Source organism: Coffea arabica, chromosome 9c (genome assembly GCF_036785885.1).
Source record: "Coffea arabica cultivar ET-39 chromosome 9c, Coffea Arabica ET-39 HiFi, whole genome shotgun sequence".
NCBI classification, from domain to species: Eukaryota; Viridiplantae; Streptophyta; class Magnoliopsida; order Gentianales; family Rubiaceae; genus Coffea; species Coffea arabica.
The window spans coordinates 15,847,141-15,919,229 of NC_092326.1; positions in this window are offsets into that span (position 1 = coordinate 15,847,141).

Here is a 72,089-nt window from a genome sequence, read left to right on the forward strand (position 1 = left end):
CTTTTGGTGTATATGGTGCATTATATTGCGTACATTTTGGCGTGACTTGTATATATATGTACACCTTTTGATCTTTTGATTATTTTGAGTTTTTCAACCCTTAGCTCGTTGATTGCAATTTCGAGGACGAAATTGTCCTAAGTGGGGGAGATTGTGAGGCCCCAGTTCGTTCTACGTTGATATATTCATTAATTGGGCGGTAACGTTTGGTTTTGGGAGTATTTCGAAAACCCTAAGTAGGGATTAAGATTTAAACCCTCAGTTCCGGTTAAGATTGAAAACCCGTTTTCCTACATTTTCTTTATTAGAAAATTCCCCAGATAATTTTTATTGAGTAACTAGAGTTTTTAGATGATTTTTCTAGGATTAGTTAGTTTTTGAGAAATTAAGAACGTATATCGGACGTGGGACCCACTAGTGCGAAAAGTTCGAAAAAATTCGGCCGATTAGGTTAAGTTTCGGATACTGGGTTTAATTTACCGGGTGTTAAGAGATAAGTAGAGATTGCAATTTGGATTGATATGAGAGAGAAAAGTTAGGTGGATATTTAATAAAAGGTGACAAGTGTCACCATAAGATTTAATCTTACCATAAGACCACTATTCACCTTTTTCTATTTTGACCAAATGAATCACCAAAAATAACCAAAAATTCCTCATTCTTTTCTCCCTCTTGGCCGACTCTCTCTCCAAGCAAAAGAAGAAAAACCTCTCTCAATTCCTTGCTCTAATCTTGCCCAAATCAACAACTTAACCGTTTAATCTTGAACTTACTCCATAAAACCTCTCCTATTAGTGTTAGTAAGTTGTTTAGTGAAGCTTTTTGGAAGAGCTAAGGTGACCAACATCTTCCTCTCTCTTGTTTCTTGGTAAGTGAGGCTTGAACCACCCTACTACACCTAATGATGCTTATGTTATGCTTATTGGTGATTCAAGTGCTGAAATTTCTGGTTTTTATTTTGGTTTGGAGTGATTTGGTGAAGTTTTCTATTTTATGATGATTTTTCTGGTTTAATTGGATTATGATGGTGTGGTTGTTTATGATGATTGGAAATGGTATATAATGATTCTAGAGGGTGGAAAAAGTGGAAGATTTCAAGTAATTTCTGTTTTGGAAGAAATCTGGAAAAATTAGGGTTCTTGGTTCTTCATTCTGTCCGAAAATTTTGGTCATAGATAGAGGCCGAATTGGCCTTGGCTTGAAACATGAAAGTTGTAGGTAATGACATTTTATAGGTGCCTGTAAAATTTCAGGTCAATCGGAGTAGCGTAGAGTGAGAAAAGTCGAATTTACCCTTGCTATTCTGGTTTTGGCCGAATGTAAGAACTGCGATTGTAATTGGTTGTTTTGGTTGGGATTGCTTCTGAATTGGTTGTTATGGTCTTCTGATGAAATGTAGCCTTAAATCTTAGCTTTCATATGGCTTTGGAATCTCGGAATTTGGACTTAGGTAGCCTGTTTTATGATGTTTGTGCTAGAATACATTTTGTGAATCTGTTTTTGCGATGCTGGTGTAGTATCTTGCATTTTTGATCTAGTTACACTCGAAACTGGATTGAGTGGCCTTCTTGAACATTGTAGCCTCTTAGGTCCTGAATCTAATTGTAAAATTTCAGGTCAAACGGATTAGTGTATCCTGAGTTATGGACAAAACCATCAGGCCTGTTTTAGACGTTCGTTTGTGTACGTTTTGAATTTCAGTTTCTGACCGTGGGTTTTACCGTATTGATCCCATTCGATCTGGGTGTCGACTCCTTCATAAGAAATTTAGATCTTGGTCTCAGCTTCGAAACGTTATAAAGTACGTTGGAATCCGAGTTCCGTAGCTTCTGTTATGACCCAAACAATATAGATCGTCAGAACTGCCTTGTATCTGGACAGTTCTGACGGGTATTTTGGCACTCGATTTTCGTTCTATTCTGAGTGGATTCAGATCTTGGCCAAAACATCAAAGTTTTAACCTTATGTTTCAGCTTTCTAACGCCTCTGGAATTTCTTGATTTCGATTTCTGAGCCGTGAGTTACGGCCTTGCAAACAGGGCCTGTTTGGTAAACCGCAATGAAACAGCTGGCACTGTTTCGTGCATTTTTGACCTATACCTATTGAGATCTGGGTTGAGATACCTAAATTAAAGTTGTAGCTCTTCCTTTTAGCTTCGAAACGGTGTCTCACCCACCTTGATCCGACACTCCTAGCCTAACTTTTGACCAAAACGGTTTGAGATGGCAGATCTGGCCGTCCCGTTTGCCGTTTCCGCACTGGCGCGTGCCAATTTTGCCGTTTTGCTTGTTTTAAGTACGTTAGTGGCCGTTTGTGATATATTATGACACAATCTTCTATTTCAGACAGTGGTGAGCTAGGCGGAGCCGGTGGGGCCCACTACTAGCGAACACGCGCGAAGCGATTTTGCTTTAGTACTACTTTTGTATTTTGGGTAAGTATTCAGGCCAGTTTGGTGTGTTTTCTTTGCTATGTGTTTGAGATATGTGAAAAGGGCACTTAGGCGAGGGTGTACTTTATCGCACTCGACCTAAACCCTAATTTGAATGTATAATTGTACTTGGCATATGTATATGAACCTTTTGGAACCAAAACCCTTGAGCTTGCGGCTCGGGGCGACTTTCGAATAAAGTTTGTGAAGTTTGCAAAGTTTGTGATTTTGAATAATTTTATGAAGTTTGTGAGTTTGGGGCGAACTCTTGACCTGGTTGGACTATTCGAGCCGGTTCGGGCTTGGTCGAAGGCAGTCCAACTTAGTCTGAGGTCACCAAGTTTGTAGGTTCATGTTATGAACCAATTTTGTGAATCCGGTTCACCGAGAAGGTGACCAAGTTTGTGACCCGAGCTTGTGACTCAAGCTCAAGTTTGTGATTTCGTTCGCCCGGGCAAGTTTGTGAGGTGACTGGCCAGTGAGGGTGATAAGGTGTCGGTGGGTGCACAAGTGAAGTTCTACGGACTATTATTTGTGGTCGACGGAGTGTCGGCAGGAGATCATGCATGGCACATGAATTGGCTTTGGAGCCACCCGTATCCTTATTATATGATGTTGTTCTTTTCTGCTTTTGCTTTACTCTTATTGTGTAACTGTTACGTGAAATTTATGCTTTCGCCCCTGTTTACTTACTAAGCATATAGCTTACCCCATTCCTTTTGTTTTCCTTAGCTGGGGCTGACGCGGGGACTTTTGGCTCGTATACTAGTATAGTTAGTTTGGCTTGTAATAGTTGAACAGTTAGGATGTTTGTTTTTGTTTTGGTGGTTTGACTCGATACTTTTGGAGAATGTAATTATAACTCTTTTGGGATTGTATATATTGTATTTAGTGCTCTTTCGAACTTTAAGTTTTGAGTTCTGGCGCGAGCTAGGCAGGCGGCCCGCCGATACCCTTGGGTTCGCCCTTGGGAGAAGTGGGGTCGTCACAGTTGGTATCAGAGCTTAGGCTTCAGATCTCTGTAGTGTATCCTAGGCTGAAAGTTTAGGATGCCGGAATGTGGGATTTGATTTTATTTGAAAGTTAAGCAATTGAGGGATAAAACCTATAGCTGCTTCGCGGGGTGAGCCTGGATGAAGTGGTGAATAAGTATGAAGGACTAGATGCTCGGTCAAGCATGAGTTATGGATCATAAATGTTATAGGCCTTAAATCTTTCTCATGGTATCTGAGGACCATAGGTAGGTTCGTCAGGTAGGAATTTCGATTGTAGATAGTTTACTCTTGGGACTGCAGCTTGAGATGTGAATTATCTTATTTCGGATTCTTGTGCCTGAGTACTCCAGAGTTGAGGCACTGCTAAGTACTTGAGATTTGCATTTTGGGGAACATGAACAAGCTTTGTCTGGCTAGAGTGAGTACAAGAGATCAACGGGCACTTTGGGAAGTGGAGTAAGAAACCGGACGAGTGTGGTTTTCACTGAGTGTGGGACGACAAGTCGCGTTTCTTTCATTTGCCCTTGTATTGTCCCTACATGTCATTTACTTGTGGTATGTTAATACCTGCATCTATAGTACTTGCTGCACTTGACTTTGTCTAACTTGAAATGTCTCTTGGTGTATATGGTGCATTATATTGCGTACATTTTGGCGTGACTTGTATATATATGTACACCTTTTGATCTTTTGATTATTTTGAGTTTTTCAACCCTTAGCTCGTTGATTGCAATTTCGAGGACGAAATTGTCCTAAGTGGGGGAGATTGTGAGGCCCCAGTTCGTTCTACGTTGATATATTCATTAATTGGGCGGTAACGTTTGGTTTTGGGAGTATTTCGAAAACCCTAAGTAGGGATTAAGATTTAAACCCTCAGTTCCGGTTAAGATTGAAAACCCGTTTTCCTACATTTTCTTTATTTGAAAATTCCCCAGATAATTTTTATTGAGTAACTAGAGTTTTTAGATGATTTTTCTAGGATTAGTTAATTTTTGAGAAATTAAGAACGTATATCGGACGTGGGACCCACTAGTGCGAAAAGTTCGAAAAAATTCGGCCGATTAGGTTAAGTTTCGGATACTGGGTTTAATTTACCGGGTGTTAAGAGATAAGTAGAGATTGCAATTTGGATTGATATGAGAGAGAAAAGTTAGGTGGATATTTAATAAAAGGTGACAAGTGTCACCATAAGATTTAATCTTACCATAAGACCACTATTCACCTTTTTCTATTTTGACCAAATGAATCACCAAAAATAACCAAAAATTCCTCATTCTTTTCTCCCTCTTGGCCGACTCTCTCTCCAAGCAAAAGAAGAAAAACCTCTCTCAATTCCTTGCTCTAATCTTGCCCAAATCAACAACTTAACCGTTTAATCTTGAACTTACTCCATAAAACCTCTCCTATTAGTGTTAGTAAGTTGTTTAGTGAAGCTTTTTGGAAGAGCTAAGGTGACCAACATCTTCCTCTCTCTTGTTTCTTGGTAAGTGAGGCTTGAACCACCCTACTACACCTAATGATGCTTATGTTATGCTTATTGGTGATTCAAGTGCTGAAATTTCTGGTTTTTATCTTGGTTTGGAGTGATTTGGTGAAGTTTTCTATTTTATGATGATTTTTCTGGTTTAATTGGATTATGATGGTGTGGTTGTTTATGATGATTGGAAATGGTATATAATGATTCTAGAGGGTGGAAAAAGTGGAAGATTTCAAGTAATTTCTGTTTTGGAAGAAATCTGGAAAAATTAGGGTTCTTGGTTCTTCATTCTGTCCGAAAATTTTGGTCATAGATAGAGGCCGAATTGGTCTTGGCTTGAAACATGAAAGTTGTAGGTAATGACATTTTATAGGTGCCTGTAAAATTTCAGGTCAATCGGAGTAGCGTAGAGTAAGAAAAGTCGAATTTACCCTTGCTATTCTGGTTTTGGCCGAATGTAAGAACTGCGATTGTAATTGGTTGTTTTGGTTGGGATTGCTTCTGAATTGGTTGTTATGGTCTTCTGATGAAATGTAGCCTTAAATCTTAGCTTTCATATGGCTTTGGAATCTCGGAATTTGGACTTAGGTAGCCTGTTTTATGATGTTTGTGCTAGAATACATTTTGTGAATCTGTTTTTGCGATGCTGGTGTAGTATCTTGCATTTTTGACCTAGTTACACTCGAAACTGGATTGAGTGGCCTTCTTCAACATTGTAGCCTCTTAGGTCCTGAATCTAATTGTAAAATTTCAGGTCAAACGGATTAGTGTATCATGAGTTATGGACAAAACCATCAGGCCTGTTTTAGACGTTCGTTTGTGTACGTTTTGAATTTCAGTTTCTGACCGTGGGTTTTACCGTATTGATCCCATTCGATCTGGGTGTCGACTCCTTCATAAGAAATTTAGATCTTGGTCTCAGCTTCGAAACGGTATAAAGTACGTTAGAATCCGAGTTCCGTAGCTTCTGTTATGACCCAAACAATATAGATCGTCAGAACTGCCTTGTATCTGGACAGTTCTGACGGGTATTTTGGCACTCGATTTTCGTTCTATTCTGAGTGGATTCAGATCTTGGCCAAAACATCAAAGTTTTAACCTTATGTTTCAGCTTTCTAACGCCTCTGGAATTTCTTGATTTCGATTTCTGAGCCGTGAGTTACGGCCTTGCAAACAGGGCCTGTTTGGTAAACCGCAATGAAACAGCTGGCACTGTTTCGTGCATTTTTGACCTATACCTATTGAGATCTGGGTTGAGATACCTAAATTAAAGTTGTAGCTCTTCCTTTTAGCTTCGAAACGGTGTCTCACCCACCTTGATCCGACACTCCTAGCCTAACTTTTGACCAAAACGGTTTGAGATGGCAGATCTGGCCGTCCCGTTTGCCGTTTCCGCACTGGCGCGTGCCAATTTTGCCGTTTTGCTTGTTTTAAGTACGTTAGTGGCCGTTTGTGATATATTATGACACAATCTTCTATTTCAGACAGTGGTGAGCTAGGCGGAGCCGGTGGGGCCCACTACTAGCGAACACGCGCGAAGCGATTTTGCTTTAGTACTACTTTTGTATTTTGGGTAAGTATTCAGGCCAGTTTGGTGTGTTTTCTTTGCTATGTGTTTGATATATGTGAAAAGGGCACTTAGGCGAGGGTGTACTTTATCGCACTCGACCTAAACCCTAATTTGAATGTATAATTGTACTTGGCATATGTATATGAACCTTTTGGAACCAAAACCCTTGAGCTTGCGGCTCGGGGCGACTTTCGAATAAAGTTTGTGAAGTTTGCAAAGTTTGTGATTTTGAATAATTTTATGAAGTTTGTGAGTTTGGGGCGAACTCTTGACCTGGTTGGACTATTCGAGCCGGTTCGGGCTTGGTCGAAGGCAGTCCAACTTAGTCTGAGGTCACCAAGTTTGTAGGTTCATGTTATGAACCAATTTTGTGAATCCGGTTCACCGAGAAGGTGACCAAGTTTGTGACCCGAGCTTGTGACTCAAGCTCAAGTTTGTGATTTCGTTCACCCGGGCAAGTTTGTGAGGTGACTGGCCAGTGAGGGTGATAAGGTGTCGGTGGGTGCACAAGTGAAGTTCTACGGACTATTATTTGTGGTCGACGGAGTGTCGGCAGGAGATCATGCATGGCACATGAATTGGCTTTGGAGCCACCCGTATCCTTATTATATGATGTTGTTCTTTTCTGCTTTTGCTTTACTCTTATTGTGTAACTGTTACGTGAAATTTATGCTTTCGCCCCTATTTACTTACTAAGCATATAGCTTACCCCATTCCTTTTGTTTTCCTTAGCAGGGGCCGACGCGGGGACTTTTGGCTCGTATACTAGTATAGTTAGTTTGGCTTGTAATAGTTGAACAGTTAGGATGTTTGTTTTTGTTTTGGTGGTTTGACTCGATACTTTTGGAGAATGTAATTATAACTCTTTTGGGATTGTATATATTGTATTTAGTGCTCTTTCGAACTTTAAGTTTTGAGTCCTGGCGCGAGCTAGGCAGGCGGCCCGCCGATACCCTTGGGTTCGCCCTTGGGAGAAGTGGGGTCGTCACATCTTGAATTAGCCATAATTTTTTACCAAAAGAAATAAGAGAAAACACTAGGAAAGCCAAGTGTCGTGAACCCGTTGGAAGTTGGACTTGACCAAGTCTTACTTAACTTTACTAAAAGCAACAATTGACCAAATCATCTTCATATTTTCCTTGTAGTGGCCGGCTGTTTGGAGGAAAAAAAACAAGAGAGAAGAAGGAAAATACAAAAGCAAGGAAGAGAGGTTGGATATTGGACCTTTGACCAAGACTAGTTTAGTCTTTGTCTTAGAAGCAAATTTGACCACAACACTTCATTCCTTTCTTATCTTTTGACCGAACCATAGGGAGTACAAAACCTCTTCATTCTTCCCTTGAAGCTGACCAAACCTCAATAGGAGCAAAACCAAGCAATCTAAGTTCATTTTCCCTTTGATTTCCTTCACCAAATCTTGAGAGATTTCTTTTAAATACCAAAATTTATTCCCATTAACTTTGCATCTAAGGTGATAGCAAGTTAAGAGTGGAGTGTTTTGAGAAGAAAAGGGTTTGCTTGCTTGTTTTCAAGGTGTTGGAAGGTATAATCATTAGAAACTCCTTTTGTTCTTTAATTTTGTGATTAAGTTGTTGGATAACTTGATTTTGATTGATTTTATGGAGATTCTTGCAATTTTAGGGTTGAGATGATAAATTTCAGCTTTATCGATAATTTTCCAGATTTTATATGAGCTATTTCATCTTTGATTTGGCATGTATATGATTTATAGAAGCTAGTTTAGTGTTAAGGAGAAATTTCCAGCTTTGATGATGAAATGCACTGTTTTGACCAGTTCTATTCGTGTATGATGGAGGCCGAATTAGGCTTAGGCTAAAACATGAAAGTTGTAGGAAATGTTGTTTTGTAGCTTCTTGTAAAATATCAGCTTGGTTTGAGAACTATATCATGTGAAATGTTCAAAATACCCCTGACAGCCAAAAGCTTCATTGTTGCGGACAGTGTTGTGATTTCATACTTTTGGCTTCATTTTTCATCTTGATCTGTATCAAATCAGCCTTTGGCCAAACCATGAAACTTTTAGTCCTATGGTTCAGCTTTCCAATGCAACTGAAAACACCTCAAACGGAATTGTGTAGCCTGAGTTATTGTCATTTGACAACCGTACAGACAAGGACATTCAGGTTCTGTAATCTGTAATTTCGACCTGGATCAATTGTGAACTGGGTTAAGTTGTCTTCATGAAAGTTGTAACCCTTTGTCTTAGCTTTGAAATGGTATAAAGGTCACACCAATCCGATAAACATAACTCTAGTTGTGACCAAAATGTTATAAGATGTCGAATCTGCCATTTAGTCTTTTGCCTTCAAAACTTGATTTCCGATTAGATTATTATACTTGTGTTGTATGTGGATGATTTTGAGCCTATTGAATGGCTATTATGATGAGATTAATTGTATATGTTTTGGGGCTGAATTGAGAAAAGAATAATGAAGCCATAAATGGCTGGAAATAGGTAAACACAAAGGGCGTGCTGCCCAAATTTACACTCGAGGGTTAGGTAGAGGTACTCGCGACTTGAGTACGAATTCAGGAATGAATCTTACTTGAATTGTCTAGGGTATTCAAGTTCGCTTTCATAGAGGTATATAAGTTAGTATTCGGACAAAACTTGTATCCTTGGAAAAATGAAATTTACGACTAATAGAAATACGTTTGCCATATTCCTTCGACTCAAATGGTATTTCAAAGTATAATTGTTTCAAAGTTTTAAAAGCGAGCATAAGTTTTACGAATACTCTCTAAATGAGTTTCAATTACTTGATTCTCGTTAAACAAAACGTTTAAGTTTCGAACCTTAGTTACTTTCAAAAGCTCTTAAACAATGTTTTATCACAGATTTGGACTTCACACACGGAGTAATACCCGAACGTAACCTATAAAGGCACCGTATCTTTTGGTGAGTGCTTTCAAATATCTGGTTGAACTGGACACTTGTTTTCAATAGTTGACCAATGTGATTTAATGATATGTAATTTGTTTGATCGGGTAAGAGTGAACTTTATCGCACTTGCCCTAATATAATATATACTTACTTATTGTTGCAATTGACTTGATATATTTGTACTTGACTTGTAAGTGCTGAGCGGCAGCATGTACCACACTCAATGTGAGTGGGAGATGCCTCCCCGTCTCCGTACTTTTATTTTGATTCAATTGATTGGAGATGATATCTCATCGACTTCTTGGGGACCCAAACCCCACTGGCTAGTTAATCGAGTCGAGCCTGCAAGGGATTGGTCGATTAGATAACGAACCATAGGTATCTAGTGTTGTCGAGTGGAGTGTTATCTCCTCGACTAATTGGTATAGTCGAGTATTACCACCAGTGTTTATCTTGGAGTTTGGGCCTGGTAAGGGGTTTGGATGGTGGACGGAGAGTAGTTTAAGTGGTGCTCTACTGGATTGGTTACTTACTTGAAAGTTGACGGAGTGTCAACTATTACGTGATCAAGCTCTAGTGATGCAATGGAATTTGGCTCCTGAGAGTCATCCGTATCCTTATACTTTGGAATGATTAGTATTTATCGTGTTATTGTTTCGTTTTAAAAGAAAAGAATTTTACACTCGTTCATTTTGAGATTTGCTACCTGAAGTGTTGATGCTACTTTTATACACTTGTTATGCTCGCTATTTTGCTACGTGATACTTGCACTTTTAAATAATGGTCAACTTGTTATTTGAAACCTCACTGGGCTTTTAACTCATTTCTTACCATTTGTTTTCCTTACAGAGGGTACGAGCGAGGCGTGAGACTGGTACAGACTAGCATAGTCTAGTTGTTTTTGAATTTTGTAATTGTACTCGCACTAGTCGCTCGATTAGGATTGAATATATTGAGAACTTAAATCTTTTGATGTATTTAGGATTGTATGGGTGGTTGAGATAGAAATGAATGTAGTTGTATGTGCCAAATCTGGGAACTGTTATTTCATTTATTATTGAGGTTGTATCCTATTTTATTTAAGGTGAGTGTGTGAGTCCTGACGAGAGCTGGGCAGGCGGTCCACTAAACCCTAGGATACGTCCCAAGGGGAGGTGGGGCCGTCACAGATGGTATCAGAGCTCTTATCGAGCTTGTGCCGGGAGAGGGTTCTCAGACTGTGGGGATTGGCTTATTAAGTGTGGAAAAAATGTCTATTGTTGGGGACATTAGATATGTATATTGGGTAGAAATCTCAAAAGTGGTTGATTTCCTCTTGAACTTGGCCAGTTCGAGTGGTGAATTATCACATTTTTGGATTCTTGTACCCGAGTACCAAAGAGTGATACCTTTATGATAAATCGATATTTCGAGTACTATTAGGATAAGTTTGGATGGTGAAAGATAAGGCACATGAAATATGAATAATCTGGACTTGAGATATTGAAGATGTTAGTGAGATGTGGAACCCTTATGATTCACATGTACGATAGTTTTGATTAAGTGTAGTTCTTGAGCAATATCTAGGGTTAATGTCCCATAGGATATGTGAATTACCACGCTATGTATATAAATAAAGTGTGTTTTTCTCTATGTTTTATGATTTGACAATGCTTTTATCGAACTTTATAGTTAATTTATTTTGCTTATACTTATATAGGCTATTGTTCAAAAGAGGTATGGAGGGTAGGTGGAGTCAAGGACGTGGAATGTGACAGCTCCACCTCTCCCTAGGGCGAACCCTAGGGTATCAGCGGACTGCCTGCCCAGCTCTCGCCGGGGCTCAGTCGATCAAAGTACTAATAACTCAAATGAAGCAGAGGAAATATCTTCCATGCTTTGGAGCGTAACCCTAAATAAAACATAATCACTTCACTAACAATCCAAAAGCTTAGTATACATATTGCCAAATGTCAACTTACCACTCCACACATAAACTTACATAACATGAGTCGAACTTATAGGTTTAAACTTACAGGAGTCAAAAGTAAGGTCTACTTAAGCAAAATGTTATAATCTCAAATACCAGTCCAAAACAATGTAAAGCTAAGAAAGCTCTTGATCAAATCCATCCCAGATCTGTTAAGGAAAACAAAGGGAATGGGGTGAGCTAAAGCTCAGTGAGGTTCCAAGTAAAACAAGTAAGCACATAACCAAATAAGAGCACAGAAATAATAAATATCACACAGTAGGATAACAGTTTAATCACAGTTCAATTCAAGGATACGGGTGGCTTTCAAAAGCCAAAGATCCACTTGAGCTTGATCATAATTGCCTCCTGTTGACACTCCGTCAACATTTGTATGCACAGTATAAAAGGGTCCGTAGAACACCACTTTCACCAGTTTCCGTCCACCAATCTACCCCCCACCGGGCCCGCACTCCATAAACAGTAGTTTGGTAATACTCGAGTATACCAGGAATTCGAGTTCCAATGCTCAAGGATTCCAATGAAACAGTATCAAGCCGAGGATTTTATCACTGGTGGTGCTGGACAACACAACAAACAAGCACAACGGCTATGCTTCACCAAGAACCTCCAAGCAAGATTCAATTTCCAGTGAACAATAAACAGTCCTCAAGGTTTATCGGCCTTCTCGACCAAGCCCTTGCTGGCTCGACACAACCGACTCACCTATGAGGTTGGGTACCCAAACAGTAACAGTAGTTGAAGGGATATCACCCTAACAACTCATTCATAGTCACAATTAAAATTTCACATCACAATGTAACAATATATATAGCCTCAGTGGAAATCAAGGAAGGTCGAGTGCGATAAAGTACACACTCGCTTCCAACTTTAATTAAAACAGTGTTTGGCTCAGTCAATAGCACATCAAGGTTTTCACATATACAAGTATCCCACATAACAAGTAGCAGGTCGTGGAACACTCACCTGTCAAACAAAAGTCATTATCAACTTCAAATGATTCAGTTTCAGTCACCTTCGTTTCCCGATCCCAGGGCAACGAATGAAAACGATAACAATAAGATTCGTTTCTCACTAAATTATAGGTTCATGAAAAAGCTAAGTAACTAAAGTAATCTACTTAATCCTTCATGTAAATGAGGTCCAAAGTATAGTAAAAATTCATGAAAATACATGTTTAGTGTTCATATGATTGCTTGGTAAGGAAAGGTTTCATTTAAATTCAAAGGTTTCATTTTCGGTTTGAACAGTGTCGGCCGGCCAGTCTCGGGAAAATGGTCACGGCTTATTGTAGGAGAGTCGGAATTAGGTTTTGTCAGTTGCGTTGAAAACTAGGTTCATAAGGGTAAATTTGTCTAGAAGAAACCATTTCCAAAATCCCAACATAAGTGGCTCCAAATTAAGAAACCAAATGAAATTTTTGGACTGCCACGGATGAACAGTACCGCCCAGGCAGCCAAATTCCACGACTCGGCACGGATCGCTCAAGACGAATCAGAAAATGAGCTTGGTACCGTTTTAAAGCTCTAAGAGTCTACTTTCAAATGTCACAAACGGCACTCAATTCCGATCAGTGAGTAAAACGTTATGGCCTTTACAAGATTGCTGGACAGAAAATTCTGGACCTTGTCCAGTTTTGTTCCTTTGCTTGTAACTCAAAATTTACTCAACCAAATTGGCTAATTTTTTGTAGACAACCTACACACACATAACCCAACATATATCACTCACTTTTTTAGCCAAAATATGCATGAAACATCAAGGCAAAAACCGGACAGCAACCCCTAAAATTTCGGTCAGCACACTTGAAATTTTCCAACTTTCACTCTTCTCATTATTTTCACCTTTGGCACATATCAAGTATTAAATCTAACTAAATAGGGCTTTAAAACATACCAATACTTCATAAATACACATGAATAAGGGATGGACATTTCATCAAACACTTGGTGCGCATAATAACAATTCCTCCACTACTCGTTCAATTCAAGGGGTTAACTTCCAATTCCAACCACAATAACTTGCAATTCATGATTAGAGCTTATAGTAGATAATCTAACACATAAAAACCCCAAATTAAAGAATACTTACCTTACTTACAAGGTGTTCAAATCACCAAGAAATCCACCAAGTAGAAGCCCCAAGGTTGGAATTCAACACCAAAAACAAAGAAAGCTTCCTTGCAAACCCTAAATTCTTCTCTTGAATTTTGGTCTTTGATTTGTTTAGGTAAGAAAACCTGATTTGGGAGCTCTCTCTCTCTCTCTTCCTTGAGCTGAAATTCAGCCAACACTAAAGAAAAAAAAAAAGGCTTTGGCTAGTTTAAATAATCTTCTAATCTTGGTTCCAACAAGATACTTGGCTAAGGTTTTGCCACATGTCCACTTACTTGTCCTATTCTTTCTTAATCTTTGACTAATGGTGTCTTAACCTTTCCAAATGCACCAATCATTCTTTAACACTTCTAACTAACCTTTCCAAGTGTACCAATCATTCTTTAACACCTCTAACTAACCTTTCCAAGTGTACCAATCATTCTTTAACACCTATAATCCTACATGTAAGATCTCTACCACTAATATAAAGACACTTGGTAAAATGCAAGTGGTGTATAATTAAAATCAACTCAAGAAAAATTGTTTTATTACAAGTAAAAAGGAATGAAGTGTAATGCATGAAAATTATTGTAACACCTAGAAAATATAATGTAAGGACATATAATATATGATTTAAATCCTAGGATAAAGCTAGCATAAGGCAAATAATTTGGGGAAATTGTATTTTAAAGTGAGAGTCAATACAAGGGATTTGTTGTAACACATTGTAAAATATAATGTTAGGGCATGTAAGAGGTGGTTTAAATCTTGGTGCAAGGCCTGTAGTTTGGGAAAATTATATTTTAAAATGAGGGTTCTCACACTCTCTCCCCCTTAAAGAATTTCGCCCTCGAAATTCTCAGCTTGATTTCTGAATAGTTCAAAATATTTTCGGTGAATATCCTTTTTAACTCTCTCGAGTCCTGTGAGCACATGCTTTAGTAAAAGACCAACAATACAAAGCCACATTATGTAGGAATTGAGGCTCCAAATCTTTATTTAGAACATGTATCAATTTATAAGTTTCATACTCGTATAACCTATCAAAATATAATACTAGCTTGTTCCAATCGAGGAATAATCTTCATGTCCTTACTAATCAATGTTGCAAAAGTCATTTAGAGCAGAAAAGTATCACTTATAGCCAAACGTTTGGGGAAAGTAGAAAAGACGTTCAAAATGTAAAGTTGTAAACTGTCTGACCTTTTGACCTAAAATGATTTGAAGAACTCAGTTTCCTTTTATTTAAGCCTCAATCCACTCATAAACCAACCTCAAAATAGTTTACCAACTCCAATCTTAAAGTTGGAAATGTAAGTAGGAATAATCCTAGGAAAATAGGAATTTTCCAGTGTTACGTGATCTCATTTAAAATCATATCTCGAGATTCTTATGTCCAAAACTTATAAACTTTATACCGTCGGAATATAGATTCAAATTTTTACAACTTTCTAGAAGGTACCATTGTAAGATCCAATCCACAAGTCAGTCAAATTCCAACCTAAAGTTGCTGCTTCACCCAGTAACAGACAGAACAGGTATACAATTTCAGTCAACTTTGAAAAATCGTAGATATTCATGGGAATTGAAAAAAATACTGATATTCTGAACCTAGTTTCAAACATAATAAACGAAACTCGATTTTAACTTTTCTACATCAAGATATAACGGATTTCGTAAAACTTTCCAAGGTTCCCCACGAAAAAATTTTCAGCGGCACTTCCTTTGTGTTTACTAACTTTTCTAGCCCATTCAAGGCTTTATTCTTCCCATGAAATAGTTTCAACTCAAGCATATAAATATCAAGCCAACAACTCACTACATCAAGCATATAACTGTCACCTATTCAAGTTAGAAAAGGAAACCCTAAGCTGAAATTCCTAATCACAAGCTGGAAGTTTCTTTAGGCAAGTCAAACTAGCATATAAAGATATTTCACATAGCAAAGCTACCAAACCATGGCCAACACTTAAGTATCATGTGTGGACAGAAAAGTACCATAAAACTGAAAATTTCACGACACAACTCCAAACCATGATATTTTCTCATAAAACAACCGAAATTGAAACCCTAAACCTCCAGTTTGCATATATTTAAAGTAGAGGTAAGTTTATTGTCAAGGTTACCCTGTAACCTCAAGAAAGATGAAAATTTAGAGCTTCTTCCTCCAAAATCACTCTACCAACACCTTGAAATCTACCTTAGTTATCATTTCTATAGAGTAGTTTGCAAATTAGTTGGTTAAAACTCAAAATTCAAGTACAAATTTGAGGTTAGAGTTGAAGGTCTCTCTTTGGTTTTTCTTCTCCATTTGTTCGCCCAAGCAAGAGGAAAAGGAAAACAATTTGGTCAACTTTTTGATTTAGTCGAGGTGAAGAATATGACAAAAACTTTAATCCTGATAAAAGAAGAGTTAAAACTTGGCTACTATTCTTGCTAGCTCTCAAACCCATACACTATCCATTGAATAATTTCTTCCTTTCGAATGACAAACGAAAAATTTTCGCTTAACTTAAAGACTAAAATATAGCGATAGATTCATGGGCAAGGATCCAATACTGCCCAACCACCAATTTTTAATGGCACTTAGTAAAATAACAGGTACCAAGTTCACTGTTCCTAACGAGAATACGGCTTACTACATAAAATTTTCACTACACATAGTTCAATGATTACAACTATTTCAGGCAAAATCTCACTAAATGGCTAACTTTGACTAGGAATGTCTTAAGATGCTATTCGATTAGGCAAATGCACTAATTCAAACTCATTCCGCACCTCTTCTAGAATCCCTTCGTATTTCTTTTTCAATTCTATGTTCTGGTGCAGTGGTTCAATTTTCTCCAAGTATTCTTGTTCCCATCATCCTTCTCAGTACTCAGCTAATCTCTTCTGGAACTCTACTTCCATTCGAATAATCTCTATTTCCTTATGCAGACCAGTCATATTTGTCATCTCACCGATTCACTTAACTCGATGATAGCTTGCCAGGCAAACCAAAGGAGCAGAATAAGTAACTATTTACAATTGGAAACTCTAGTCATATAACTTTTGAGCTCATTCACTTCCAATCTAACCACGAGGAATTAAACTTAGCTATTCTCAAATGAGATAAACAAGGAAGTAGAATACAGGTAGGGCAACATCTCAAAATATTATGCCACTCATTCTTATTTGGGGAGTTTAACATAAGGAGTATTCTTATCACTTATGTACATAATGAAATCCTAAAGTGTACTTCGTATCTCAAAAGTTTCACACCCTATCTCAAGCTTTTGTATACAGGTATAGAATCCAATTCTTTTCTCAAATCCCCATGCATAATTCCAAAACTCACGATCTCACCACGATAATAATCGAGTCAAGTCCATACTTAGACATTAGTGGATAGTTGTTAAGGAAGTATAGGAAAGAATATCACAAGAGGGGTAGAAATATCCATATAGTTGCAATCAAACCACCTCATATTCAAAATAAACACTTATCAAGTCTTCACAGTCATAGGAGAAGGAAATAGGTCTTCAGTGCAAATCTCTCGACGTACACTATAATTTAGCCACCGTCTATAGAAACTCTAACAGACTATTTCTAGATTAGTCCATGATAACTTCCGAGATCCATCCCCTCAATCAGTCCATTAACTAGGTCAAGTGTTATAATCTTTCGCGCCTTGACTTTTACCATTAAAATTTATCTCAAGTGCAATCAAGATACAGACCATTATTCTAGTGTTCTCCACTTTTGGTACTCAAGTATAAGAATCCACAATAAGACAATTCACAACTTGAGCCGGCCGGTCCCAAGAGTAAATCACCCGTATTAGAGATTCCTACCCGACGTACATACCTATTTCTCCCAAGGACATTGATAAGGGTTTATACTTATAACAGTCATGATTCATAGCTTACGCCCAAAAACACCGCTTGACCCCAAACTCACTCTGCGCAGGGACCACGTGAAGCAGTAAAATATCTTCCATTCTTTCAAACCAGTTCTCGACAACTTTGGAATCTGGTCCTCTAAGAAATTTAAGGGAGGCGAACTTTGGAACCGTCTCAGGGCCCTATCTTCACTTACTTCAAGGTTCCTTTACTAGTTACCCGATACTTGACCTCGATGGTCAACCAAACGGGCCAGTAAACATTAGATCAGCCATACAATTGATAGCTGTAGCTACCTGGACATTCTTCTCCACATTCGGGTCCTTGGTTCTAATTGACTACAGACCTTTATTCCTCCTCTTATTCTTGGACCTACCTAGATCCACACTCATGGCCCCTACTATACTGTCATCTAGTCTCCATTATTACTCATTAGTCTAGGGCTCTAAGTATTATAACTAATGGGTGAGTACGCGTCGATACATAACAGATACTTATTCATTCTAAAAAACTAAATAAAAGGAAAATCAGAGTCACGATAGGCGAGTAAAATGCAAAGTAATTTGAATGTGATGCCAAAATAAAGTCATAGCCAAAATCAAAAGTCAAGTCAAAGGTCAAAAGTCAAAAGTCAAAGTCAATTATCAAAGTCAACAATCAAGTATTATACATTCAAAGGCTCATAGTAGTCATTTACAAGATAGCAAGACCAAAAGTAGTAAGTACGGGCCTCAAAAGTACAGATATAGTCGTACAGTCATATTAAGCAAAAACCTAGTGCATGTAATCAAAAGAAAGCTGTACAACCACCAAGTCACTACATCCCCTATCCGTTCTATGTATAGTAGTCAAAATCACCCAAAATAGTAGCCTGGAAGTGAAGGCTTAATCCACTGCGAGACTAGCTGACCCCTTAATCTGGGCAGGTTCTGCTCCTGCCTCGCCTCCAATGTGGGAAGCCTCATCGTACACATCTCCAAGTAAGTCATTGCAAATGTTCAGAATCGATTCAACTCTATTCCTCACTTTCATTGCCCCCTTAACCATACGCTCCTGAGTTTCTCCAAACTACGCACATAGATCATCAATCCTTTCATGGCCTTCAACCATATCATACTTGTGCTCCTTAATTCAATCGGCTCGCATTTTAATAGTTTCCTTCAGTTGATTCATTTCAAATTCAAGCCTAGCGTTGTCCCTTATGGCAACCTTCTGCCCCTTCACCACGACCAAAACTATTTCATTAGGGTAGATATAAGTATGATGGCACTTGCAACGCCTGTAGCGGTTAGATGGGCTTTAATAGGCTCTAGCTTCTTCGGGCCTGATTTAATACTTAATCATCGGTAAATCCCTACAGGACGGCTCGCTAACTGGTCTATTGCTAAGGTCACTAGATCCGTCCACTCTACACGAAGTGTAGAGGAAACTTAAATACTCTTAAGGGGAAATAGTCATGCACTCCGGCCAAATAAAGCTTCAAATTAAAAATTTTTAATTCACTCCGGCCAAATCAAACCTAGGCCCTAAAATTTTTTTTTTTTCAGCCGCCACTCAACTTTCAAACCAATCACACAGTCCGGCATCCAAAACATTTAAGTCTAGGATACACTACAAAGATCTAAAGTCTAAACTCTGATACCAACTGTGACAGCTCCACCTCTCCCTAGGGCGAACCCTAGGGTATCAGTGGACTGCCTGCCCAGCTCTCGCCGGGGCTCAGTCGATCAAAGTACAAATAACTCAAATGAAGCAGAGGAAATATCTTCCATGCTTTGGAGCGTAACCCTAAATAAAACATAATCACTTCACTAACAATCCAAAAGCTTAGTATACATATAGCCAAATGTCAACTTACCACTCCACACATAAACTTACATAACATGAGTCGAACTTATAGGTTTAAACTTACAGGAGTCAAAAGTAAGGTCTACTTAAGCAAAATGTTATAATCTCAAATACCAGTCCAAAACAATGTAAAGCTAAGAAAGCTCTTGATCAAATCCATCCCAGATCTGTTAAGGAAAACAAAGGGAATGGGGTGAGCTAAAGCTCAGTGAGGTTCCAAGTAAAACAAGTAAGCACATAACCAAATAAGAGCACAGAAATAATAAATATCACACAGTAGGATAACAGTTTAATCACAGTTCAATTCAAGGATACGGGTGGCTTTCAGAAGCCAAAGATCCACTTGAGCTTGATCATAATTGCCTCCTGTTGACACTCCGTCAACATTTGTATGCACAGTATAAAAGGGTTCGTAGAACACCACTTTCACCAGTTTCCGTCCACCAATCTACCCCCCACCGGGCCCGCACTCCATAAACAGTAGTTTGGTAATACTCGAGTATACCAGGAATCCGAGTTCCAATGCTCAAGGATTCCAATGAAACAGTATCAAGCCGAGGATTTTATCACTGGTGGTGCTGGACAACACAACAAACAAGCACAACGGCTATGCTTCACCAAGAACCTCCAAGCAAGATTCAATTTCCAGTGAACAATAAACAGTCCTCAAGGTTTATCGGCCTTCTCGACCAAGCCCTTGCTGGCTCGACACAACCGACTCACCTATGAGGTTGGGTACCCAAACAGTAACAGTAGTTGAAGGGATATCACCCTAACAACTCATTCATAGTCACAATTAAAATTTCACATCACAATGTAACAATATATATAGCCTCAGTGGAAATCAAGGAAGGTCGAGTGCGATAAAGTACACACTCGCTTCCAACTTTAATTAAAACAGTGTTTGGCTCAGTCAATAGCACATCAAGGTTTTCACATATACAAGTATCCCACATAACAAGTAGCAGGTCGTGGAACACTCACCTGTCAAACAAAAGTCATTATCAACTTCAAATGATTCAGTTTCAGTCACCTTCGTTTCCCGATCCTAGGGCAACGAATGAAAACGATAACAATAAGATTCGTTTCTCACTAAATTATAGGTTCATGAAAAAGCTAAGTAACTAAAGTAATCTACTTAATCCTTCATGTAAATGAGGTCCAAAGTATAGTAAAAATTCATGAAAATACATGTTTAGTGTTCATATGATTGCTTGGTAAGGAAAGGTTTCATTTAAATTCAAAGGTTTCATTTTCGGTTTGAACAGTGTCGGCCGGCCAGTCTCGGGAAAATGGTCACGGCTTATTGTAGGAGAGTCGGAATTAGGTTTTGTCAGTTGCGTTGAAAACTAGGTTCATAAGGGTAAATTTGTCTAGAAGAAACCATTCCCAAAATCCCAACATAAGTGGCTCCAAATTAAGAAACCAAATGAAATTTTTGGACTGCCACGGATGAACAGTACCGCCCAGGCAGCCAAATTCCACGACTCGGCACGGATCGCTCAAGACGAATCAGAAAATGAGCTTGGTACCGTTTTAAAGCTCTAAGAGTCTACTTTCAAATGTCACAAACGGTACTCAATTCCGATCAGTGAGTAAAACGTTATGGCCTTTACAAGATTGCTGGACAGAAAATTCTGGACCTTGTCCAGTTTTGTTCCTTTGCTTGTAACTCAAAATTTACTCAACCAAATTGGCTAATTTTTTGTAGACAACCTACACACACATAACCCAACATATATCACTCACTTTTTTAGCCAAAATATGCATGAAACATCAAGGCAAAAACCGGACAGCAACCCCTAAAATTTCGGTCAGCACACTTGAAATTTTCCAACTTTCACTCTTCTCATTATTTTCACCTTTGGCACATATCAAGTATTAAATCTAACTAAATAGGGCTTTAAAACATACCAATACTTCATAAATACACATGAATAAGGGATGGACATTTCATCAAACACTTGGTGCGCATAATAACAATTCCTCCACTACTCGTTCAATTCAAGGGGTTAACTTCCAATTCCAACCACAATAACTTGCAATTCATGATTAGAGCTTATAGTAGATAATCTAACACATAAAAACCCCAAATTAAAGAATACTTACCTTACTTACAAGGTGTTCAAATCACCAAGAAATCCACCAAGTAGAAGCCCCAAGGTTGGAATTCAACACCGAAAACAAAGAAAGCTTCCTTGCAAACCCTAAATTCTTCTCTTGAATTTTGGTCTTTGATTTGTTTAGGTAAGAAAACCTGATTTGGGAGCTCTCTCTCTCTCTCTTCCTTGAGCTGAAATTCAGCCAACACTAAAGAAAAAAAAAAGGCTTTGGCTAGTTTAAATAATATTCTAATCTTGGTTCCAACAAGATACTTGGCTAAGGTTTTGCCACATGTCCACTTACTTGTCCTATTCTTTCTTAATCTTTGACTAATGGTGTCTTAACCTTTCCAAATGCACCAATCATTCTTTAACACTTCTAACTAACCTTTCCAAGTGCACCAATCATTCTTTAACACCTCTAACTAACCTTTCCAAGTGTACCAATCATTCTTTAACACCTATAATCCTACATGTAAGATCTCTACCACTAATATAAAGACACTTGGTAAAATGCAAGTGGTGTATAATTAAAATCAACTCAAGAAAAATTGTTTTATTACAAGTAAAAAGGAATGAAGTGTAATGCATGAAAATTATTGTAACACCTAGAAAATATAATGTAAGGACATATAATATATGATTTAAATCCTAGGATAAGGCTAGCACAAGGCAAATAATTTGGGGAAATTGTATTTTAAAGTGAGAGTCAATACAAGGGATTTGTTGTAACACATTGTAAAATATAATGTTAGGGCATGTAAGAGGTGGTTTAAATCTTGGTGCCAGGCCTGTAGTTTGGGAAAATTATATTTTAAAATGAGGGTTCTCACATGGAACTACCCAAGGACGCGGTTCTAGCAGTGGCCGTGGGGGTAGACAGGCACAAGAACTGGTGCACGAACCGAGAGAGGAAAGAGGTGAAACAGTTGAACCGCAACCTGGACCCTGAGTGGAAGGGGGGATCAGGTGGCAACTGCGATTCAACAGATGACTAATATCCTTACTCGATTGGTGGAGCAACAGGGTCAAGCCCCTGTAAATCATCCTAGGGAACCCGATATGGGGCAAGATAGGGCCCTATAGAGATTCCAAAAGTTTTTCCTTCCTAAGTTCCTGGGAGGGCCGGACCCTGAGGTAGCTGAGAGGTGATTAGAAACCATGATCAATATATTCGCTGCTTTAAATTACGTGAAGGAGAGACAGGTGCATTTTGCTATTTTCCAGTTTGAGGGACCAGCTAGAGCCTGGTGGAACGTAATTAGGGCTAAATGGGAGAGAGAGGCAACCGCATGGACCTGGTTGAATTTCGTGCGGGTGTTTAACGAAAAATACCTCCCGCTTATTGTCCAGGAGAAGAGAGAGGACGATTTTATTAAGCTCCATCAGGGAACTTTAAGTGTAGCTGAGTATGAGACTTAGTTTACAAAACTATCCAAATTTGCCCCCGAATTGATAACTATGGAGCAAAGGAGGGTAAGGAGGTTTGTGCAAGGGCTCAATGTAGAGATACAAATGGCCTTGGCGGCGGCCTAGATTAACACTTTTACGGAGGTTTTGAAAAAGGCCCAAAGAATAGAGACTGCCAGGGCACAAGTGAGAAATTTTCGTACAAAAAGGAGAGGTGTGCCTGGTGGAAGTCAAGGGCAAGGACAAGGTGATCTAGATATGCCACCCTCTAAGGTGAGTCAAGGAGTTGGTGGTGTACGAATTTCGGGGACACCCAAGGAAGTTACTTCGAGAGATATCTCACAATTAGACTAAACCTCAACCCCTCACTTATTTTGTGCATATTGTGGGAAGACTAACCATACCGAGGATAACTGCTGGAGAAAGGCTCGGAAGTGTTTAAGGTGTGGGAGTACGGAGCACTAGATTGCTAATTGCCCACTAATCAGCGATACTCAGTCGGCTGGCAAATCAAACCCGAAACCGACCAACGTGGGAGGGACCAGGTCATGTGTGACGGCCCCACCTCCCCTAGGCCGTACCCCAGGGTTCAGCGGGTCGCCTGCCCAACTCTCACCGGGACTCACTCCCTCATTACAGTCCTTAAATGAAATCGGAATAAATCACAAGAATAAATAGGGCAACAATCCAAAACTTAAAGCGGAACTTGTATACATTGCCATCCCAAAAGGGAGTATAAAGATCGAATATACAAAGGTTCTCAATTCTTCATACGTCCAGCCCGTGCCAAGCACTAGGCGAGAACCACTACAAAAGAAACAAAAGAAACAAAAGAACTAGACTGGCTACTCTATGCTCTCATCCTGCTCGCCGTCCCTTGTTAAGGAAAATAAAACTAAAGGGGTGAGCTAAAAGCTCAGTGAGGTTCCGAACACATAATCAAACAATCAATTCAAGACATTAAACATGGAGTATCAATAATTCAAGAAACATTTACAATGGAAAGCGATAGTAACACATTCATTAAAAGGATACAGGCTCACAAGGAGCAATTTGTTAGTTTGTTCATTCGTTCTCCTGACATTTCCGCTTATTCCTCCAATCGTTTGAAAATGCATTTTTGTAAATAAAATCCCTCGTTTGTTCTTTCGTTCGTTTGTTCACCCCCTTCCCCGCCGTTGGCCAGGCTCCACCCATCCAGTCATTATCCTTAGTCTTCAAACAACAACAACAAGTCATGAAGTCAAGGAGAATATAACAAACAAGGAACACTCACCTATGTACGCAAAACAACTTGCAAAATATCCTTCCAGATATTATCCTTAGTCACCGAGAAAACCTAAAATTAACGAGAAAGAATATTACAGCTCATCTAGCGCAAACAATTAGGTGAAATCAAAGAAACTCGCCAATTGATGAGTAGATCGTAATAAAAGATTTTAAAGTGAAATGAGGACATTTAGACCCGTAGACAAAATAATTAGGGTTTCATAGACCAAATGTAAAACCAAACTCAAAAGGATTATAAAATTTTCCAATGGAAACAATTGAACCAAAGACAAGTCGAAATCCAACTAGATAGGCTAAGAAATACTGTTTTCGAAATCATTTATATGGTTCAAAATCATCTCATATTCAAGTAGATATTATAAACTAAAGGTCTTAATGAAATTCATGTAAAAGGAGGACAAAGTGCCCAAGAAAACCCTAAACCACTTCTCTTTATTTGGTAAGAGTAAGTATACATTTGGAGTTTCCAATTGAAGAAGGACCATGTTTTAAGATGGAAAAACGGTCATAGTATTTGCCAAACGAAAATATACAATTTCAAATAGAAAATTAGTCTTCGAGCGAAAATTTGGGCAGCACGCCCTTTGTATTTACCTATTTTCTAGCCATTCATGGCTTCATTGTTTTCCTCAATCAATCCCAACATTACACACAACATAAACAGTCACTCAATATGCTCAAGACAATACAAGGACAAAAATTAAGCTAACAACAAGTGCGGAAACGAAGTTTACAAAAGACAGTTTTGACGGGTTTTTGCGGAATGGGCACATCCGAGGCTACGCTTATCGAATTGAGGTGAAACTTATACCATTTCGAAGCTAAGAAGGGGGATACAAGGTTGAAGAAGGCCAATTAGTCCAGTTTGCAATGTATCTAGGTCAAATTTACCAAAACAACTTCAGATTTTCTAGTTCGAAGTTCACTGTGGCAGTCCTAACTCCTTCAGTCATATCTCAAAATATACAACTCCAATTCAAATGATTCTGAAGCCATTTGAAAGCTAAGATACAAGGCTATAAGTCTTAAGAAGACATTGACAACCAAATCAGTAATATTCCTGGTCAAAACAGCCAATTACAGAAGCTAATTAGCATGTTCGGGTAGAAACAGGGCAGCAGGGGTATTTCGGTCGTTTCACAAGCTACGATGCTCCAATTGAGGTGAAACTTTGCAGGCCACTATAAAACATCATTCTCTACAACTGTGATGTTTTAACCCAAGGCTAATTCGGTCTATAACATACTCAAACAGAAACGGACAGAATTGAGGAAACTAGAAACCCTAATCTGAAATTCATGCATTCAAGTGCTAATCTTCCACAAAACAACATCTAAAACAACTAAAAACCACTAATCACCAATTAATTGAAGTAAGAGCAAGTTCTTGGCAAAATACCTTGGAAACTCAAGACAAAAATGGTAGCTTAGACTTTCCTCCTCCAAAACAACTCCACCAAAACCTTTAAGCTTTGTAGTTGAGCATTTGTATGGTGTAGTTTGTGATTTGGGTGGTTGAAACTCAAGATTTGAGCAAGAATTGAGGCTATAAAATGAAGAAATTTCCTCTCTTGTTTTGCTCCTCATATGGGTCAGCCAAGACAAGAAAAAATGGAAGAAAATTGGGTCAAAAATTGGTTTTTAGTAAAGATAAAAGTTAGGTCAATGTCCAAGAGTGAATTGGATGGTGACACTTGTCACCTTTTGGTTTATAGCTATCCCTTTGTCTCTCCAAGATTAATCCAACTAAGTAACCTCTAATTATCTCTTAACACCTTGTAAAATAAACCCTGTATACAAAACTTAACCTAATTGGCCGAATTTTACCGAACTTTCCGCACTAGTGGGTCCCACGTCCGATATACGCTCTTAATTTCTTAAAAACTAACCGATATTAGAAAAATAACTTAAAACCCCTAGTTGCTCATAAAAATTATCAAGGGAATTTTTCTAATAAAGAAAATGCATAAAAGGCATGCAAATAAATAAAATAAAGCCTAGAAAATAAGAAAATTTACGGGTTCTCACACTCTCTCCCCCTTAAGAAATTTCGTCCTTGAATTTTTTTTTTTTTTTTTATGAACGGAATCTATCAAATCTAAAGTAACCAATGGCCTGTACCTTCTACGTCCTCAGAAGAAACGAGACTCTTCATTCCAGTCCCTTCTCTAGTTGACGGTCCAGGGTCGGTCTGGGTTGGCTGCTAGGTTGCTTTCTTTTCGTGCAATAAATCCGGGCAATTAGCAATCCGATGCTCGGCGCTCCCACAGCACAGACATCTCCTCCCCTTTCTCCAATAATCCACTTCAATATGATTGGATTTTTTACAATCACCACAAATTGTCACTCTACCCGCTCCATGACCCTTCTTAGCAAATGACCTACCTCGCTTACCCTGTTCTGGCCTTTGACTCTCAAGAGATGCGCTCCTTTTCTTTGCATGGAAGGTCTTCACTTGTGGCCTTGCAATTTCTGTCCTTTGAGTTTTCTCTGGAACCCCCATAGAAGTAGTGCTTTGTGCCATTGCTAAGGCCTCCTCGGAAATCCCTTCGTATTTCCTTTTTAGCTCTAAGTTCTTGTGCAAGAGCTCAATTTTCTCTGAATACTCATGCTTCCATCGCCCTTCCCAGTATGTGGCTAGTTTCTTTTGGACTTCTATTTCGTCTCGAAGAACCGCGATTTTCTTATACATCTCAACCCAATGTGCCATCTCACAGAATTGCTGGAACTCAGATTATAGCCTGTCGGGCAAAACAATGGGTCATAATAAATTCTTGAATACTCGGTCCATGTTTTGTTCAACTGTTGTTTCCTCCCTTTCTTCTCTTGACTCTTGGCCTCGTTTTGTTCCACGGCTATGACCATGTCCGCGACTACGTCTTCCTTCCATATATATATATATATAGTTTTTCCCCTCCCTCTCTCTTTTCTTTTCAAAAGGGTACTTTAATGAATGAATACAGTAAATTGACTAAAATAACAAAATCCAACATACCAATTACACAAATAACATATCGCACATAACACGCCATATCAAAAGACGGATAAGCAAGTACACAAATACATATCAAGTTGGATAGATAACCATGTACACAAACACATATACTAACGTCAGGTGGTAGTAATATACGGGCGAACCAAAAGGAAAAGGTGAAGTCGTCCCAGTATCAGCCCGTCTGGTCTCTCACGTCACTTACTATCCAAATTAGATGTCCATTGACCTCTTGTGCTCATTCTAATCAGACAAAGCCTGTTCATGTTTCCAAAATGAAATTTCCAAGTACTTAACACCACCTCAACTTTAGAGTACTCGGGCACGAGAATCCGAAATAAGATAATTCACGTCTCGAGCTGGCCAGTCCCAAGAGTAACAATCTACAATCGAAATTCCTCCCTGACGTACCTATCTACGGTCCTCAGATACCACGGGGAAGATTTAAGGCCTATAACATTCACAATTCATAGCTGATGCCCGAACGAGCACTTAGTCCTTCATACTCATTCACCACCTAGTCCAGACTCACTCCGCGCAGAGACCACGCGAAGCAGCTACAGGTTTTATCTCTAAATTGCTTAACTTTCAAATCAAATCGAATCCCACAGTCCGGCATCCTAAACTTTAGCCTAGGATACACTATAGAGCTCTGAAGCCTAAGCTCTGATACCACCTGTGACGGCCACACCTCCCCTAGGCCGTACCCCAGGGTTCGGCGGGTCGCCTGCCCAGCTCTCGCCGGGACTCACTCCCTCATTACAGTCCTAAAATGAAATCGGAATAAATCACAAGAATAAATAGGGCAACAATCCAAAACTTAAAGCGGAACTTGTATACATTGCCATCCCAAAAGGGAGTATAAAGATCGAATATACAAAGGTTCTCAATTCTTCATACGTCCAACCCATGCCAAGTACTAGGCGAGAACCACTACAAAAGAAACAAAAGAAACAAAAGAACTACACTGGCTAGTCTATGCTCTCATCCTGCTCGCCGTCCCCTGTTAAAGAAAATAAAACTAAAGGGATGAGCTAAAAGCTCAGTGAGGTTCCGAACACATAATCAAACAATCAATTCAAGACATTAAACATGGAGTATCAATAATTCAAGAAACATTTACAATGGAGAGCGATAGTAACACATTCATTAAAAGGATACGGGCTCACAAGGAGCAATTTGTTTGTTTGTTCATTCGTTGTCCTGACATTTCCCCTTATTTCTCCAATCGTTTGAAAATGCATTTTTGTAAATAAAATCCCTCATTTGTTCTTTCGTTCGTTTGTTCACCCCCTTCCCCGCCGTTGGCCAGGCTCCACCCATCCGGTCATTATCCGGACTACAAGGTAATACTCGAGTATACCAAATTCACCTAGGGTCACCATATCGCCCGACCGAATCCGCTTCTGGCTCGAGTCGATCGGTAACGAAGGGCAGGGCCCAATTCAGCCAAAAGGCTTACATCATGCGTAACTAATGTTTCAACCATTAAATCATTGAAAATCTCACGTTTCATTTAGGTCGAGCGAGATAAAGTACACACTCGCCTAGAAAATTCGTTTTGGAAATTATTGAAAACACTTAACACATCTTCAAACAACAACAACAAGTCATGAAGTCAAGGAGAATATAACAAACAAGGAACACTCACCTATGTACGCAAAACAACTTGCAAAATATCCTTCCAGATATTATCCTTAGTCACCGAGAAAACCTAAAATTAACGAGAAAGAATATTACAGCTCATCTAGCACAAACAATTAGGTGAAATCAAAGAAACTCGCCAATTGATGAGTAGATCGTAATAAAAGATTTTAAAGTGAAATGAGAACATTTAGACCCGTAGACAAAATAATTAGGGTTTCATAGACCAAATGTAAAACCAAACTCAAAAGGATTATAAAATTTTCCAATGAAAACAATTGAACCAAAGACAAGTCGAAATCCAACTAGATAGGCTAAAAAATACTATTTTCGAAATCATTTATATGGTTCAAAATCATCTCATATTCAAGTAGATATTATAAACTAAAGGTCTTAATGAAATTCATGTAAAAGGAGGACAAAGTGCCCAAGAAAACCCTAAACCACTTCTCTTTATTTGGTAAAATTAAGTAAACATTTGGAGTTTCCAATTGAAGAAGGACCATGTTTTAAGATGGAAAAACGGTCATAGTATTTGCCAAACGAAAATATACAATTTCAAATAGAAAATTAGTCTTCGAGCGAAAATTTGGGCAGCACGCCCTTTGTATTTACCTATTTTCCAGCCATTCATGGCTTCATTGTTTTCCTCAATCAATCCCAACATTACACACAACATAAACAGTCACTCAATATGCTCAAGACAATACAAGGACAAAAATTAAGCTAACAACAAGTGCGGAAACGAAGTTTACAAAAGACAGTTTTGACGGGTTTTTGTGGAATAGGCACATCCGAGGCTACGCTTATTGGATTGGGGTGAAACTTATACCATTTTGAAGCTAAGACAGGGGGATACAAGGTTGAAGAAGGCCACTCGGTCCAGTTTGCAATGTATCTAGGTCAAATTTGCCAAAACAACTTCAGATTTTCTAGTTCGAAGTTCACTGTGGCAGTCCTAACTCCTTCAATCATATCTCAGAATATACAACTCCAATTCAAATGATTCTGAAGCCATTTGAAAGCTAAGATACAGGGCTATAAGTCTTAAGAAGACATTGACAACCAAATCAGTAATATTCCTGGTCAAAACAGCCAATTACAGAAGCTAATTAGCATGTTCGGGTAGAAACAGGGCAGCAGGGGTATTTCGGTCGTTTCACAAGCTACGATGCTCCAATTGAGGTGAAACTTTGCAGGCCACTATAAAACATCATTCTCTACAACTGTGATGTTTTAACCCAAGGCTAATTCGGTCTATAACATACTCAAACAGAAACGGACAGAATTGAGGAAACTAGAAACCCTAATCTGAAATTCATGCATTCAAGTGCTAATCTTCCACAAAACAACATCTAAAACAACTAAAAACCACTAATCACCAATTAATTGAAGTAAGAGCAAGTTCTTGGCAAAATACCTTGGAAACTCAAGACAAAAATGGTAGCCTAGACTTTCCTCCTCCAAAACAACTCAACCAAAACCTTTAAGCTTCCTAGTTGAGCATTTGTATGGTGTAGTTTGTGATTTGGGTGGTTGAAACTCAAGATTTGAGCAAGAATTGAGGCTAGAAAATGAAGAAATTTCCTCTCTTGTTTTGCTCCTCATATGGGTCAGCCAAGACAAGAAAAAATGGAAGAAAATTGGGTCAAAAATTGGTTTTTAGTAAAGATAAAAGTTAGGTCAATGTCCAAGAGTGAATTGGATGGTGACACTTGTCACCTTTTGGTTTATAGCTATCCCTTTGTCTCTCCAAGATTAATCCAACTAAGTAACCTCTAATTATCTCTTAACACCTTGTAAAATAAACCCTGTATACAAAACTTAACCTAATTGGCCGAATTTCACTGAACTTTCCGCACTAGTGGGTCCCACGTTCGATATACGCTCTTAATTTCTTAAAAACTAACCGATACTAGAAAAATAACTTAAAACCCCTAGTTGCTCATAAAAATTATCAAGGCAATTTTTCTAATAAAGAAAATGCATAAAAGGCATGCAAATAAATAAAATAAAGCCTAGAAAATAAGAAAATTTACGGGTTCTCACATCATGGGTGCCAGCTAGAGTATATTCGTTGGACTAGCATTCGGTACCTGAACTGACGGAGGTAGTGGAAGGTACAATTCGTGTTTTTCATTGTTTAGCTAAATTTTGGTTATGGTGAGACCTGGGAGCTAGAAACAAATAGGCAAGGAAAATACCTTGAGTTATTTATGAATACATGTATGAGTTTCGAGGTCGAAATTCTCTTAAGGGGGAGAGAGTGTGAGGACTTGTAAAATTCCTTATATTTTTCTTAAAATTCCCTTTTATTTGGCATTTATTACATTTTTAAAAGCCTTACTACTCATTTAACCCACAATAAGTGCAAACAAACATAGAATCAAGGGTTTTTCCGTTTGTTTTCTTGTTAGCGTAAATTAGGATTTTTACGTCTTTTCATAGTGTGAGTAATCGGTATGGAGTGTGTACTAAATTTGGTGATTAAGAGTGAGTTTTAGATGGGAAAATAATGTATGATTAGAACTAATAATACTAAGTTAGTGAATGATAAGTAAAAACCCTAGTACGTGTGAAATAAGGAAAATCGGGTTGAACCGATGTATACCATTCGTTACCGATTGAGTGCACCACTTGTACCCGACTTCATTACCTTAATCTCCTCACTTTATTTCAGTTAATTAACTCTACAATATCTCTTGAATTAGCCATAATTTTTTACCAAAAGAAATAAGAGAAAACTCTAGAAAAGCCAAGTGTCGTGAACCCGTTGGAAATTGGACTTGACCAAGTCTTACTTAACTTTACTAAAACCAACAATTGACCAAATCATCTTCATATTTTCCTTCTAGTGGCCGGCTGTTTTGAGGAAAAAAAAACAAGAGAGAAGAAGGAAAAAACAAAAGCAAGGAAGAAAGGTTGGATATTGCACCTTTGACCAAGGCTAGTTTAGTCTTTGTCTTAGAAGCAAATTTGACCACAACACTTCATTCTTTTCTTATCTCTTGACTGAACCATAGGGAGCACAAAACCTCTTCATTCTTCCCTTGAAGCTGGCCGAACCTCAAGAGGAGAAAAACCAAGCAAGCTAAGTTTATTTTCCTTTGATTTTCTTCACCAAATCTTGAGAGATTTCTTTTAATTACCAAAATTTATTCCAATTAACTTTGCATCGAAGGTGATAGCAAGCTAAGAATGGAGTATTTTGAGAAGAAAAGGGTTTGCTTGCTTGTTTTCAAGGTGTTGGAAGGTATAATCATTAGAAGCTCCTTTTGTTCTTTAATTTTATGATTAAGTTATTGGATAACTTGATTTTGATTGATTTTATGGAGATTCTTGCAATTTTAGAGTTGGGATGATAAATTTCAGTTTTATCGATAATTTTTCAGATTTTATATAAGCTATTTCATCTTTGATTTGGCATGTATATGATTTGTAGAAGCTAGTTTAGTGTTAAGGAAAAATTTCCAACTTTGATGATGAAATGCACTGTTCTGACCAGTTCTATTTGTGCATGATGGAGGCTGAATTAGGCTTAGGCTAAAACATGAAAGTTGTATAAAATGGTGTTTTATAGCTGTCTGAAGAATTTCAGCTCAATCCGAGCACTGTAGTATGTGAAATATCTGAAATACCCCTGATCGCCAAAAGCTTCATTGTTGCGGACAGTTTTGTGATTTCATACTTTTGGCTTCATTTTTCACCTTGATACGTATCAAATCAGTCTTTGGCCAAACCATGAAACTTTTAACCCTATGGATTAGCTTTCGAACGCAACTGAAAGCACCTCAAACGGAATTGTGTAGCCTGAGTTACTATCATTTGAATTTAGTACTGACAACCGTACTGACAAGAACATTCTGGTTCTGTAATCTGTAATTTCGACCTAGTTCCAGATCAATTGTGAATTGGGTTGAGTTGTCTTCATGAAAGTTGTAACCCTCTGTCTTAGCTTCAAAATGGTATAAAGTTCACACTAATCCAATAAATGTAACTCTAGTTGTGACAAAAAGTTATAAGATGTCGAATCTGCCATTTAGTCTTTTGCCTTCAAAACTTGATTTCCGATTGGATTATTATATTTGTGTTGTATGTGACAGCCCCAGCTCCCCCTTAAGCGAACCAAAGGGGTCGGCGGGCCGCCTGCCCAGCTCTCACCGGGACTCAGTCATTCACTACAGTCCTCAAATAGATTACAATATAAATCTCAAATATACATCAAATTCTCCAATAATTACATGTCATAAGCGAAGCGGAAACAGTTCCCAACTATACATAAAAATGATTCCAAATCCAAACTGTACAAGATATAAGCCATCCAGCCACGTGAATAAGTACTACAAGCCTTTCCTTTGTCACGAGCCCTGTGAAGGGGAATAAAATAGTTTTGGGTGAGCTAAAAGTTCAGTGAGTAACCAGTAAAATCAGTACTCAAATATATTTCCCAATAATGCATTTCGATGATGTCATGATTCAGTAATCAAATATCCGTTTATTGCTCTTGTGAGCCAGAGAAATCATTGCACTTAAACACCCAACGCTCAAATGGATCCTTTAACGTTTATGTGAGGACCCGTAATTTTCTTAATTTCTAGGTTTTAATTTCTTTTAATTACATGTTTTTCCATCTTTTCTTTATTCGAAAAATTGTGCAAATAAATTTTATGAGTAAATATAGTTTTTAAATGATTTTTCTAGTATCGAATAGTTTTTGAGAAATTAAGAGCGTATATCGGATATGGGACCCGCTAGTCCGAAAAGTTCGGAAAACTTCGGCCAACTAAGTTAAGTTTTGGATACTGGAATTAATTGATCGGGTGTTAAGAGATAATTAGAGGTTGATATGTGGATTGATGTGAGAGGGAACAAAAGGATATGTATGCATTTAATGAGGTGACAAGTGTCACCATTTGGTTGGTGGAACTTTATGAACACTATTCATGGTCTTACCAATTGACCAAATAAATCAAAAAATTACCAAAATTCACTTCATTTTCCAAGCTATTGAAGTCGGCTCTCTCAAGCAAGAAAGAAAGAAAATTCCTCCAAATTCCTAGCTCTAATCTTGCTCAAATTCAACAATCCAACCGTTTAATCTTGCAATTACTCCATAAAACCTCTTCACTTAGTGTTTGTAAGGTGTTTGGTGAAGTTGTTTGGAAAGCTAAGGTGGTTAATTGCTCTCTCTCTTGTTTTACAAAGGTGAGTAGTGAAGGACTCCTTTCCTCCCTCTAATAATGTTTAATTCATGCTTGGTGATAGTATGAGATGCAAGTTTATGGATTAATCTTGATTTTTGGTTGAATTGGTGAAGTTTTATAATTATTGGTGATTTTTCTGATTTAATATGAATATGATTATGTGGGCATGTATGATGATTGGAATTAGTATGTAGTGAAGCTAGGAGGTGGGAAAAGTGGTTAATTGCAAGCAATTTCTGTTTTGGAAGAAAATTGAAAAAACTAGGGTTTCAAAGTTATACATTCTGCCTGGTTTTGTAGCTCATGGTTAGAGGCCGAATTGGCTTTGGGTTAAAACATGAAAGTTGTAGGGAATGACATTTTAGGGTTGTCTACAAAATTACAGGTCAATCAGAGTAGCGTAGCTTGAGAAAAGTCAAAATTACCCTTGCTGTCCTGGTTTTACCTGAATTTGGGAATTGCTTCTGTAATGGGTCATTTTGGTTAGGAATGCTTCAGAATTGGTTGTTGAGGTCTTCTGATGAAATGTATCCCTGTTTCTAAGCTTTCGGATGGCTTTGGAATTACTAGATTTGTGACAGCCCCACCTTCCCCTTAGGCGAACCAAAGAGGTTAGCGGACTGCCTGCCCAGCTCTCGCCAGGACTAACGGTGCAGTATAAAGCGATCTATCACGTTTGAAACTTATAACGCGCGCAACAAGGCAAAAGGCCAAAATATCCCAAAATAAAAGAAACGAACTCCAGAGTCGGCCATGAATAGTAACCGACCCGTCCGAAACCCAACCAACCATCGAAAACATATACAACATAACATTAGCCATTTACAAGCCACAACGGCAAGCCAAAACCATTCACTAAGGAAGTACACATTCGATTTGCCTATCAAAAGGAAATGAACCCGTTATACATTAGGGTTTCACTTCAAGAGCAATACAAAAGACATTTACATGCTCAATTCGGCAATTGACTATCCAATCCATTCTCAAAAGTAATTATCACCCTGTAAGGAAAACAAATAACACGGAATGAGCTAAAGCCCAGTGGTATACCACCCAATAAGCAATCAAAGTCATATAAGAATGAACTTTCATTTAAAGTGCACAAATAAGCAATGAAGCAAAACGGTAAAGGATACGGTCGGCTCTCAAGAGCCCATTTCCACCCTTGCAATCTTGATCCAACCTCATTGACTCTCCGTCAATGTTAAAAGTACCAAACCGTAGACCACCCTTTACTTCCAATCCTTCCACCTAACATACCCCAACCGGGCCCGCACTTCATTTCAGTAGTTTTTGGAAATACTCGAGTTTACCGGAACCAAGGGTCTCATTACCACAAGGTTCCCCAGTACAGTCCCCGTGGCAATTCAATCTTCACGACCAAGCCCTCGCCGGCTCGATCCAATTGACTACCAAACGGGGTTGAGCTCAGTAATGCAGTAAGGCCGTTGGACATCGTCCAAACGACATCAATTCAGTTTCCATGAAATGGAATTCACCATCCAATATATCAAGTTCAGTCATGCAATAAAACGGTAGCCATTCAGTGACAATATCAAAAGAGGTGAGGGCGGTCAAGTACACCCTCACCTTAATCAATTCCAATATGCAAGTAAGCCTTCAAGGCATCACATAAACATTTAGCAAAGCCACATAGTAACCATTTAGTGAGTAGTATACTCACCAAGTAAGAAAGTGGTGTTTCATACACCGTGGTCACCAAGACGTCGTGAGCTACCGTCACGCCCTAGAATCACGCAACAAATGCAATGAGACTCGATAAAGAGTCATATAGCAATGTTAAACACAACCCCAATAGGGTTTCATATGCATAAATGTGCATAATAGCAAACCAGAAATTAGAAAATGGCCTTAGTCTTGGCCCCAAATAGAAAACTGTTTTGCCCTTATTATGCGGTAATGGTGTAAAATTCTCTACGGTTATCGGTTGGGGGTGTAAGACCCACCGTTTCGAAGCTATGAAACAGGGCTACAACACTGTAGAAGGTCACTCAATCCAGTTCCTAGCTTAACTAGGTCGAAAATGCCAAATACTATACCAGAATTACCAAAACAGGTTTGCAAAACACAGAAAACTGTAATCGGTATATCTCAGTCCATACAAGTCCAAATGCCGAAATTCCAAAGGCATATGATAGCTAAGACACTCAGCTACATTTCATCTGAAGACACCAACTTCAAAATCCAAACCAATTCCAGTCAAAATGGCCAATTACTATCGCCGTTTTCGCATTCTGTCCAAAGCAGAACAGCTACAGTAATTTCGTCATAACTCATTCTACATTAATCCAAATGACCTGAAATTTTACAGGCATCTCAATCATATCAATACCTACAACTTTCATGTTTTGAGCAAAGTCAAATTCGGCCGCTAACCCTATGATCCAAAACCGGACAGAATTGGGGATTTAAGAACCCTAGCTTTTCAATTTTCACACCAAATCCAAAATTGGTTGCATTTATCCACATTTCACATCCACTAGAGCCATTATAGTCCATTGCCAATCATCACAAACAACCACACCATCATAATCCAATTAAACCAGAAAAATCATCATAAAATGGAAAACTTCACCAAATCAATTCAAACCAAGATAAAAACCAGAAATTTTAGCACTCTTATCACTAATAAGCACAACATAAGCATCATTAGGTGTAGTAGGGTGTTTCAAGCTTCACTTACCAAGAACCAAGAGAGAAGAAGATGTTGGGCACCTTAATCCTTCAAACAAAGTTCACCAAACAACTTACTAGCTCTAGAAGGAAGAATTTTATGGAGTGAAATGGATGGAAGCAAATGTTTTTGGTTGATTTGCACCAAGTAGAAGCTTGAAAATTGAAGAAATCTCCTTCCTTTCTTGCTCAAGGTGGCCGGCCAACAAGGAGAGAAAAATGGTGAATTTTGTGCAATTTTTGGATATTTAACCTTTGGTCAAAAAAGTCAAAATTGTGAATAGTAATTCTTAAAAGGCATCCAATAAGAAGGTGACACTTGTCACCTTCATAAATGCATTCTTATCTTTCTTTCCTCTCTCACATCAATCACTTCACACACTCTACTTATCATTTAATACCCGATAAATTTTACACAGTATCCGAAACTTAACCTTATTGGCCGAATTTTTTCGAACTTTTCGCACTAGTGGGTCCCACGTCCACTATTTACTCTTAATTTTCTTAAATTTCTCAAATACTAGAAAAATCATCTTAAAACTATAATTGCTCATAAAATCCACTCAAAAAATATTTCTAAACCAGAAAATGCAGAAAACATGCAATTAAGGGGAAATAAACCCTAGGAGAATAATTAGGGTTTTACGGGTTCTCACACTCTCCCCCCCTTAAAAGAATTTCGCCCTCGAAATTTCTCACCTTAATTCTCGAAAAGGTTTGGGTACTTCTTTCGCATCTCCTCTTCCATCTCCCAGGTAGCTTCCTCCACTCCGTGGTTTCTCCATAGCACCTTCACTAGTGGGATCCGTTTGTTTCGGAGCTCTTTGACTTTTCGATCGAGTACTTGAACCGGTTTCTCTTCATAGGCCAGTGATTCATCTACTTCGATATCCTCCGGTTGTAAAACATGAGATGGGTCAGGATGGTACTTCTTTAGCATTGACATGTGAAATACATCATGGATTCGAGAGAGACTGGACGGTAGCTCCAATCGATACGCGACCGCTCCAATCCTCTGAAGGATCTTGTAGGGTCCGACGTACCGTGGTTGAAGCTTCTTTCCTTTACCCGCTGTGAGACTTCGTAAGGGTGTGATCTTGAGAAATACGTAGTCTCCAACTTCAAACTCCAAGTCTTTTCTTCGGTTATCCGCGTAGCTCTTTTGGCGATTTTGGGCAGTTTGGATTCGTTGCCGTATCAACTTAACCTTCTCGTGAGCCTCTTCCATCCACGGAATAGTTGTCGGGTCCAGTGCTTTCTTTTCGCCAACTTCATCCCAGTAAATCGGTGAGCGGCACTTGCGTCCGTAGAGAGCTTCGTACGGAGCCATTTGAATCGATGAATGGAAGCTATTGTTATACGCGAACTCTACTAAGGTCATGTGTTGACCCCAGTTGCCTCCAAAGTCCAGAATGCATGTTCGTAGCATGTCCTCAAGAGTTTGAATCGTCCGCTCTGACTGGCCATCCGTCTGAGGATGATAGGTAGTGCTCAAATTAAGTTTAGTCCCCAGGGTTTCTTGGAACTTCTGCCAAAACCGAGATACAAACCGTGGATCCCGATCAGAGACAATACTCGCCGGCACGCCGTGTAACCTTACAATTTCATCCATGTACAGTCGAGCCAATTTGTCCATTGAGTACTTCATGTTCACCGGCAAGAAATGGGCCGACTTGGTTAAGCGATCAACGATCACCCAAACGGCATCGTGTCCTCTTTGCGTCCTTGGTAAACCTGAAACGAAGTCCATGGTAATGTTTTCCCACTTCCACTCGGGTATCTCCAGGGGTTGTAACAAACCCGATGGTTTTTGATGCTCCGCCTTCACTTGCTGGCAAATGAGACATTTCTGCACGTATTGAGCGATTTCCCTCTTCATGTTGTCCCACTAATAGGTTCCTTTTAGGTCTTGATACATCTTGCTACTGCCCGGATGGATTGTATACTTGGACCTATGAGCTTCCTCCAAAATTTCTGCTTTCAACGAATCGTCCTTTGGTACCACCATTCGATTTCGATACTTCAAAATACCCTCAGGACTCAAATTGAAGTCCGTTGTTTCTCCCTTTTCCACTTTCTCTCTCCACTTCCGTACCATCAAATCCTCGCCTTGCGCCTCTTTTATACGTTCCAGTAGAGTGGAGGTCACCCTTACATTGCTAAATATCACCTTATGACTCCCAAGACAGGGTTTCCACTCACACACGGATTCTAACAAATCCCACTCCTTAATCATTAGCCCTGCCACTTGCACTTTACGACTCAAGGCATCTGCTACCACATTTGCCTTCCCCGGATGGCAATTGATCGTGCAGTCGTAATCTTCTAGGAATTCCATCCATCGCCGTTGTCTCATATTCAGTTCCTTCTGGGAGAAGAGGTACCTAAGACTCTTGTGATCCGAAAACACTTCGAAGGTCACCCCATATAGGTAATGCCTCCACTTTTTCAGTGCAAACACAACTGCAGCTAATTCTAGATCGTGAGTCGGGTAGTTCTGCTCGTGAAGCTTCAATTTCCTAGAGGCAAAAGCAATCACATTCCGGTTCTGCATCAAAACGCATCACAATCCTTCTCGCGACGCGTCTGCATATACTGCAAACCCGTCCACTCCCTTTGGCAAGACCAGTACCGGAGCCATGGTCAATCTTTTCTTTAGTTCCTGAAAACTCGTTTCGCATCGGCCATTCCAGATAAACTGGCCATGCTTCTTTGTCAGGTCAGTTAGAGGTCCTGCCAATTTGGAAAAATCCTTAATAAACCGTCGGTAATACCCATCTAGCCCTAGAAAGCTACGAATTTCCGTGGGAGTTTCTGGCCTCTTCCAATTTGTCACGGCCTCTACCTTTGCCGGGTCTACCGAAATACCTTCGTGGGAGATCACGTGACCTAGAAATGCTCCTTTCTCCAACCAGAACTCGCATTTACTAAACTTGGCGTACAGCTTATGTTCCCTCAATGTCTGCAACACCACTCTCAAATGCCCCTCATGCTCCTCGCGTGTCTTAGAGTAGACCAAAATGTCATCAATGATTACAACGACAAATCGGTCTAGATAGGGTTTAAAAACCCTATGCATTAGGTCCATGAAGGCGGCGGGAGCATTGGTCAGTCCAAAGGGCATAACGGCGAACTCGTAATGCCCGTATCTCGAGTTGAAAGCAGTTTTCGGAATGTCCTCCTTCTTTATCAATAACTGATAGTATCCCTGTCGGAGATCCAACTTGGAGAAGACCACTGCTCCTTTCAGCTGGTCGAACAACTCGTCTATGTGAGGCAGTGGATACTTATTCTTGATGGTCACGTTGTTCAACCCCCTATAATCAATACACATCCTCAACGTTCCGTCCTTTTTCTTCACAAATAGGACCGGAGCTCCCCAAGGAGACTCACTCTCGTGAATGAATCCCCGCTCCAAAAGGTCTTGCAATTGCAACTTAAGCTCTTTAAGTTCTGCAGGCGCCATTCGGTAAGGGGTTTTGGAGATAGGTGCGGTTCCAGGTAAAAGATCTATTCGGAATTCTATCTCCCTTTCCGGAGGTAAGGCCACTAACTCATCAGGAAAAACATCCGAAAACTCCCTTACTACGGCCACGTCTTCCACCTTTAACTTATCCGTAGGGGTATTAATTAAAAGGGCCAAAAATCCTTGCGCCCCTCTACTTATCAGTTTCCTAGCCCGAATGCCCGAAATGAGAGCAGATGAGGCTAACCTACCCCTTATATCTAACCTTAAGGTTGCCTCGCCAGGAATGCGAAATTCAACTATTTTCGTTTTACAATCCAGTTGGGCGTTATATTTGGCTAACCAGTCCATACCCAGAATCACGTCGTACCCCTTAATGGACAAGCTAATCAAGTCCCCTAAAAACCTCCTTTCACCTACCCATACATCACAATCCTTATAAACCATACTAGTCACCAAACGTTGATTCCCCGTAGGTGTACTAACCTCTAAGTCATATGGTAAGCTAGCAGGTTTTATATCGATGCCACACATGAAATCAGGGTTAACAAACGAATGAGTGGCACCAGGATCAATTAAAACTTTGGCAAAGCGGTGAAAAATAGGGATCGTACCTTCTACGACCTCGGAAGACTCTGGGATCTGGTGGGGCTCTAAGGAATATACCCTAGCCGGAACTTTTGGTTTGGATCCGTCTCCCTTGGCCGATCCAGTATTGGTCCTCGACGGTAGTTGGCTCCCCTTTTCGTCTTGTTTCAGGACCGGACATGTAGCCAGCTGATGGTCCGCACTTCCACACCGCAGGCATTTCCCCTGTTTCCTCCAGCAATTATCCTCGGTGTGGTTTGTCTTCCCACAGTGCCCACAGGGACCGCGAGGTGCAGAAGCCGAGCCACTCTGAACGTTTCCCCTCGGTCCTCGCCCAGCTTGACCACCCCTGAACGGAGTCCCTCTGCCTGATCCGGACTGTTGACCACCACCCATGCCCCGTCCAAATTTGGAGGGAGTGCTCTTCTCACCCTGTCCAGAAGTACTCCCAGGAAAGCCACGCTTCTTGGCCTGGAAGTTTCGAACCTGTAGCCGTGCACTTTCCACTCGTTGGGCTTTTTCCATTGCCTCGCTAAAAGTAGTGATTTGAGCCGCCGCGAGGTCTTTCTGGATCTCAACGTTCAAGCCCTGAATAAAGCGCCTCACCCGTCGTTGCTCGGTCATGATTAGTTCAGGCGCGAATTTGGACAGGCGGGTAAACTGGCTCTCGTACTCCGCCTCCGTCTGAGCCCCTTGCCGGAGCCGGATAAACTCGTCCTCCTTTCTCTCCTGGACTAAGGGAGGGAAAAACTTGGCATTGAATTCTCGGATGAAGTTCACCCAAGTCCTCTGTGTCTGCTCCCGCTCCCATTTCTGCCTAATTACGTTCCACCAGGAACGGGGAGCCCTTTCGAGTTGGAACACGGCAAAAGTCACCTGCCGTTCGTCCGGATAGTGTAAAGCCGCGAATATGTCTACCATCTTCTCCAGCCATTTCTCAGCAACATCAGGGTCGGGTCCCCCAATAAACTTTGGTGGAGAAAACTTTTGAAACCGTTCTAGCGCTCTATCTTCACTCTCGACATGATGGCCAGGGTTTCCGGGGTTAGGGTTTGGGTTCTGGCCCTGTTTTTGCACTACTTGTGCGAGTAGGTTGGTCATTTGCTGCATGGCAGCAGCTATTTGTACATTGGGGGTCTAATTGCGGTCCAGGGTTAGGTCCAGTAGAGGGTTCCCCCGTTTCCCTAACCGGTGCGATTTGTCTAGTTCCGCGCCCGCGTCCCCGACCACTTCGTGTTCCTTCCATAGGGTATACTTTGTCTAGGCAAGAGTACTAAACCAAAGCGGTAACAAAACATGTAAGTAACACATAACTTTTCACATAACACATATTGATGCATTTCAAACAAGATCACAAGCACACATATATACAAGCCAAACATATATTTACAATCAGTCAGTCAAGTACGGCCAAAGCACGTACGTACATACACGATCCTCCCGAGGATAGGCCTATCAAAAGAAATTTACACGTAGCTAACCCTACATCCAAAACGGTTAGCTAAGGCTCTATCCCTATCCCTATGTACATACCAAAACCACCAGCTATCCAAAAGAAGCCTCTAAGATCAAGGCCTAATCAGTCGCCGGGGTCTGAGACCCAGGCGATGGGGTAGACTCCTCCCCAGCCTCGGCCCCAGCATACGAGGCCTCATCACTAGACTCCTCGAGTCCGTCGTCGCACAGATTAAGGATCGCCTCAGCACGACCCCTGACCTTGCGAGCTCGCTTAGTCTCGCGCTCGCGTGCATCTCTCAACTGATCACATAGGTCATCGACTCGATCCTCGGCCTCATGCACGTCATACTCTAGCTCCATGATACGTGCAGCTTGCTTTTCATTGGTTGCCTTCGCCTGAGCCACCTCAGCCTCCAATGTAGCAACCGCAGCTTCAAGCTTAGTATTATCCTTAGCAAACTCCTCACGTTCCTCTGCCACCGACAAAACTAGTGCATTTGGATAGGCATAATTGCTACGACACTCACACTGTCGAACGCGGCTGGCCGGGCTCCAATGCACCACGGCCCCCTTTTGCCTAAGTTGATACTTAATTGGCGGCAGCGAGCTACGAGGACGATCTCCTGCCGGGCGGTCACTCGGATCACCACTCGCATCCATCCTATAACAAAGGAAAATCACATGAATAAACTTAATAGGCATAACAATAGCATCCCCAAGTCGAGCACTTCTATTATCCCCAGGCTAATTCAAGCCTAGGCTCTGATACCACCCGTGACAGCCCCACCTTCCCCTAAGGCGAACCAAAGAGGTTAGCGGACTGCCTGCCCAGCTCTCGCCAGGACTAACGGTGCAGTATAAAGCGATCTATCACGTTTGAAACTTATAACGCGCGCAACAAGGCAAAAGGCCAAAATATCCCAAAATAAAAGAAACGAACTCCAGAGTCGGCCATGAATAGTAACCGACCCGTCCGAAACCCAACCAACCATCGAAAACATATACAACATAACATTAGCCATTTACAAGCCACAACGGCAAGCCAAAACCATTCACTAAGGAAGTACACATTCGATTTGCCTATCAAAAGGAAATGAACCTGTTATACATTAGGGTTTCACTTCAAGAGCAATACAAAAGACATTTACATGCTCAATTCGGCAATTGACTATCCAATCCATTCTCAAAAGTAATTATCACCCTGTAAGGAAAACAAATAACACGGAATGAGCTAAAGCCCAGTGGTATACCACCCAATAAGCAATCAAAGTCATATAAGAATGAACTTTCATTTAAAGTGCACAAATAAGCAATGAAGCAAAACGGTAAAGGATACGGTCGGCTCTCAAGAGCCCATTTCCACCCTTGCAATCTTGATCCAACCTCATTGACTCTCCGTCAATGTTAAAAGTACCAAACCGTAGACCACCCTTTACTTCCAATCCTTCCACCTAACATACCCCAACCGGGCCCGCACTTCATTTCAGTAGTTTTTGGTAATACTCGAGTTTACCGGAACCAAGGGTCTCATTACCACAAGGTTCCCCAGTACAGTCCCCGTGGCAATTCAATCTTCACGACCAAGCCCTCGCCGGCTCGATCCAATTGACTACCAAACGGGGTTGAGCTCAGTAATGCAGTAAGGCCGTTGGACATCGTCCAAACGACATCAATTCAGTTTCCATGAAATGGAATTCACCATCCAATATATCAAGTTCAGTCATGCAATAAAACGGTAGCCATTCAGTGACAATATCAAAAGAGGTGAGGGCGGTCAAGTACACCCTCACCTTAATCAATTCCAATATGCAAGTAAGCCTTCAAGGCATCACATAAACATTTAGCAAAGCCACATAGTAACCATTTAGTGAGTAGTATACTCACCAAGTAAGAAAGTGGTGTTTCATACACCGTGGTCACCAAGACGTCGTGAGCTACCGTCACGCCCTAGAATCACGCAACAAATGCAATGAGACTCGATAACGAGTCATATAGCAATGCTAAACACAACCCCAATAGGGTTTCATATGCATAAATGTGCATAATAGCAAACCAGAAATTAGAAAATGGCCTTAGTCTTGGCCCCAAATAGAAAACTGTTTTGCCCTTATTATGCGGTAATGGTGTAAAATTCTCTACGGTTATCGGTTGGGGGTGTAAGACCCACCGTTTCGAAGCTATGAAACAGGGCTACAACACTGTAGAAGGTCACTCAATCCAGTTCCTAGCTTAACTAGGTCGAAAATGCCAAATACTATACCAGAATTACCAAAACAGGTTTGCAAAACACAGAAAACTGTAATCGGTATATCTCAGTCCATACAAGTCCAAATGCCGAAATTCCAAAGGCATATGATAGCTAAGACACTCAGCTACATTTCATCTGAAGACACCAACTTCAAAATCCAAACCAATTCCAGTCAAAATGGCCAATTACTATCGCCGTTTTCGCATTCTGTCCAAAGCAGAACAGCTACAGTAATTTCGTCATAACTCATTCTACATTAATCCAAATGACCTGAAATTTTACAGGCATCTCAATCATATCAATACCTACAACTTTCATGTTTTGAGCAAAGTCAAATTCGGCCGCTAACCCTATGATCCAAAACCGGACAGAATTGGGGATTTAAGAACCCTAGCTTTTCAATTTTCACACCAAATCCAAAATTGGTTGCATTTATCCACATTTCACATCCACTAGAGCCATTATAGTCCATTGCCAATCATCACAAACAACCACACCATCATAATCCAATTAAACCAGAAAAATCATCACAAAATGGAAAACTTCACCAAATCAATTCAAACCAAGATAAAAACCAGAAATTTTAGCACTCTTATCACTAATAAGCACAACATAAGCATCATTAGGTGTAGTAGGGTGTTTCAAGCTTCACTTACCAAGAACCAAGAGAGAAGAAGATGTTGGGCACCTTAATCCTTCAAACAAAGTTCACCAAACAACTTACTAGCTCTAGAAGGAAGAATTTTATGGAGTGAAATGGATGGAAGCAAATGTTTTTGGTTGATTTGCACCAAGTAGAAGCTTGAAAATTGAAGAAATCTCCTTCCTTTCTTGCTCAAGGTGGCCGGCCAACAAGGAGAGAAAAATGGTGAATTTTGTGCAATTTTTGGATATTTAACCTTTGGTCAAAAAAGTTAAAATTGTGAATAGTAATTCTTAAAAGGCATCCAATAAGAAGGTGACACTTGTCACCTTCATAAATGCATTCTTATCTTTCTTTCCTCTCTCACATCAATCACTTCACACACTCTACTTATCATTTAATACCCGATAAATTTTACACAGTATCCGAAACTTAACCTTATTGGCCGAATTTTTCCGAACTTTTCGCACTAGTGGGTCCCACGTCCACTATTTACTCTTAATTTTCTTAAATTTCTCCAATGCTAGAAAAATCATCTTAAAACTATAATTGCTCATAAAATCCACTAAGAAAATATTTCTAAGCCAGAAAATGCAGAAAACATGCAATTAAGGGGAAATAAACCCTAGGAGAATAATTAGGGTTTTACGGGTTCTCACAAGATTTGGGCTTAGGTAGCTTGTTTTACGATGTTTACACCAGAATGCGTTTTGTGAATCTGTTTTTCCGGTTCTGGTGTAGTATCTTGCATTTTGACCTTGTTACACTCGAAATTGGACAGAGTTGCCTTCTGGAACTTTGTAGCCCTATCTCTTAGCTTCGAAACGGTGGGTCTTGCACCTTCATCCGATAGTCGTAGTGCCTTTGGTGCCATTACCGCAAAATGAGGTCAAAAACTGTTTTTTTTCAGGGCTAAAGCTAATTACATTTCCGGATTTTTTTGGTTTCCTCTAATGCTTATGTATGCTTATGGAGCCTATTTTGGTGGTATTTGAAATTGGTTTATGACTTGTAATTGAGTTTTATTGTGCTTATTTGAATATTTTAGGGCTTGACTTTCCTTTCCGGACTTTTCCCTAGCTTGAATTGTACTTGTACTACTTGGAGCTTATTAAACAGCTATTGAATGAACTTATGTTGTGGGTGACTTTGGGATTGGCTGAGGAAAATAATGAAGCCATGGCGGCTGGAAAAGTAAGCAAATTTAGGGGAAATGCTGTCCAATTTTCGAGGCCGTTTGGTTCCTTTAAGTTTGAATTGCCCTTTGGGTAGAAATGAAAGGCTTTTGGGTTGCTTGAGCCTAGGTCTTCATGTTACCTTAAAATCATGTTTTGCACCTTTGCATTAGTAATTATTTGGCGAGGCCTACGACTGGTTGTCGAGCCTCACATGTGCATTCTGTATACTCGATTTTGGAAGTGGAACCTTCAATTATTTTACTTTGGTTCTTTTAGGGTTTCTGGGCGATTAAAGTCAATCTGAAGTGAAAACTTTTGAAGTATCCGTACTTGAACCGGTCAGTGTTCCACTACCTGCTACCCGTTATATGCAATATCTGAATATCTGAAATACTTGATTTATGACTGTTGGAGCCAAATATGTTTTGATAAAATAGAGGCGAGGGTGTACTTTATCACACTCGTTCTCTTGTCTGTTCATATGCCAAATTTTGGTACGAATCTGAATCTGTCATCTGTCATCTGTATCTGCATCTGTATCTGTTCTGACGTCGTTTGGAAGCTTGTATCCAACGACCTTTCTGGGACCTTTGAGCTCAACCCCTGTGGCTAGTTACTCGAGTCGGGCCGGTAAGGGCCTGGTCGATTAGATAACGAACCACGGTAATCTGTTTTGGGATCTTTGGGTATTGAGACCCTTGATTCCGGGTATACTCGAGTATTACCAATTCTGATCTGATTGGATTTCGGGCCCGGTGGGGGTATGTGAGGTGGAAGGAATCGAAGAAAGTGGAGTCTACGGTATTGGTTACTCCTTTAGCGTTGACGGAGTGTCAACTATTATTTCGATCAAGCTTCGGTGACGCGAATGGGAATTTGGCTCCTGAGAGCCACCTGTATCCTTCCTATTTGAATCATTGGTTCCTTTACTTTACATCTGGCATGTGTACTTGATTTGTTAAATGTAAAATGCCATGATTTTACTGCTATGTGTCTGGTACCTCATTGAGCGCAAGCTCACCCCTTTCTGTTCCTTTTGTTTTCCTTACAAGAAAATAAATCCTTTTGGACTAGATTTGATAGTTGGTTGCCGAATTGAGCTAGATGGACATATCTCTTGTATAGCTCATTGATTGAAAACCTAAATGTACTTTTGGGTCTGTTTCTCTTTTGATTTGGCAAACCATACATGTATCAACTTTTGAATACTTTTGTATGCCACTTTGGATTGTATATGCTTAATTTCAAGATGTATATATTTGAGTGATGCTTGGTTGGATTTTGACGTGTCGGTTACTATTCATGGCCGACCCCGTTTTCATATTTTTTTATTTGCGATTTTGACTTGTTTACGCGCGGTTGTAAGTTCCGGAACATATTAGATCGCTCTAAACTGAACCGTTAGTCCTGGCGAGAGCTGGGCAGGCAGTCCGCTAACCCCTTTGGTTCGCCTTAGGAGAAGGTGGGGCTGTCATAGTTTAACAGTAAGAGGGAGCAACGTTGGTGCTCCAGATAATGTCATGAACTCATTGAAGTGGTGGAGACGTTGGTGTCCAGCACACGAATTCCAAGCACTCATTTGAGTCAAAACATGTCATGGACCACATGCAAACACTCATGATATGAAATCGAGTAAATAATGCAAGAAAACTTTCAAAAGTAACTTTGGAAACAGTTTAGGGTCACTCACCTCCACGGTTCAAAATCCATCCATCATATATCATTTCCTTGCCCAAGTCCAAGCCCTAAATCATAAACTCAAAGCAATCATACATTCTCAAAGTTCGGACAGCATTTCCCCATAAATACTTCATTTCCAACCAACAATATATTACCAATCACACATACGATTAATAAGCAATAAAATATATCCAATTAGGCTACAATATCCCTCAATCAAAGCTAATTAGAAGCTTAAGAGCCACCATTAGAAAAACCCCCAATTAAACCCTAGAAACCGGAATTTATTCCCTCAAGCGTAACTTTTCCGCAACGATCGCCGTTAACGTATAAAAGTTCCGTTTAACACCTTTCGGCACAATATCCATAAGTGAAGCTACCCTTATCGGATTGGAATTCAATTTATACCATTTCGAAGCTAAGACAAAGACCTACAACTTTCATGAAGACCACTCAGTCCAGTTCTCACCCTAACTAGGTCAAATTTACCAAAATAACTCCAGATTTTCCAGTTCGAAGCTCACTGTGAAATTCAACTAGCAGTCCTGATTCATTCACTCATATCTGAGTACACACAACTCCAATTTAGGTAATTCCAAAGCCATTTGAAAGCTAAGATACAAGGGTATAATTATTAAGAAGACATCAACAACCAATTCATTAATATTCCTGGTCAAACTAACCAATTACATAAGCTGATTATTAGTTTCGGACAGAAACAGTGTAGTAGGGGTATTTCGGTCTTTTCACAGGCTATGTTGCTCCGATTGAGCTAAAATTTTGTAGAAAACTATAAAACATCATTCTCTACGACTTTTATGTTTTGTGCTAAGCCTAATTCGGCCTCTAACATAGGCAAACAGAAACGGATAGAACTGAAAACAAGATTTCCTAAAATCTAGAATTTTCTCAAACCACCATAGAAATCACCAAATCTTCCACAAAACAACATCTAAAACAACTAAAAACCACTAATAAGCAATGAATTAAAGTAAAGAGGATGTTCTTGGCAAAATACCTTAAAATCACAAGAAAGGTAGGAGCTTAATCTTTCCTCCTCCAAAACAACTCCACCAACACCTTTAACCTTCCCTAGCTAGCAAGTTTTATGGAGTGGTTTGCAATTTAATCGGTTGGAACTCAAGATTTGGACAAGAATTGAAGTAACAAGATGAAGGTTTTTCCTCTCTTTTCTCTCTACATGTCTCAGCCAAGAAGGGTAAAGAAATGAGAAAATGTTGGTCAAAATTGGAGTTTAGGAAAGTTAAATAAAAGTTAGGCAAGTCAACTTCCAATCGGATTGCGACACTTGGCCCTTCTTAAGTTTATTCTTATCCCTTTGTCTCTCCAAGATTAACCATCTAAGTAACCTCTAATTATCTCTTAGCACCTTGTAAAATAACATCACTTAATATGAAACTCCAACAAGTTGTCAAAAATATATCGCATTTACCGCACTAGCGGGTCCCACGTCTATAATACACTTCAAACTTAATGTGGACTAACTTGTATCAAGCAAAATGATTTGAAAACTATATTCCCTTATAAAAATGTATAGGAAATTAATATATTGAAGAAAGGCATAAAATTATAGACAAGGAAACAAAATAATGTCTAGAAAATATATAAAATTTTTTATTTTTCACACTCATTCGTTTGGGGTGTCACATTGTACGTGGATGATTTTGAGCCTATTGAATGGCTATTGTGATGAGATTAATTGTATGTTTTTTGGGGCTGAATTGAGAAAAGAATAATGAAGCCAAAAATGGCTGAAAAATAGGTAAACACAAAGAGCGTGCTGCCCAAATTTACACTTGAGGGTTAGGTAGAGGTACTCGCAACTTGAGTACAAATTCGGGAACAAATCTTACTTGAATCGTCTAGGGTATTCAAGTTCTCTTTCATAGAGGTATATAAGTTAGTATTCAACCGAAACTTGTATCCTTGGAAAAATGAAATCCACGACTAATAGAAATATGTTTTCCCTATTCTTTTGACTCAAATGGTATTTCAAAGTATAATTGCTTCAAAGTTTCAAAGTTTTAAGAGCGAGCATAAGTTTTACGAATACTCTCTAAATGAGTTTGAATTACTTGATTGTCGTTAAACAAAACGTTTAAGTTTCGAACCTTAGTTACTTTCAAAAGCTCTTAAACAATGTTTTATCACAGATTTGAACTCCACACACGGAGTAATACCTGAACGTAACCCGTAGAGGCATTGCATCTTTTGGTGAGTGCTTCCGAATACCTGATTGAACTGGACACTTGTTTTCAATACTTGACTAATGTGATTTAATGATATGTAATTTGTTTGATCAGGTAAGAATGTACTTTATCGCACTTGCCCTAATATGATATATACTTGCTTATTGTTGCAATTGACTTGATATACTTGTACTTGACTTGTAAGTGCTGAGCGACAGCATGTACCACACTCAATGTGAGTGGGAGGTGCCTCTCATTCCCGTCTTGGTACTTTTATTTTGATTCAATCGATTGGAGATGATATCTCATCGACTTCTTGGGGACTTAAACCCCACTGGCTAGTTAATGAAGTCGAGCCAGCAAGGGTTTGGTCGATTAGATAACAAACCATAGGTATCTAGTGTTGTCGAGTGGAGTGCTATCTCCTCGACTAATTGGTATACTCGAATATTACCACCAGTGTTTATCTTGGAGTTCGGGCCGATAAGGGGTTTGGATGGATTCGGAGAGTAGTTTAAGTGGTGCTCTACTGGATTGGTTACTTACTTGAAAGTTGACGGAGTGTCAACTATTACGTGATCAAACTCTGGTGATGCAATAGAATTGGTTCCTGAGAACCATCCGTATCCTTATACTTTGGAATGATTAGTACTTATCGTGTTATTGTTTCGTTTTAAAAGAAGAGAATTTTACATTCGTTCATTTTGGGATTTGCTACCTGAAGCATTAATGCTACTTTTATACACTTGTTATGCTCGCTATTTTGCTACGTGATACTTGCACTTTTAAATAATGGTCAACTTGCTATTTTGAACCTCACTGGCTTTTAAATCATTCCACGTCATTTGTTTTCCTTATAGAGGGTACGAGTGAGGCGTGAGACTGGTACAGACTAGCATAATCTAGTTGTTTTTGAATTTTGTAATTGTACTCGCACTAGTCGCTCGATTAGGCTTGAATGTATTGAGAACTTAAATCTTTTGATGTATTTGGGATTGTATGGGTGGTTGAGATAGAAATGAATGTAGTTGTATGTGCCAAATTTGGGAACTGTTATTTCGTTTATTATTGAGGTTGTATCCTATTTTATTTGATGTGAGTGAGTGATTGCTGGCGAGAGTTGGGCAGGTGGTCCGCTAAACCCTAAGGTATGCCCCTAGGGGAGGTGAGGCCATCAAAAATCTCGTCGGCAAAATATACTCATTTACGTTTGCATGTCATGTTGTCGTGCGTGTCGTGTTATCGAGTGGAGTGATGGGGACGCCGAAATCTCATTGGCCGATCTTGCGACTCAATCCGGCATGGACTTGGTCGAGAAGCTTGATGAACCATAGGATTATTACAAAACACAATTTGATCTTTCGAGATCTTGTTCGGCATACTCGTGGAGTATCGCCATTTTAGTGTGTGTTCTTAAAAACAAAACTTGATCTCTTGAGATCATGTTCGGCATACTCGTGTAGTATCGCCCTTTTCATGCGTGTTTGGTTACGGATCCGAGAGGGTGGAATGGTGGATAGAGGAAGTATTAAGTGAAATTTCTACGGATTTAATACCTATCCGGATGATGGAGTGTCATCACGAGGGGGTATTGGATCGAGCCTTGGCAAAGCTTATGAAAATTAGCTCCTGAGAGTTCCTGTATCTTACTCAAGTGTGTTTAATTGTTAATCATGAATTAGTTGATTTTATTGCTTTATTTATGGTATAAATGTTATTGATACTTGAACTACATGCTTGCATGACTTTCTTGCCCTCACTGAGTATTGGCTCATCCCATTAGTTTGTTTTCCTTAACAGGAACCTGAATGGAAGAAGTTAAGGAAATACCGACTTGAGGCACTTTTGTATTAGTGTTTCGATTGTAATCGACTAGACACTTTTGGATGTTGTATATTTTGGAAAAATTGATTGCAAGTCTGAAATTGTGATGTAAGATTGAATATTTATGTATAGAAATGACTTTGTACCTTTATTCTGACTTTCATTGTTAATATTAGACTTTAAGTTTGAATTGGAATTGTCTCGGGTCCTGGCAAGAGTTGGGCAGGACTTCCACGAATACTCTTGGGTTCACCCTTAGGAGAAGTGAGGGTGTCACAGTTGGTATCAGAGCCTAGGTTTCAGATCTTTGTGGTGTGTCTTAGGCTAAAAGTTTAGGATGCCGGACTGTGGGACTGGTTGGAAAGTTAAGTGACTACTTGTAGGGATGAAATTCAAAGCCTAGGTTTAGAGATATATTTGGGGAAATATGTTAGAGACTTTAGCCTTGAGAATAAGAATGGGATAACTTAATTATTCCTTAAGCGATGTTTGAGCGTGTTAGTGACTCTAAGTTTCTGACCTGAAAAATTGTGGTTGTTTCGCAGGGATGGAGAATGAAAATGGGGGACCGGCTGCTAATGGAAATGGTCATGCCAAAAGCCATGTAGAGCCACTGACCTATTTACTATCGAGCTCTTGGTGGAGGAGCTCGCGTGCGCTATTCGCCCGCTACTAAGTATCCTCGATATCAGTGTAGGTTGACCCGAACCACCTTGTACTAGCCCTTGAGGATGATTGTCGTCAGTTAGTGAACACCAACCAAGATCTACTCCAAGAGGTGGAGGAGCTGAGCTAGATGGTGAATGCTCAGAATGAAAGGATTGCCGAGTTTGAGGAGGTATTGGCAGGCGAGGTGGCTACTGCTGAAGTCATTCGCGATGAGATTCAGAGGACTAGGGCTCGACTTACTAGGTTAGGTGAGGAGACCCATGATCAGGTTTCTGGGATCTTATCAGATACTAGTATGTTGGTTGATGGGGTGGTGGACATTATCCAGAATTCGACTCAGGAGGAAGATCCGGAGGAGGACCTAGAGGAGGATCCTGAGGAGGAGATTTTACCTGGTAGCCTACTGTGGATTAGATCCAGAGTGATAGACCCTTTTGACTGATATAGTTAGAATTAGCTGGGGTGATGCTAGTGCAAAGGCCACTGTATTTTTGTATGACTGTGTGGCCTACTTTTGAAGCACTTGACTTTACTTTAGTTGTATGTGACTAAAAGTACTTTTGTGTCATCTGTGTGCTATATTTTTGTAATTCCCCCATAACTTGCTAATTTTATGAAGTTTGAAGTGTTAATGAATGTAAATTATTGTTATTTCCAATGTTTCTCGATTGACTCTTGTTTTGAGTATTTCCTCGCGTAATCACTTTTATTTTTGCACTAGGCATCATTAGAATTATGGACGGATGAAAGAGTGGTCGAGGTCGTGGGCGAGGGACTAGATAAACCTAACCTCACAGGGATGATCAGGGATCGACAACTGGGCTGACGCAGGGACAAGAGAATATAGAGGGTAACCAAATGGTTACTGCCATTAATAGGATGACTGATATCCTAGAACAACAAGGACCAGGGCCACTTAACCAACCTGGGGAACAAGATAGAGGGAAAAATAGAGCCTTGGAGAGGCTTCTGAAGTTTAATCCGCCTAAGTTTATTGGAGGACCTGACCTCGAATTAGCGGAGAATTGCCTAGAAAGAATGACCAATATTTTCACCGCCCTAGATTATGCGGAGGAGAGGCGAGTGACTTTTGCTGTCTTTCAGTTTGAGGGTACAGCACGTGATTGGTGGGATATGATAAGAGAAAAATGGAAAAGAGCACAAACCTCTTGGACCTGGGAAAACCTTTTAGGAGAGTTTAATGAGAAGTTTCTCCAGCATTTGGTTCAAGAGAAACGGGAGGACGAATTCATAAAAGTGAAGAATGGGGGCGTCTAGCGTGGCTGAGTATGAGGAAAAATTTACTAAACTTTCTAGGTACGCCCCAGAATTGGTAGCCACTGAGAGAAGAAGAATAAGGCGATTTGTATAGGGACTTAACGTGGAGATTCAAAAGGGGTTAGCAGCGGCCCAAATCTCTACTTTCACCGAAACCCTAGAGAAGGCACAGAGAGTTGAAAGTGCAAGGCTGCAAGTTAAGGATTTTCATGCCAAGAAGAGGGGCACTCCTAATCATCCTCTCGGACAAGCAGATAAGGGTGTCCCACTTTCTAAAAATGAAAAAGGAACAGGAGGAGTAGAGACATCTAGTACACCAAAAATGACTCAATCAAGAGGAGGCCACAATGGACGAGGTCAACCGAGGGAGACACCTCCAAGTGGTCAGGCTGTGGCTCCTCAAGTTATTTGTGGTTATTGTCATAAGCCTAACCGTACAAAGAATGAGTGTTGGAAGAAATCGAGAAAGTGTTTGTATTGTGGCAGCACTGAATATCAGATCGCGAATTGTTCGAGTATAACAAAGGAAGGAGGTAGTACTCAACGGCCAGACAAGTCGGTATCGAAACAGTCTAGTGCTGGAGGAAGTCGATCTAAAGCACTGGCTAGGGTTTATGCATTAGATTATCAGCAGGTTTCCAATCCCGCTAAGGTCATTAAAGGTATGATTCTTGCTTTCTATTGTTTAGTTAAGGTTCTAAGTGACCATAGTACGACACACACTTTTGCAAAACCCTAGATTTATGAGTTAGAATCAAAGTTTGACTGCTAATTTGGTGATTAGAAATTGTGAGATATGGGTTGCAGAGTGTAAGTTATTGATTGACCTGATAAGCGTGACTATTAAGGGGTATGACTATTATCCTAAGTGTGAATTTCGAGGACGAAATTCTTTTTAAGGAGGGGAGGATGTGAGGACCTGAAAAGTTTCTTATTTTATCGTATGTTACTGGCTTATTTAATTATTTATTCACCCGTTTTCCCCGAAAAATTTATTTCAACCATTTTCAAACTATTTACATGGAACTATGACTTGCATATATTTTTAAAATGTCCCATTAATAAATTTAATTTTCAGAAGCTCGTTTAGTAAGAAATAGCGAATGCGCGTTTGGTGGCAATATTTGATTTGAGAGTACAGTGACCTTGGAGATTTGAGGACTCATGCGTTAGTCTTAAAATAGGTATTTTTTTATGATTAATTACCCTAGTATTGGTTAGTTATATCATCGTTACAAGAATTTTTTAGAAATTACGCTTTATTGCGCTCAAGTCGGAAGTTCGCATTTTCACGCACGCGACTAATTGAAGGACTTTAGAAATTTATTTTAAACTACTAAGAGTGGATAATAATAGTGTTAAAGGAAGTGCATTAGAGGTTTAGTACACAAGTGAAACAAACCCGTGAGGAATCGGGCATGAAACGCGCGCATATGCGAACTAGTGTGAGTTGACTTTTGTGCCAAAAAGGCCACCAACCACCAAGCTTCCATGAGAAGCTTCCCATATAAGATTTTCACCATCTCTCACCCTCTCTTGCTGGCTGAAACTTGGAGGAGAAGAGGAACCAAAAAATTCATCTCATTTCACTCAAATCCTGCACCTTTTCACTTCAAATTTTGTCACACAAACTCATAACAACTTGGAGCTTCACTTGGGCTAGGAAGAGAGCACCATTTCCATGGTTTCTTGGAGCTTTGAGGTGACCAAAATTTCAGAGTTTCATCAACCAAGAGGTAGTAAATCATCCAACCTTTGAAACTTGATTTTTGTGAGTTAGACTGGACTTGGAAGCTTGTAGCTTCATGTGGGTAACTTTGGTTAGTTGAAAATCACTTGAGTGGGCTCTATGAAATCCCACAATGGACATGTTGGTCTGATATGATGATTATGGTTGTTATTTATGTTGATTAAGTGTTAAACAAGTACATATAAGTTGGAAAAGTGGAAAGAAAATCAAAGGAAAGTTGCAAGAGAAGCTTAGCCAATTCTGCCCTGTTTTTGCAAAGCCCTTGGTTCGATTTTTTTTGTGGTCAAATGACCTTGAATTTGTTGTAGATATGTTGTATAGGTTGTGTGAAAAGTTTCCACCGAAAATTACTTGATTTGGTTGAGAAAAAAGTTGAGTTTTGGACAAGAACAAAACTGGAAATCGGGTAACAGGGGTCTCCTGGCAGTGATTTTTGATTGAGCATATCTCTCTTCTCAGATGTCAAAATCAAGTGCCGTTTGTGGTATGTGAAACTAGACACTTCAATTTTCCAATGATATAAAATACATCCCTGATTCGGATTGAGTGAGCCGTACCAGTTCTTCAAAGTTACCTGTTCTGTTTTGTTGCTCTGCTCGAGAGTCAGTGATGTGCTGGGACTTGTTGCCTGAATTTGATCTAGCTACGAACTCAATTTCAAAATTCGTTCTTCTGATGAATTGTAGCCTGTTGAATGTAGTTTCCAATGCCACCAACCATACCCAATTCCAAGTTAAAATGACTATGTTATGGCCAAATTACAGAACTGCACCAGTGATAGAAAACCCCAATTGTAGCTAGCCGAATGGCTTAGCTCGAATTGGGACCTGTTATTTTGCAAATTTTGATGTCAATCACCCACAAAATGTGTATTGACGTTTCTTGCACTTTTGCATCATAAATGAGCCAGATTTGAGTCGTTTTCGTTGGACAAAATGTTTGAAAAAAAAAAAGAAGAAAGCAAAAGGCAGATTGGTCGGTCTTAGGATTTTCTTGAATTTTGGTAGTTCGGTACACTACCTTCCCGTGTGAATTTCCAAGGAAGCTTATAGTGGAGAGTTTTTGGAGAAGAAAGCTTGGTTTTTCACTTTCTCAAGGGGTTTTGAAGGTGCTAAGTTGGACAACTTCCTTTCTCTTTCTTATCTTGCAATTTACAGAGAAGATGACTTGAAATTAGAAGTTTTATGGATGATAACCCAGATTGGTGAAGATTGGTGAAATTTCAGCCTAGGGTTTCATTTTTCCAGCCTTGTTTCTTATTTTTCAGCTATGGCATGATGGTATCTAGTTTTGCTATGGACTTGTATGGAGATTTGTAACTTTATTATGGCTTTTTAGTTTCCAAATCAGAATTTCCAACCTTAGTTGCAAAATTCCAGCCTTGGTAGAGAATTTTTCAGATTAGGTATATGTTGATTGTAACTAGTTTTGTGGCTAAAATAAGTACTCTATGTATCCTATACCTTGTGAACTTGATTTGGGGCTGTCTTATGGTGAGAATGAAGCCTTAAAAATGGCTGAAAATTAGGAAAAATAAGGGGAAGTGCTGCTGAAAAATTTTCCCATAGAAGACTTTGAGCAGTATTGGTAAATCTATTATATCTTGGTGTAGAAAAATCCAAATTGAGTTCTGTTTGTTGCATTTGAAATTAAACTCATAGGTCTTTTAACTGTGTAAAAATCAAGGGTTGGTTCAACTCCTATAAATACCAGCAAATTTACAAAGTTTCTTGAAAAACCATGACTATTCTGTTTTGCACATGAGACAGTAGTGATTTTGAACTAAAAATTTGACTAACCTATGAGTTGAATTTCAGAAGATGTCTTCTAAAGTCTATTAGTTCTTCAAGTTTATTTTCTAATGGTGTAATTTTTGTGATTTTTCAACCTACGGAACTCAAGTTATACTTTTTCAAAGAATGTTGCCAAAGCTGAAAATTTTTTTCAAAAGAATTGAGTGGAACTTGGAAAACTTTGAGAAAAATTTTCTAAGTCTTAAACTTTAATTGGTGTGATTTTGATGGTTTTGTGGCCTTAAACAAATGTACTTCATAGCCCTAGAATGCATTGGGACATTATTCGATTGGCTTTCAAGTTTGTCTTTGAGTTTTGTCTGTTGAGAGACCGAATTTAGATAGGCGTATGGCTCGTGATTAAGGTTAAAGTGAGCACCTTATTAACCTAAGTTTTGAATGATCGGGCCATGACATCTTGTGAGAACCCGTTTTGACCTAATATTTTTCCTAGGGTTTATTTCCCCCTTAATTGCATGTTTTCTGCATTTTCGGGCCTAGGAATATTTTTCTGGTAGATTTTATGAGTAATTATAGTTTTTAGATGATTTTTCTAGTATTGGTGAGTTTTTAGAAAATTAAGAATATATTTTGGACGTGGGACCCACTAGTGCGAAAAGTACGGAAAAATTCGGCCAATAAGGTTAAGTTTCAGATACTGGTGGAAATTTATCGGGTGTTAAGAGATAAGTAGAGGGTGACATGGCATTGATGTGAGAGGAACCAAGTGATAGGAAGGCATTAAATGAAGTGCCAAGTGGCACTATGTGATTGGTCCACTTGTTGGACATTTTTGACTTTTCTTATCATGGATTAAATATCTCAAAAATTGACTAAAAATTCATTCTTTCTTACCTCTTGTTGGCCGATTCTCCCTCTTGGACAAGGAAGAAAAACTTCTTCAATTTACAAGCTTCAAACTATCTCAATCTTCCATTCCAACCAATTAAACTTAGATTTGCTCCATAAAATTCTTCCTTCTAGTGCTAGTAAGTTGTTTGGTGAACTTTGTTTGAAGAACTAAGGTGCACAACATCTTCCTCTCTCTTGATTTCTTGGTAAGTGTTGCTTGAACACCCTACTACCTCTAATAATGGTTATATGATGCTTAGAAGTGGCTTGAGTGTTTGAAAATGTGATTTATCTCTTGATTTGGCTTGTTTTGGTGAAGTTTTTATTTTATTGGGAATTTTTCTGGTTTAATATGATCTTGATGTTGGGGGCTTGTATGATGAATTGTAGTGGTTGGAAATGACTCTAGTGGATGTGAAATGTGGATAAATGCAACTAATTTTGGATTTGGTGTGAAAATTGAAAAGCTAGGGTTCTTAAATCCCCAATTCTGTCCGGTTTTATATCATGTGGTTAGAGGCCGAATTAGACTTTACTCAAAACATGAAAGTTGTAGGTATTGATGTGTTTGAGGTGCCTGTAAAATTTCAGGTCATTTGGATGAGTGTAGAGTGAGTTATGCCGTTTTTACTGTAGCTGTTCTGTTTTGATCAGAATGCGAAAACTGCGATAGTAATTGGCCCTTTTGACTGGAATTGGTTTGGATTTTGAAGTTGGTGTCGCGCCCCACTTTTGAATGTGTGAATTGTGTGAGTGATGTGTGTGTGAAGTGTGGTGTGAACGTGTGCAAAATGAAAAGTAAAAAGGCCATGGGACTTTGGAAAGCGACGATTTGGCCAATTGAAATTTTAAAAAGGGTTTTTTAAATATGAAAACGGAGTCGCCACTTGGTATAGATTTGGGGTGTACCAAGTCACCCAAAAAGTGTTTTTTAAAGACAAAGTAGTAAAACCCTTTTTAAAACGACTCCTAGTCCACGTAAGCCAAAGAAAAAGGTTCGGGGGTCACGTTTGACAAAGGGGAAGGCAAGGATAGAATCCAAGGCACCCCTTTGACCTAGCCAAGGCTAGTTGCGCGACTTAACCTTACCTTTCCTAATTTTCTACCCAATATATGTTCGCACGTTGGATATGACTATATGAATGCAAAACGGAGAGAAAAATGCAATCCTAAATTCTACGATGTCTCTCGTGAGGCTTTTGATCCCAAACCACATGAATTGTGGCGGCCAACAAAGGAAAACCCCATAGAGGTCGATTAATGCAAATGAGACTCAAATGTGCAAGTGTGGAAGTGTATGAAAAGAAATTTAAAAATCCAAGTGTTTGTGTGCAAGTGTATGAAAAGGTGCACGTGTGCAATTGTATGAAAATTCCAAGTATTTGTGTGCAAGTGTATGAAATATAGTGATAAGTGCATATAGGTGTAATTAAATGCAATTTCGTGAAGTAGAAATCAAAATGAACAATAAGGAAAGGAAATGTGAATTGAAAAGAATGAGTGAGTGATAAATGAGAATGAATGAACCTAAGGGAATGCATCAGGTCGGGTATGGGAATGACTCCTAACTTGTCGACTTCGATTTTCCCTTTGATTAGAAGGCAAAACTAGTGTGCTAAGGCTATCGAGTAGCCACACTCGCTCGTTTCCCTTATCAGAAAGGGACCCTCAAGCAAATGGACCCTACAACTATCATGATATGCAAAAATCCTAAAATGAAGGGAAAGGGGGTTCGAGGAGCATGCCAAGTGATAAAACTAAGAAAAATGCATGATATGTGGTGAACAAGCAAATGATTATGCTAATGAGGGGAAATCCCTAAGGGTCTAGCGTTGGACTAGCCCATTCTATGAATTCCGACTAGCGTTGGACTAGTGGAAACGTACATTCATCCATTCCATTCATCTACACTACAGAAAGCTAGTAGACATGCCAAACGCCCATAAACACGTAGCACGTAACACTTAACATGCTCGACTAGATGCAAAACCTAATAAAGCAAGTAACACGTAACACAAAGGCATGCAACCAAACTAATGAACTTATTACATTCACTAATTAAAACAAAAGGGGAAGGGGAAAATGGACCAAATTGCTCGCCAAAGCTCTATCTATTACAAGCCAAGAGGTGTACACATACCCCATTAAAGAATAACTTCATGAAAATGAAAGTAAATGACATAAGTAAAAGGAATTGAGAAAAAACTAGGAAAGCAAAGTAGGCATGCAATTCACTTAACACGTTGGGTCACATAGGAGAGAAACAAAAGGGATAAAAGAAATTATACCGCCCCTTTGAATGGTGTCCAAATGAAAGAAAAATGGCTTCAAAACAATAAAAAAGTCAAGGTACCTCAAATAGTAAAGTATAACAAAGTCACCAAATCTCTCCTAATTGCAATTTAAATGAAATCAAATAATGCATAAGTTTCAGAAAAAGGACCCACCAAGGACCCAATTACCAATTAAAGACCCAATTGCAAACCTTAGTCAACCATTCGAATTCAATCGAAACATTTAAGCACTCCAAAGGTCTCAAGAGCCAAGAAAAGGTCAAACAACCAATTTATTTTAGGGAAATTAAAAAATAGGCAAACACGAGCTCATTCGGTCATGAAACCCCTAAAGTCATGACTTAAGTGCAATTGACAAAACATGGTAGTTAATTGAAACAAAACAAGCCATGAAGTTGCACAAATTAAAATTGCCAAGGACCAAATTGATGAAATTATTTAATTGATTGGGTTCTAGTAGAACAAGGAGAGACTTGGGGGCCAAAGTGCAAATTTTTGAAAGTTCCATGCATGCAAATCACGTAGAAGAAGAATTTCTGCAACAAACAATTTCTGCAATGCCAAACCAGCTGCACTTCTTCATAATTTGTGAACTTCCTTAGGCTTTTAGACCAAAACAAATGCAGTTCGCACAAAATAACAAAACACCACTTGATCTACCCACTTTATAATGCAACAAAACAATCAATCAAACAAAAAGAGCCTGCAAAAATGATGAAGCAAATTTTCTGCTGCAACATTCATCCAGAATTTTTCCTTTTTGCAACTTTAAACTCTCAACTGCAGGTTTCATAGAAAACTTCAAACAAAAGCCACCAAAGACCCTCACTCAATCACCATTTAACAACTAAACACTTTGATTAACACAACACAGCTGAACATGCAACAAAAAAAAAACAGAAAAACACCCCCAAAAACTCATGCAACTCGGCTGAAGCTATGCTGCGTTTTCTTTTATTGCAACTTTCAGGGTTTCTGATGCAGTTCAAACGCAAGGAACAACTTAGGCAACAAAGGTTTGGACAAGATTACCAAACATTCTTTCTACTTTTTAATCATAAAACTCTTATGTGTAAACACAACAATTCAAGGAAAGAGAGCATGCAAATCTGGAAAATTTTCTCTGCAGCATTCTACAATTTTTCAGCCACGGCATTTCTTTTCATCATGCAAACCAGATTTTTAATTCAAATACAAAGCTTTGATTAGATATTTCTCAAACCAGCATCTTAACTCTAACTAAACAACAAGCTGCTTAACTCAACTCCAAACAAACAAGAACAATGAAGGAGCTAATGCATTACAGAAAATCTGGACAGACATTCATGTAGAATACTTTGGCAATCTGAAATCCACTTTCCAGCTCAAATATTTTAGATGTTTAAACACTCAAACTCAACACCCAACCTTCCATTGATTCCCTCCAACACAAGATCAAACATGAAACTGAAGGGCAAAACTTAACCAGCAACCAAAGGAAAGGAAATGCGGCAGGGAAAAGACCGAAAAAATGCAGCAGCTTTTGCTTGCTGTGTTTTTGAAAGGAGGAACTTTTAAATAACTTGGTGACTTCAGCAATTCATACCATGAGTTTCCAACAAACTTTCAGTTTCAAAATACATCAGAAATGATCTACATTCACACTAAACTCTGACCCAAACAAATCAGGAAAACAAGTCGCAAACTTCTGCATTTTCTAATTACAACATTGCCGCAGCTATGTGTCAACAATTTTGGCCAAATCTGCCCACAATTCAAATGGTTTACTACTGAATGTCATACAAGACTTAAAACAACATTTTTCATGCATTTCCAAGCATTATTTGCTAATGAAAAATTCCAGAAACAACTGCAAATTCTGGTTTCACTCCCTTGGCAAGTCACATAAATTTTCCAGCACTTGGTTGGTCTTAAATCCGAATTTACCTCGGTTGAATCATTGTGTTAAGAGCTTTCTATTTTCATTTCATTTTCTGGTTTGGACATGCTTATAAACTCTTAAATTCCTTATGCACGTATCAAGCTAGCATATGAATATTTCCAGCTCAGAAATCAAGTTCAAATAATATCCATAACCATCAAAATTTCCAGAAATTTTTCTGTTTGGTCCGGATGATCTTGCCTTAAGGCAGATTGCACTTTTGAATTTTTATTCCTCTGTTTTATCAAACTGATTGGCTACATGCAGGGCCTAAGTACTCATTATTAGCTGCATATTTATGATTATAAGCCCAAATTACAAAAATCAAAACCAATTTAAGCTGCACTACTCCAAGCAAGCTCACGGCAAAATTTTCTAGCCAAGACAGAATTTTCCACAGCTTTGTTTTCACCATTTGATTGCGAAATTTAACACATGCAAGACTCTAATCCTGATAATCATCCAAAATCCAGTTAGATAAACATCTTTCATGCTCAGATTGTCCAAATTCAGACCCATTCAGCAGCCAAAATAAAACAAGTGCATCAAGCTCACGGCAGGAGCTTTATATCTAACCAGAATTTCTGCAGGCTTTCACTATGCCATCCGAAGGTACAAATCAACATGCATGGTGGAAATCATCACATTTTCATTTGGCTAAATCCACTTAAGTGCTCAAGTCATCACAGGAATTCAGAAATAGAGTGCATTATCATCTCAGCTTTCGGATGGTACCTCACAACTAGTCAAGCTTTCACACGAAAATCTGGAAAATGTTTTCCTCCTCTCGGCTCACAAGCACGCGACAGGTTTTCTGTTTTGGGTTGGTGTGGCTGTGGTTGTCGGTGGAGATGGTGGTTGTTGCGGCTGGAAACTTGATTGCAGCTGGTAGAACAGAAGTGCAGAAGGGTGAAGCTCGCTCACAGCTTCTCTCTGTCTTACTTCAACTCACGGACGGAACCAGAAAAATTTTTGCCGCTCGCGGATCCTTTTCTTCCCTCTCGGATGCACGGTTGCCGCTCTCTCTCTCTCGCACTTTCTGTCGATGGTCACAAGGCAGAGGCTGGAGAGGAAGTGTTTTTGGAATGTTGGAGTTGCTCCAATGGGAAACAAGTCACGAATGAAGGGAAATGGGGTGTGAGTGGAGACTCAGATGTCATCCGGCAGAATTGGAGATGTTTTTGTTTTAAAGTTGGCCCAGGAAGCCTTGCTCACCCACGGCTGAAAAGCCATTGAAAAGAAATATATTGTGGTGGATGGTAGTTGATATACTAGTGTGTGATATAGTGGAGTGCATTAGTGGTTATAAGTCGGCATAGAGATGGAAGGTGCTGGAATGTAAAATGGAAATGGATTCGGCAGAAATAGAATTGTGATTTTTTGATTTTTTTGATTTTTTGATTTTTTGATTTTTTTTTTTTGAAACAAACAAAATTGATAATAATAAAAAGAAATAACCAAAACAAAATAATTAACATTTGATGAAAAATAAACTAGAACAATAAAGTGCAATTTCCATTTCTTTTCCATTTCCTATTTTCATCGTTTTTCTCTTTTTTTTTCTTTTTTTTTTTTTCAAAATAACTTAACAAAAATAAACAAAATGCCAAAAGATTGAATTTAGAAGACATAAAACATATTTTGTGGGCAATTTTCTTTTTTTTTTCTTTTCTCTCCTCTTTTCTTTTCACTTTCTCATTTTCATTCATTTTCCAAGAGATTCTATGCTAACAGCTTAAAAATAAAAATAAAACTAGAAACTAAAACTAAAAATCGAATAAAACTAAAATGAAAAAATTAAAAATAAACAGCAAATGAAATTACACCAAAATTTGGTGTCTACAGTTTGCCCCTCTTTGTCTGAGTTTTGAAAAAACTTGAGACAAAGAAGTAGACACCAAATACTTACCTGTGTTATTCGGCTGCAATGGACGCTTCTGAAATGAGGATCGACCTCTTTAACATTTTTTTTTTTTTTTTTAAAATGGAATTGACCCAAACAGGAAATTAAAACGGGACTGACCCGAGCAGAAATTTAAAATTGGGACTGACTAGAGAAGGAAATTCAAATCATGGGACTGGCCCGAACAAGCTTTAATCGCGGGACTGACCCGAATGAGCTTTTGAATCGTGGGACTGACCCGAATGAGCTTTTGATCGAGGGACTGACCCGAAAATGCTTTTGATCGAGGGACTGACCCGAATGAGCTTTTGATCGAGGGACTGACCCGAAAATGCTTTTGATGACCCGAAAATGTTTTTGATCGAGGGACTGACCCGAATGAGCTTTTGATCGAGGGACTGACCCGAAAATGTTTTTGATCGAGGGACTGACCCGAATGAGCTTTTGATCGAGGGACTGACCCGAATGAGCTTTTGATCGAGGGACTGACCCGAAAATGCTTTTGATCGAGGGACTGACCCGAATGAGCTTTTGATCGAGGGACTGACCCGAAAATGCTTTTGATCGAGGGACTGACCCGAAAATGTTTTTGATCGAGGGACTGACCCGAATGAGCTTTTGATCGAGGGACTGACCCGAAAATGCTTTTGATCGAGGGACTGACCCGAATGAGCTTTTGATCGAGGGACTGACCCGAAAATGCTTTTGATCGAGGGACTGACCCGAATGAGCTTTTGATCGAGGGACTGACCCGAAAATGCTTTTGATCGAGGGACTGACCCGAAAATGTTTTTGATCGTCGGTCAGTGGGATTAAACCCGATCCTGCCGTGACGAAATTTGATTCGATTTTTGTTTTTGATTGATGATTTTTGCTTCTTTTTGACTTTTCTTTTTGACTTTTCAAAATCTTTACAAAAAATTAATTTGCCCCAGTATGATGAATTTTTGCTATTTGAGTCCAGAGTTGATTCTGTATCGCCATGCTGTTGCATTTTTTGATGAAATTTGCTTGCGACATTTTCAATCTGCCTTTGTTCACCGGAGGACTCTTTCCGACACCGATTTCAGTGCGAGGTGTGATTGTTTTCATCCATGCATGAAATTTCCTGCAAAAGAGAAAAAACAAAGGAATTGCCACCATTATTTGATCCGTTTGTCCTTGAGAATCGTGTAAACATGAGTCTTTGGATGCCTTCGTCAAAGTTGACCGTGGCATCTGACTTGGTTGGATTTGTCATTTCTAAACGTCTCTGATTTTTCCCGACTAACCGAGCGTGCATTTTGCCATATTGTGAAGCTTGCGTAACCGACCTTGCTGAATTTCAACCATTTTCGCAAGATGACTGAACCCAAGTATGCTTTGAATAAACCATGGGGTTATCATTCACCAAAATTCGATGATTAAAAAGTAATTTCACCTATCATGCAGAAATGAATATGTGAAAGAATGCAAACACAAACCATTTGTGCTTAAAGCCTACAAAAATGCCATGAATACAAGCAATTGAGAAAAAAATGAGCTTCCTAAGAATGAATTTGCTAAAGAAATATTTTTACAAAACGACACAGTTTTGGCCAACGGATGTCATATTCGAGTTCCTGAATATCTTTGTTCTGCAATTCGACACTGGCAGAAGTATTATGAAGAGAAATTCCAAATGAACCAAGTCATCAACTGTTCTTCCTCGTGTTTGCTCATTGAAGAAACCTACCTAGCGCCCTTTCGGGTTTTCATCAAGGTTGCCCCCACCCCCCCCTTTTTTTTTGTTTTGTTTTGTCTTTTCTCTTTTTTCTTTTTTTTTCTTTTTCTTTTTTTTTTTCTTTTTGAGGTGCCCTTTCGGGTTTTTACGTAAGAAAGCAATGGAAGAGCTCAACCATAATCGCCTCAGAAGTATGAGTTAAAGATTTCTGACATCAGTAAAATGCACTTCCCTTGTAAGATTAAGCGAAGGCATTATGGACATCACTTGTCAGTTGATTAGCAAACTTTCCAATAGAAATATAGCAAGTGACGAAAGTCAGGACTTTGGGCTTTTGTAATGGAGTCAGGTGGGATATGTCAAGAAAAGTTAAGGCTTGAAAACAATTTGCTCTTATGAGAGGTGAAATAACCTGAGATTGCATCATTTGAAATCATCTTCAATTTCGAACGAAACTGAGGGAAATTTGCCCCAGTTTGATTGAATTTTCTCTCTTTGCTTTTTCCATTGCATCTTCCTCACTTTTTGCATTTTTCTTCAAAGCTAAATTTGCCCCAGTATGGGGTTCTCTTTTCCTTTTCATCTTTTTTTTTTTTTTTGATTTGTCTTTTGGCCTTTTGCCATTCTTTTGAACTTTTTCAAAGATTTGCCCCAGTGTAGGGTTTTCTGCTTTTTCTTTCTCTTTCAAAATAAATTTGCCCCAGTGTAGGGTTTTCTTTTCTTTTGATCATCTCTTTTCCAAAATAACTTGGCCCCAGTGTGGGGTTTGCAACTCTCAGGGGCTGCCAAACGAAAATTACTGCTCTGATGGCTCAAAAGGGATAACTAGGGATGAAATGTTTTGATTGAAAAGGAAGATGGCCTGACTTTTACCTCGTCCCTTGCATGATTTCCAAAAGAAATTTGCATAATCAAAAATAAAGACTTCTTACACATGTCTGATTTGATAGGTTGAGAGACTGTTTGTCCGTCCATCTCTTCAAGGATAAGTGCTCCACTCGGTAGCACCTTTTTGAATGACAAATGGCCTTACCAGTTTAGGCCAAATTCGTCTTTGATTTCATCTTGCATTGGCAAATCTCACTTTAACTCTTTGTCCTTCTTCTCTAAAGGACCGGTGGCGGACCTTTTTGTTATGAACACAGGCCATACGACATTCAACTGCTTTTCATCCATCAAAATCAATCGTCGGTGACGCTGCTTTAACCAATCAGCTTAGAACTTGGCAGAGGAGGGATTTCTTGATGAAAGGCTTTCTTAACGAAAGGATTTTCAATGAAGAGCTTTCTTAATGAAGGGATTTTTCAATGAAGGATTTTTAATGAAGGGATTTCTTAATGAAGGGACTTTTGGATGAATGGTATTATCGGAATCCAGAACAGTGATATTCAAAGGGTCAAATAATTTCATCTTTGGCCATTTAAAAGAATTAAAATTCAGGACAATAATCAAATAAACAAATTGTACATTTAATGGAAAAACTAATCAAAGCGGAAACAAGACAAAAACTTAATTGCGAAAGATGTTTTCATGAAGCTATTCACATATGCAAGAAATGGTTTTTGTGAGCTTTAGTAAATAAAAACCCCTAGATTTACCGAAATTCCCTTCGAGAGGGAAGATACTCGGCCATCCAAATTGTGCAAAGCTCCTTCAGGATTTTCAAATTTCGTCGCTGGAGGTGGATGCCTCGAAGGTGTCCTGGTGTTCAGGAAAAGGATTTGTACTTATGATCGGCCCTTGTTCACCTCTTTTCCTTAGCACTATTTCTCCTGCCTCGATCATGTCTTGGACTTTGTGCTTAAGTGCCCTGCAATCGGCGGTTGAGTGGCCAGGTACTCCCGAATGATAGGCACAAATAGCATGTGGATTGTACCCAGCAGGCATGCCATGAAGATAAGTTGGAGGGGGAATCACGCCTATTTTGTTGGCAACCTTCAATTGCTCATACAATTGGTCCAAAGGCCTGCCTAGGTTGGTGAAGGTTCGGGTACGGCTTTGATTGTAGGTTTCAATGGGTCGGGGATAGTTGTAGGTGGGTCTATTTGGTGGGGGAAATCTTTGGTGGTAAGGAGGTCGAGGACGAGTTTGTTGAAAGTTTGGTTGAGGTATTTGGGAAGGGGTTGTAGGCGGGTTGGCATAATTTGGGCGAGGTCGAGGATGAGTGGTATTGGTGTGGTAAACAGGATGAGGATTTGAGTAGTAGGGGTAAGGGTTTGAGTAGGTAGGGTATTGTCGAGGTCTGGGTCTTGGGACAGGGTTTTGATTCCATGTGAAGGCAGTTTCCCCCTCTTTCTTTTTAAATTGCGGGTTCTTCTCACTAGTCCCCTGTCCTTGCAAAGCATCCAACTGGGATTTGAGGGCAGAGACATTAACAATCTTCCCAGCTTTCACGAAGTCATCGTACTCCTCAAGTTTATTAACAATGGCGGCGAACGAGCATCCAGTCATGCGGAAAATTTCTTCAAAATACGGGGGATCATGTGCCTTAATGAAAGTACGTATGATTTCGTCTTCCGTCATTGGTGGCTCGACTTTTGCAGCTATTTTCCTCCACCTCTTGGCATAAGTCTTGTGATCCTCGGAGGGTTTTCTTTTTGTTCCTTCCAACGTGATTCGTGTCGGAGCCAGCTCGCAGTTATACTCGTATTGCTTTACAAAAGCATTGGACAAGTCAATCCAGGTTTTTACTTCTTCGGGCTTCAAATTTGAGTACCAGTCGAGGGCATCCCCCTCCAGACTTTCCGGGAACAACCTTAGAGGCAGGTTCTCGTCGTCTACAGGCTTTCCTAACTTGTTAGCAAATAGTCGGAGGTGTGTCTTGGGATTACCCGTCCCATCGTACTTGTTAAACTTAGGGGTTTTGAACCCCTCAGGCAATTGCACATTGGGAAAGAGACAAAGCTCATCGTAGTCCAGGACTCCTTGCTTGTTCAACCCCTGACTCTTCCTCATAAACTCATCAAAACGATCAAGGCGTTTGAGCAGCTTTATATCAACAGGAGCAGAAGATTTCCCCATTTCTGCCTTGGTTTGAACAATATGGTCTGGTAGGAATGGCTCAGCAATAGGGTGATAAAAGGTATGTGGCTCAGGTGGTATATTTGAAGTGATTTGGGGTTGTGGACCTCGCATGTGAGTAAGAAAAAATGAAGGATGAGGAGGGTAAGTGTATGGCAAATTTGTGGTGGGATAGGTGAAAGTTTCTTCGGGTGCAATAGGGAATGATGGAGTAACAGTGGCATGGGCCGAAGGTAGGACAAACGGCTCTTGCTCAGGCTGTCTGGCGGGTACAGGTTCGGATTGAACTCCGCTGCTAATTAGCTCATCACTCAACTTCCTTTGGGCGGCCATCTCAGACGCCATCTCTCCGAACTTGGTAAGCATCTCAGTCAACTGAATCCCCAAACTTGCAGTCTCGAATTGAGCGGTAGTAGCAGACCTATCTGACTGTTCTGGTTGTGAACTCATGTTTACACGACTCTTCTAGGCTTGATTACGAGATCGTGGTATGATGGGGTTTCGACGAAAAGCTAAGTTTAAATATTACCTGAAAATTTTTTAAAAAATTGCCTTTAGATTCAACCCTCACTTAGTTATTCCAATAAAAACAAAGAAAAAGAAAAGAAAAAAACAAGAGTTAGTAGATATTCAGAAAATTCGGATGCATGTCCTATGGGGGAACCCTTTTTGTGCCAAGGGTAGGCCTAGCATGAAAATGCAGTCCTCCAGAGCAGGCACTATACAATACCTGATGGATCCGATCGACTGATCGTGTGAAGAATGATTTGAAAATTTTGGCCAATTGGAGTGACGAGAGACACTTTGTCAAAATGAGGTCAACGTCCGAATGGATTGATCACTTTTGATCGATACAAGAATTTGTAAAAACGCACAGGTTTGACCTTGACAAACTTCCTATCGAAGAGACCGGAATTCGTTTGACAAAATTTCCTCAGTAAAGCGCGGGTCAAAACCCCAACTGATCAAATGGCTGGATGCAGTGGACGGTTTTCTTAAAACCGACTAGGTTTCCCAATTTGAAATTCGATCTTGAAACCTTAATTGGTCAAATGGGTTGAATGAAATTGATCATTTATTTAAAATCGACCAGATTACCCTAAAAAGGGGAACATGTCAAATGAATTGAATGAAATTTAATTTATCCAAAATTAATCAGATCACCCTAAAAAGGGTAAATTGATCAAATAGATTGAACGAAACTTGATTTATTCAAAATCGGCTCGGTTGCCCTAAAAATGGGTAAATTGGCAAAATGAATGAAATTGAATTAGTGATTTATTCAAAAATTGGTCGAATGACCCTAAAAAGGGTAAATTGGTCAAATGAATTGACGATTTATTCAAAATCGACCGGATGACCCTAAAAAGGGTAGATTGGTCAAATAACCCTAAAAAGGGTAAATTGATCAAATAAATTGACAATTTATTCAAAATCGACCAGGTGACCCTAAAAAGGGTAAATTGATGATTTACTCAAAATTGACCGGATGACCCTAAAAAGGGTAAATTGGTCAAATGAATTGACAATTTATTGAATGAATCGGCAAAATGGATTGGTTGAATTGCCCGGCCATTGGTTATTTCAAAATCATTGAAGTGCATTAGTCTATGACCTTCTAAAAATCAAATTTTGGTCTTAATTTATTTATCGTCTCAAAAGGAGGAATCATTTGTGAATTTCTTCAAATTAATGTCCTTCACGCAAGGGATTTTTACCAATTTTTGATAAAAGGGCCAAAAAGTGATTATTAGATGCTCATATTCCAAAGATCACTCTATGAAAATGATCGGATCCTACCTTACCTTGTGCACTACCCCTTTGGATGGTACAAAATGTAAACGTGCAAGTCTCACTGGATTAAGTATCCGAGACACAAAGGTGGTTTATTCCTAAACGCGGGATTCCCTAAGTGGCATTCCCTTTCTAGGGTTTATGCATGATGCCATTTATTAAAGCGATGTAAATATGCAATTCGAAATGAAACGTGACCTAAGGAACCCTTTATTTGCCAGGGTAGGCCTAGAATGATATGCAATCATTAATCTACGAATGCAATATACCAAAATCTTTAAACGTGCAATAACCTATCTACAAGGGTAGGTTCTAAAAGAAAGTCATGCCAGACCTCTTATTTCCTAATGTTTGTGAATGCAAAAGACAAGAGACAAGGAAACGTGAGTTCAACACATAATCACATAACACATTTGGACAAAAAGCAACAAAGACAGATAATGAAAGAGGGGTGGGACCCCTCCCCTCGTGAACAGTGTTTCCTAATTTAGGGTAAGGTCGACTCTTCCCTAGGCAATTCTAATATGGATGCATGAGGCTTGGCTTACTAATGCATCTAGACTCGATAGGTCATAGGCCCCCGAGCCTTCAGACTTAGAAACCAAGGGTCATCAATCCCAAGGTTCTTTGTCGGTGGCTCGAGCGATTCCCCAAACACCGCTACGCACACATCGTGTCACGGCTACGTGTTTGAGTGAATCTATCAAAACCTCAATCTTCGACAAAAAGCTAAAGGCTATCAACCAATAGCTTTAAGCGGAAGATTGAGTGACCCATTGGATCATGCTACACACACATCGTGTCGTGATCACATGTCCAAGTGAGTCACCTAATCCTAATAGGGTGGAGTGGCGTGACAAGCCACTAAAGAAAAATAAAAGGGATAAAAGAAGTAAAGCGTATGCTCGTATGCTAGTGCTCGTTTGGAGGGGAAGGGTCAAGAACCAACGCGAGGCTCTAGGGTGACCCATACCTCCCAAAATGCAATGCAAGCGCGAGATAACAAATAAACATTCATTCAAACATACATTCGTGAGTCGAGGGATTGGTTTGATTACGTATATAAGACAAAAGGTCCTAAAAAATGAAAAATGCAATCCTAATATCCACATGCCATGCATAGAAAGGGTAGAAAAAGGAAACGAATGGTTAAGTCAAAATGCTTGGACCCACTTAGGAAGTCCCCAGTGGAGTCGCCAACTGTCGCGCCCCACTTTTGAATGTGTGAATTGTGTGAGTGATGTGTGTGTGAAGTGTGGTGTGAACGTGTGCAAAATGAAAAGTAAAAAGGCCATGGGACTTTGGAAAG